Source organism: Carettochelys insculpta, chromosome 3, assembly GCF_033958435.1.
Source record: "Carettochelys insculpta isolate YL-2023 chromosome 3, ASM3395843v1, whole genome shotgun sequence".
NCBI lineage: Eukaryota > Metazoa > Chordata > Testudines > Carettochelyidae > Carettochelys > Carettochelys insculpta.
In genome coordinates, this window is record NC_134139.1 from 92,897,888 (window position 1) to 92,957,216 (window position 59,329).

At 42.8% G+C, this 59,329-nt stretch overlaps 1 protein-coding gene across 1 annotated transcript; it reads left to right on the forward strand.

Moving 5' to 3' along the window:
* Positions 1-14,633: 14,633 nt before the first annotated feature.
* RGS17 (regulator of G protein signaling 17) lies at positions 14,634-54,668 on the forward strand. The gene is made up of 5 exons (XM_074988704.1): positions 14,634-14,741; positions 20,338-20,481; positions 48,846-48,935; positions 50,793-51,027; positions 54,480-54,668. The coding sequence occupies exons 2-5, from the start codon at positions 20,363-20,365 to the stop codon at positions 54,666-54,668; spliced, it is 633 nt and encodes a 210-aa protein (XP_074844805.1). The 5' UTR covers positions 14,634-14,741; positions 20,338-20,362.
* Positions 54,669-59,329: the final 4,661 nt, after the last annotated feature.

Genomic DNA, 59,329 nt, shown 5'->3' on the forward strand with positions numbered 1-59,329 from the left:
CTTTTCGAAAGGACCCTGCAAACATTGAAATCCCCTTATTCCTGTCAACTGTAGACACAGCCTCTAGATCCCATCCCTACGACCAACCTATCACCCAGATCATTAATGAAGATGTTGAACAAAACCAGCTCCAGAACCAGCCCCTGGGGTATTCTACTATTCAGCTGATAGGAATAAGGGGATTTCGATGTTTGCAGGGTCCTTTCGAAAGGACCCCTGTGTAGGCAAGCCGCGTGCGAGCAAAATGTGGCACTTTTGAAGTGCCATAGCCAGTGGCATGCTAATGAGGCGCTGAATATTCATTTCAGTACCTCATTAGTATTCTTTGATTTGGCCATTAGCATGGCCATTTCAAAGATTTTCGTAAGTGTAGATGTAGCCAGAGTATCCGAAACAAATAGGATTGAGCCAAAAGAAATCTGATGAAGTTCAACAAGGACAGGTAAAGAGTCCTACACTTAGGATGGAAGAATCTCATGCACTGGGACCAACCATCTGAGGACCAACTAGCTAGGCAGCAGTTGCTCAGAAAAGGACCTGGGACTTACAGTAAATGAGAAGCTGGATGTAAGTCAACAGTGTGACCTTGTTGCCAAAAAGGATAGCAGCATGTTGGGCTGCATGAGTGGGAGCGTTGCCAGCAGATTAAGGGAAGTGATTGTTCCCTTCTATTTGGCGCTGGTTAGGCCACATCTGGAGCACTACATCCAGTTCTGGGCACCCCCTACTACAGAAATAACATGGACAAATTGTAGCGCATCCAACAGAGAATAATGAAAATGGTTAGGAAGCAGAGATGCATGACTTATGAGGAGTTGTGAGGGATTTGGGGCTCACTTAGTCTGCAAAAGAGAAGAGGTGGGGGGAGATTTGAGAGCAGCGTTCATTTACCAAAGTGGATGGAGCCCAGACTATTCTCAGTGATGGCAGATGAGAGAACAGGAAGCAATGGTCTCAAGTTGCAGTGGCGGAGGTCTAGGTTGGAATTACTAAAAAACCCTATTTCACTAGGAGGGTGTTGAAACACAGGAATGGATTGCCTAGGGAAGTGGTCGAATCTCCATGCTTTAGAGATTTTTAAGGCCAAGCTTGACACAGGTCTAGCTGGAATAATTAAGTTGGTGTTGGTTCTGCTTTGGGCAGGGTGTTGGACTAGATGACCTCCTGAGGTCTCTTCCAGACCTAATCTTCTCTGATTCTGTGATTCCACCGTTGTAGGAAATAAAGGGAATATACCCAGGCAGCTGCAGTGTCAACCAGAGATACAGGAGGCTGTGCACATTCAGATGATTTGTGATCTTTCAACAGTATAAATCAAGAGTGTCATAACTGACAATACGGTGACTTGGGTATAAGTGAGTAGACCTCAGTACTCATACACATCTTCTCCACTTTCGTCTTGCATCAGACTCACTAGCTACTTTGTCAGCAGAGACTCCTCCACCAGGGAGGTGTCTGCATTTAGTCCAAATTATGTATTCATTCCTTCATTAAATTTTTTAATGCTAGGGGTTTTTTGAGGGGTGGGGGCAGGGTAGGGGCTAGAAAGACACTGGTTGGTGCCTGGCTGGCCAAACTGAGTTGTGTTCCGGTTTTTGCACTCTTTTTAGTGTCAGTGTTAAAACATAAATTGCCAGGGTACCCAGGCCTCTTCCATAGGTGTCTTAATCAATGCTTTTTTTTTTATTTAAAGAAAAAGAAAAAGAGGAGATGGTACTAAGCAGGATCCCACCCCAGCCAATCCCACGGCTTGGGTGGCTGAAGTGCCAGTACTCAGTACTGGCAAGTTCTGGTGCTGAAAGAGCAGTGGTCTCAATTATGTATATTACATTATCTTCTTATTTTTTAGCTAAAAGTCAGCATGTAAACTTCCACATTTCATGAGCTCAAGGAAATAGGTCTGTGCAACTCTTTTTCTACTTTAAATGGCTTAGGTATGAAATGCTGAATTTCCTAAACATGGACACTGTGGCACTGATGTACTCCCATCCGAAAGCCTTTGGTCTATGCAGCAGCAAATAAGGATCTTAAACAAACTGCAGTTGGCTAGGAACACTAGTTATAGGAAAGATCTGTGACAGATATGTATGTCCAGCTTTGTTCAATAATCCATAAAGGCAACATTCTGAGACGTTTCATCTGCTGATCACTAGGGACCTGTTTATCAAAATTAAATGTGTTCACTGTATCCCATTGCAAAGTCAAATAGAAGAACTACTTAATGGTTTGCTGTATGTTAATACAGTTAAGAGATTAGCACAATCTACAATGCTGAAGAGGAGATTAGAGAACTGGGAATCGTAAACATTGTCACTCAAATTTGCATGTATTCAATGGATTTTACAGGCGTGTGTTTCAAGTCTTAATAGCCATGTTCTTCCTTCTTTGCCTCTGATAATTAAACCATGTAATACTGGGACAATAAATAGAAATCGATTATGATAAGTCAAAACTGGTATCACTGAAAAATAGCTTCAAAAGTGCTCTGTTACTTAAACTTCATTGAAAGCGAGATGTTAGCTAAAAATTTCTGTTTATAATTCCCTTACAAATGGTCTTCAGAAGTTTCCTGCCTTTGATATTTTCACTGTGTAGATGTTGAATTTATCATATATTTCAAAAACACAACCACCGAATCTTGCCCTTGCAACACGTACCGTGTTGTGTATAGTGCCTTAAAAGTAGTTAGAGAACAAATATGGCTCCATGACTTTCATTCTCTCAGATGAATAATTGTGCTTATTGTGTATTTTTGTAACAAAAAAAAATACAAGTGTTTCCTGAAATAAGAGATTTGACTTTTTATCTGAATGTGTCTTTTAAGACAAAATGCAAGCAGAATGTTGTATGAGAGACCCCAGATGCTTGGCAAGTCATTAAATAGGACCATTTTCAAAGCTTTCCACAGTTACACATCTACTGCTTTCTAGGGGAAGATAAGTTTTGGTCTCAGTTATTGGGGAGAAGCAAAGACATAAATAAATACTTACCTGCTAGCTAAGAATATTTCATTTAGTTCTAACTGGAAATTTTTTTCCCAAAAATTGGATGAAAAATGGTATGGGGGAAGACATGATGGCAGCTACCATATTTTCTTCTCTCATTTTATGACTAGTCTTAGGACCTTTGGAAAATAACTATTCTTAGTTTCTGAATCCCTGATTTTTTTTTCACTGCCAAAGTCTCACACCAAATTTCAATCTGGTCTAGTGAATTTATGAAGTCCAGTTTGATTATGTTTGTATCTTTGCATCATCCCTCAAGTTAAGGGCAGAGGGACTGGCATATGGGTATCTGCCCCTAAACAGGGCAGTTAAGGACCATCAACAATTAAGTAAGCTAGCTGTAGGAGGACAATGCCTAAGGTTTACCAGCTCAGCAGGAGGAAAGAGTTTCAAGTAACAGATCGAGAGCCAAGGGACTTGAAGTTGCTGATGTGATCTGACAAAGGGAATCACAACTAGGTGAGCGGGCCAGAACAAAAAGCAAACAAGGCTGAGAAGAAGAGGAATCCTAGGCTCCATGAACAGACACTGTCCAAATCCCAAAGGGCATTTGGAGTAGAGAGAAAAGAGCAGGAAGGATTTGCAAGTAAGTGTTGTTTTATCCGAAGACCTGTAGATTTCTTGTGCTCCTATGCTGGTTAGTATTTGGAAACTCCTTGTCAAGACTATGTTACTTATTTTCACTCTCATAATCCCTGAAGAGTGAAATGGTAAATAAGAGGGTGTCCACAGTTTTGGTGGAACTCAGGGAGTGGGCAGGAGTGACCAGGGAGGCTTGGCAAATCCACCTCTAGTTTCAGGGCCTACAAAAGAGGACCATAGGTTCCTCAGAGCCAAGAGTGGTGTCAGACAGAGTCTACGTGCCAGTAACAGAAAAATTGTACCTAACCTTTGCCTTGTCCCAGCAAGCCAATAGCCTGTGGGACACAAAGAATGGTCCCAGTACAGCAGCCTGACTAGCATTTACCAGGGACCCTTACCCAGGGTTGTAACACTTAAATTCCTAAATTTGATTTTTCAAAAGTCACTTAAGTACTTTTGAATAAACTTTATCCTAGGTCTCCAACAAATTCCCAGAGGATTAAGCCAAATTTTTGCAATCCCTCTCCCAATATAAGACTAAAAAAAATGGTGCTATTAAAGCAGAGCCTATAGTGAAAGAATTGAAGAGGGAGCCTCAAAAAGAAGCAAACTGACTTTATATATATATATATATATATATATATATATATTCACGTAAATTCAGTTCTCCAATTTTGCCAGTTTTAACTTTCCCCTGTATTGTACTTTCTATTTTTCCTTTTATTCACATAGCTGACTTTCCATGGTTTTCAACTTTGTCTTTCTAAATGGTGTTCATTCATTATCTTTTGCCTCTGAAGATCTGGAGCATGAGATTTACTTGTTCTGCTTTCACTTGTCATGAAACCTGGTTAAGTTTTCTCCAGCTGTACTTTTGACTAATACAAACATTTGTTTTCCAGAAAGTGTTTGTTTAAGAATGGAAGTTGGGGGAGAGAGGATTATATCTTAACAAACCCAGAAACTTCCAAATTTCAACCAGCCCAGCTTGCTGTCTTTACACTGTCCATTGTAATTCCCTGACAAAGGTGAGCAATCACCTTCTTTTAGCTAGATCTAAGGATATCTTTTTTATCCTCATCTTCAGATGTCTGCTGCCTTTCCATTGTCTTGATGTTGTCACAATTTGGTTTCTATGCCCTTGACTTCTTTGGGGCTTTGTGTTTGCTCCTTAACAGGAGAAGTGAGGGTAGAAGAGACCTCTCCTCCTTGAGCCGGTACTGCTGCTCAGGTTGTGTCCATCTCCGATATCTGTCTGACCTTTCATCAATGTCTCTGACTGAATTACCCAGATTGTGTCCACAGCTTATAGCCACCTGTGTGGAGCTTAGCTGTAGGAATGAAGAGTGTGGAGTACGCACTAATTGGTTGGTTTGCATGCACATGGTTTGAATGCTTCCTGCTGTTTCAGTCCTGCTTTAAAAAATTCTCTTGGTAAAGACCCAATTGAGATTTAGAAGCCTGGAATGCTTTCATATTATCCATTATTTAGCACATGAAACATGGAGGCCTAACTGTCAGTCTAGCAAGACCCATGATTACAGATAAACAAAGCAGCAACCAGAAGCTCAGAAAACAGGGAGTGTGGAAGAACTCATAGCATAATGAATACTGGCTTTCCAGACAAATCCCTTCAATAAGTATGCAAGCAAGAACTGAGTCTGCCTACAAAGCTGATCCTTAGCGATGAACACAAAAAATAAGAGTAAAGCTTTTTTACTACCTCATTTGAGGGCAGAAGGGAATGAGAAATGAGTGAGACTCTGTTGCCAGGATTAATGCCGGAAACACTGGAACAGCTGATAAGTCTTCGACTCCTGGCAGAATGAGCCTGTAGATACTGTTATTGTTTTGTTTTGTTTTTTGCCTGAAACCAAGAAACAGAAGAAGAAATAAATACTTACACAGGAGTGAGAACTCAGGTAACCATGGTCCATAACAAGATCATTTGTGGCGCATGTGGCTCCACCATATGGGGAAGATTGACCTTTTTTTGTCATACTAACCTTAGAGAAATACCTCTAACTAGCAAAGACAGCTGTGGTGTCCAGAGTAGGAATCACTCGTGCCGAACATGTACATGAGCTCAAGCTAAAGGAACCCAGGAACCATGATAGAGACAGACTGACCAAGAACAAAGGCATTACCATACAGTGTAAGTACAGTGAAAAGTAACACAGGGCAGCAAAAAATGCCCAGCCTATAGTCAGTTGTGCAAGGCATATGGGAGCAAGAACTACTTCCTCCCACTGTTGCAAGTAGCCCAGTAGGAAGGTGGGGAGGGAAAGGCTGTAGTAACTGCAAGGGGCTGAGGTTGTAAAGCAGTGGTTCATCAACCGGTAGATCATCAGCACACATCTGTGACCCATGTGACATCCTCAGGGCCATATAGGTAGTATTGGATGCAACCTACAATGCTAAATAGGTTGAGAGTCCTTGGTGTAGAGACTTCAGCTGAAGAGGAGCATCTCTGCAGTAAATCTAGCAGATGCAAAGATTCTCAGTATATTCACACTGCAGAAGAAGCCTGCCCGCCATTCATATTCACTGCCTTAATAACCAATTTGATTCCAGCTGGACAGACTGTGGAGCCTGCTGCAATGCAATCCCAGTAACACTGATCAGTAGCAATGGTGAAGTAGAAGGGTGTGACAGTCCATGTGATGTACAATAAACCATTCTGGGATTAGTATTAATGCACGCTGTTAAACTCATGAAATGAGACATTATGGGTTGGTATTGACACAGGCATACTCCTCCCCACAGCATATTGGAGTAGTGCAAGCTAGGGATCTGATGATAGTACAACTCCAGAATAAACTCTCTGGCTACGTCTACACTACAGAGATCTTTCAAAAGAAGCCCTTCCGGAAGATCTCTTCTGAAAGAAGTTCTTTTGAAAGAATGCATCCACACACAAAAAAGTGGATCAAAGAGTGATGTGCTCTTTCAAAAGAGAGCATCCACACAGCCCCACTCTTTCGAAAGACCAGGCCAGGGATCAAAAAATCAGGCCCAATGAGGACTGCTCTTTTGGATAAAAGGCCCTGTGGAACATCTACATGTTGTCTTTTGAAAGTAGCTTTCAAAAGAGCGTGCTCCAGCTGAAACGGGAAAACAAGAGTGATTTCAAAAGGAGGACCTCATTCTTTCAATTTTCTTTCAAAAGAACACTTTTTGTGTGTAGACGCTCCACAGGATCTTTCAAAAGAGTCTCCTTCTTTCGAAAACTCTCAAAAGAACTTGCTAGTGTAGATGCTGCCTCTGTCAGAGAGGAGAGAGATCAGTTGTCTTGGGCCTTGGCCAGCATTCTAGCAGAACATGATGGCATATTTCAGAGAGATTAATACCTCTGGAGCAAGCAGGAATGAGAAATAACACCCTCCCCCCATGTGCAACTTCTGAGAGTACTGACATATAGAGTTCCATTACCTCTGGTGGAGCCACTGAAGAAGGAGCTGGCAAACAGGTAGAGGAAGAGACATAATTTCACCTCCTGAAACTACCACAGTGTGGATCAGCAGCTGAGTAGAGGTCAGAAAACCTTCAGGTAAACTGAGGCTCTCCATTGAGCAAACCACCAAAAAGAGCACTTGAGGGAAAGAAAAGTCATTCCCCATTACCAGTGATTGAGAACATATGACATGGACTAATCTAGGGCAAAAACATTCATTGTGATGTTAAGAATGGTTCTGTCACATTGAGTTAAATAAGCCATTCAGCCACAAAAACCTTTGATGTAACCATTAACAGGTAACACTTGGTACAAATAGACCATGCTGATGACCATAGGTGTGGTGTTCCAGCGTAAAGTCAAGTAGGCACTATAGTAGAGACGGGCAACCACTACATGAGTGGCTCTCCTTTACCTCACTGGGCTACGGGAGCCCCACGCTTACTTCCTCCTCACCTCCCACCTACCCAGCACTTTTGGAGGAGCTGCAATTTGCCTGTCCCTGCTTCCCCACCTCCCTCTCAGAGCTGGAGCACCACAGAGTTGATTCTCAGTGGAACAGGGGCTATTGTAGCATGTCGATGGACTGCCTCTCTACCTCAGAAGGGAGGCAAAACAAGAAAGCCAACAGGGTGAGGTGCTGCAGACTAAAAAGCAGTGACAAGGGTTGGGGAGATCACAAGGAACAAGTGCCCCAGGGGCTGATGGGGTGGAGAACAAAAACTCTAGTTCCCGTGAAGGGTAGTTTGCTGCAGTCCATAGGAGAAATGATAGACAGGCCATAACATGGCATTTTCCTATCTATTTCTTAGCAGGCAGCTTTCTCCTGTAAAGGAGCCAAGGACCCGAGGACGCTATGCACAGACAAGTAAGTCTGGGTCCACCTAGTCAATAGCCACCCAAAGCAAAGGCAACTATGCATGTTGCAGTGGGAGGTACAACTTCGGAGGTAGCCTGAGAAGAGGTGGGCTCAACACTGGTACCTCCTTGTGGCTGGGCAGAGTATTGCAGCTCCTTCTCCACTGGGTATTCCCAGCTGACAGCTGCTCCCCTTCTGCAGTGTTCCCTCCGCCCCCTTTAGTGTAGTTCATGAACAAAAAGCAAGGGGAGTTTTAACACAAGCTGAAGTAATAAGAAAGGGAAGTTACTTCCCTTCATGATGCATGAAAATCTGACCCTCCCTCTCCTCAGGGAGGGACCATTAGACGGTGGCTCTCAGGGAAGCTCCTGCCTTCAGCCAACTCTTTCCTTAGAAGCTGAGAGTGGAAGATTTGTTCTCTTCCCTGGCCTGCCTGTAATTGGGCTGCCCTGCTTGCCTTTTAAACTTCTCCTCCAGCCAGCGCATGCCTTGCAGTTGTGGGGGAACAGAGCTGGCTGACGCCAGAGCAGTTCCTTCACCCCTTGTTGTCCAGTGTGAGATCTGTATGTGGCAATGAAAACAAAGACAACTGTAGAGCAAACTGGGACAGATGGGTAATTTACAATCAATTCCTGTTAGAAATAGACCAAGGGCAAGTGGATTGCAGATCCATTTTAAGAGATGCCTAAGCCAACATTCAGCTCTAATTGACTGAATTAAAACTTCAGTCCAAGGTTTTGTGAAGGAAGAGCTTACATGAATTCAATGGCAGCTGAGTGACAAGTATCCACAGCTATTTCAGAGGGCTACTGTTCATTGAACTTTCCCTCCATGAGCTTATATTTCTGCATTGACATCATCTAATGTTAAACTGAACAAATCAAATGCCAAGCACGAGAGACTCAAGCCCTCATTCCACAAAATGTATGGTCCCCTTAGCTAGTTTCAGTTTGTGGTCCCATTCATATTTCTTTCCAAAGCATGATTTGATGTTGTAGTCCATTTATTATTGCATATTGTACTTTAATCTCACTAAATGAAAGATGTGTGCAGTTTTCTGATTAAAATCCTGTATCTAAGCAAACTTGCTGGCTTTCTATTTCTAGTAGCTTATCAAATTTAACCTCCATGTTGCAGAGATTGTGCTTTTTTTTAAATAATTAATTCAAACAAATAATTTGCTTTTCTTACACTAGGCAAAATTCTTCTGCTGACCTACTTATTTTAATTGTTACTTTTCTGATGAAATTGCATGGGATCTATGCAGGTCACAAAGCAGTAAAATAAGCAGAGCTGTGAAATGAGATCTGGCTTTTTAGTGCACCGGAAAGCTAACACTTAATTTGGAGCTACAACAACAGTGTTTGGTTCAGTAAAGCTACTTGCTTCCTGTGTCACTCAAGGCTCCTGAGAGTAAGCTCTCAGTGGAGTACATTGTAAACTTGACAAAGACTTCTGCACGTAAGGATCTGCAGGCCCTTTCTGTAAGGAAAGTAACTTCTTCAGCAGTTGCAACAGAGGCTTTCATTTGGCAAAGTCAGCTGCACTCAACCTAGCCAGAGGATCAGCATAGATAATTAAAGCACCAAGATGAGTCTCAGATGCTGTGAAACACATACAAATATAAAACACACTTTGGAAATATGGGGAAGTCTTGCTGGTGAGTGTTATATCCTGCATTTATAAAAAGCTCTGGAAGCCTGCAAAGGGCTCCTCATCATCTTAGCACAGCTTGTTTAATGGTTTAAGTTTCCTTTTAAACGCGGAAGGAGAAAACTGCATGTACGCATATCGACATTTTCAGTGATGCATTACTGTCAGGCTTAATCTGCTGTAGCTGGGCAGTAATGTCTGATTAAGCAGTACTAATGAGCAGCTGTACAGCAATGTAGAGACTTAAGTGGGTAGTGGCGCCGACAGCTGCCACAGGCCCCATGGCCAGGAGGGAGAGGGGCCTGGCTCCACACCCAGAAGGGGCAGGGCCATGAGCTAAATGATGGGCCTGGGGGAGTCAGCCCTCAGTGCCCCCCGAACCATGGTGTTCCCCACCCACCCCACTCTGTGACAGGCACAGGCAGCTGGAGTAGCGCTGCCACGGCATTTCAAAGGGGGCCTTGAGCTCCAACCACTGCCAAAGTAGCAGTGGCATCAGCTGGAGCCTTGGGCCCCTTTGAAACACTGGGCCCAGGGACAACTGTCCCCTTTGCCCCTCCCTGCAGACAGTCCTGTAAGTGGTGCTTCCTAAGGATACTAAATTCCCTATGAAATGAGAACAAGACATCTCAGTCAGCCTACTCAACCATGAAGCCTGTCTGGCAAATTCATAAAAAAGCGTTGTACACAGAGCAAGGTCACTGTAGCATCCAAGCAAATTACACACTGGTTTTGTAGGGCTGAGTTAGCACTCCCAGATAGTCTAACAAAATATTTAATATCTGAATGGCTTCTTTATAATTTCTTCATATCCTATGCAGCTTTGTCTTCACTCCTGGACACAAGGGCTACATCTACACGTGCACGCTACATCGAAATAGTCTATTTCAATGAATAACGTCTACATGTCCTCCAGGGCTGGCAACGTCGACGTTCAACTTCGACGTTGGGCAGCACCACATCGAAATAGGCACTGCGAGGGAACGTCTACACGCCAAAGTAGCACACATTGAAATAAGGGTGCCATGAACAGCTGCAGACAGGGTCACAGGGCGGACTCAACAGCAAGCTGCTCCCTTAAAGGGCCCCTCCCAGACACAGTTGCACTAAACAACACAAGATCCACAGAGCCAACAACTGGTTGCAGACCCTGTGCATGCAGCATGGATCCCCAGCTGCCACAGCAGCAGCCAGAAGCCCTGGGCTAAGGGCTACTGCACACGGTAACCATAGAGCCCCGCAGGGGCTGGAGAGAGAGCGTCTCTCAACCCCTCAGCTGATGGCCGCCATGGCAGACCCCGCTATTTCGATGTTGCGGGACACAGATCGTCTACACATGCCCTACTTCGACATTCAACTTCGAAGTAGGGCACTATTCCCACCCCCTCATGGAGTTAGCGACTTCGACATCTCGCCGCCTAACATCGATTTCAACTTCGAAATAGCGCCCAACATGTGTAGCCATGAAGGGCGCTATTTCGAAGTTGGCGCCACTACTTCGAAGTAGCGTGCACGTGTAGACGCGGCCAAGATGTCCGCTTCTGAAAAGGGGCTGCATATGAGACTTTTGCATGTGGCTAGGATTTGGGAAAAACAGTTTTTTTTGTTTTTTTCAAAAGATTGACTTGGTTACGATGTGATTAAATGATAATTTGCTGACAGCGATTCTTCTTCTCCCTGTAATTCCATTTACATTCTAGGAAAGATTGCGTTTAGTGAGTCACAGACTGAGAAATGTTTGATTCTGTAGCTGACCCTGTCTCTCTAGATCAAAAAAGTCTGAAGAGTAGACTTTTAAATGCAAGAGTTTGCAGGGCATGTGTACCAGAGTAGGCTAGGATGAATTTAAATTTGGGGCCAAGGGTTCGGCATGCTAGATTAATGTAGAAGCCAGTTCCACAAACTGTATGACTTTCAGGGGAAACTGATGCTATATGATGCATGAATGTAATTGAATGTAATAAGAGGCATTACTGCTTGGGAGTTTCTGTGTGACTTCAAATTATTGTATGACCGGGTTTTAACCAGCTTTTTTTTTAAGAAAAAAAAGCCCTGATGAAGGGCCAAACATAGCAAGAACAGAAGGGCCTGACATAAGAAAGATGTCTCATGAGCAGAAAACTCACATGCCTTGGAGTTAATTTGGGAAAGAAATAGCTATAGCAAGAGCTCTGGGTGTGGAGCAAGAGCAGCTGCAGTCAACATTTCTAGTCATGAGGAGGCAATAACGTTCATTGTGAAGTTTCTTGAGAGCTCCACTTTCAGATGAAAAGTTAATAATTGGAGCAATCTGCTTTCAGAGGCAAGCAAGCATTTTTCTACATGAAACTGCAAAAGGGATGAACCAAGAGGAGGCTTAGACCTGCCATTCATAAGGGGAGGTAGGTTGGGGGGGAGAACAAGTATTTGAGGCAGGATGAGGTATTTTTGTGACCCTCTGAAAGAAGAAAAATGTGATTTCTTAGTATGATGACCACCATCTTGGCCAGCACTGGGTGGCCTTCTGAGCATTAGTCTTTAGCACTTAAAAAGAAAGCCTATCTCTCTAGTTCAAGAGCTGTAATAGCACATCCTCTGAGCTAACATGTCCCCTTCTGTGTTAACGTGCTGACCTGTACACTACATTAACACTGTATATTGTGAAGTTACAGCTTGTAACTCCACAGCTCAAGCAGTTCATTTTGCACCTAAAGGGGAGATTCATCCTCTTAGTTGATTTGGGCGGTGAGGAGTTAGTAGAAAATGTACAAAGTTTACTGAGTACAGAGTGTATCCTCAAATGTACAGAACATATTGAGTGCGGAATGAATTTCTGTAGAGCTTACAAGTAAATGTGTTAATCTATTTGAAATGAAATTTAAAGGAGTCTTTTAAGAAATTTGGCATCTGTCAGTCTCTTCTTCCCAAGCGATCTTAACAAAGGCTTAGTGCAAACACTTTCCATAGCATTGCAATGCATTTAAATCTTATGCACAACTGAACTTTTAAGAAACAAAGTTGCAGTGAAGCAAATTTAATTGCGCCTAGCTTCTAGGCTGTGGTAACACAAGTGGGGCATCAAAAGTAATTCAACCAAGCATTTTTCCTCTACAACTAACTTGCAAATGCTATTGGTTTTAATGATTTTGGTTTGAAGGAAAGGACACGCGTAGAGTTCTCATTGGCAAATTACTTCGTCCAACTGTCATTGCTCTATAAATATGTTGTGATGGCATACTAGCTACCTAAACGCTCCTTAATTTTATGAACTTGAGCAGGGGTGGCCAACCAGTTAGGGGCCACGTCTACAGGTGCATGCTACTTTGAAGTAGCGGCGCCAACTTCGAAATAGCGCCCGTCACGGCTACACGTGTTGGGTGCTATTTCGAACTTAACTTCGATGTTAGGCGGCGAGACGTCGAAGTCGTTAACCCCATGAGGGGATGGGAATAGCGCCCTACTTCGAAGTTGAACGTCAAAGTAGGGCACGTGTAGACGATCCGCGTCCCGCAACATCGAAATAGCAGGGTCCGCCATGGCGGCCGTCAGCTGAAGGGTTAAGAGACGCTCTCTCTCCAGCCCCTGCAGGGCTCTGTGGTCACCGTGTGCAGCAGCTCTTAGCCCAGGGCTTCTAGCTGCTGCTGTGGCAGCTGGGGATCCATGCTGCATGCACAGGGTCTGCAACCAGTTGTCGGCTGTGTGGATCTTGTGTTGTTTAGTGCAACTGTGTCTGGGAGGGGCCCTTTAAGGGAGCGGCTTGCTGTTGAGTCCGCCCTGTGACCCTGTCTGCAGCTGTTCCTGGCACCCTTATTTCAATGTGTGCTACTTTGGCGTGTAGACGTTCCCTCGCAGCGCCTATTTCGATGTGGTGCTGCCCAACGTCGAAGTTGAACGTTGATGTTGCCAGCCCTGGAGGACGTGTAGACATTATTCATCGAAATAGCTTATTTAGATGTCGCTACATCGAAATAAGCTATTTCGATGTAGCGTGCACGTGTAGACGTAGCCAGGGACTAAAAGCCACGGATAGAGTGCACAGAGCCATGTGGATAGAGTGAAAAGAGCCACATATTATATATTTATTTGTATCTATCTCTAGGTAGATATATAGATATATGAACATAAATATGTGGCTCAGTGCCCTCCCCCTCCCCAGAGCTGGGTACCCCCAGGTCCCTGATCTAATGCAATCCCCCTCCCTCCTAAGGAAACAGGCACCTCCAGCTCCCCGCTATTCCTCAATCCCCCACCCCTCACCCAGAGCCAGGCACCCCCATGCCCCTGCTCTAATGCAGTCCCCCTCCCCTCCTAAAGAACCAGGCACCCCCAGCTCCCCACTATTCCCCAATCCCCACCCATCCTACAAAGCCAGTCATCCCAATCCTCCCCGCTCTAACTCAGTGACACCCCCCCCAGAACCAGCCCCCCCCGCCCCTCCCCAGCTCTAACTCGATGCCCGTGACTCCCTGGCACTGCCACCACATGCTTCTCCCACCAAGAGCTGGGGGGCGGGGGACGGGGTTGTGCAGAGCAGCGGACAATGCTTTCGCTGTGTGATTCCCAGGGGGAGCTACATTAAATTGCTCCAAGAGCTGCAGGTTGGCCACCCCTGAACTAGACAAAGATTAACCAGGGTATTATCTAAAGAATGTGAAATAAACCAGAATAATATTCTATAGTGTGGCTATAAGAGAGCTATAGAACCACATCCTTGGCTGGGGTTAATTGTCATAACTCTGAAGCCACTGGAGCTGTCTTAACTAAACAAACTGAGGAGCTGGTCCTTTATCAGTGAATTTAAATAAAGGAAAGCAGTGGAGAAGACCTGGTGTTCCAGATCATTCAAAGAAAGTGTTTTAAGGGCTAAGGAGTGACTGCAGAGAGCTAAGCACATTCAACATCCTTTGAACATCCTCGATTTGCTGCGTATCTCATTCTCTTTTTTTCCCCTCAGCACCTTCCAAAAAGCATGTTACACTGACTGACTCTGTGGCACACCTATCCTGAAAGCTGCTCAGAATGTTTTGCTCAGAACTCACCATAAAAGAGGGAACATTCACTGCCAGTTGCATAGACAAACGGCACGGTCAGCAGCACCTCCACATGTTGTAAGGGCCTCTCCAAAACAGACATTGGAAGCAAGACTGTCTGCTGCACTTCTAAGAGCTCTACAGCACCCTACTCTCAGCCCAGGGAAGACTGGGGACAGGTGAATTTAAGCCACCTTTGTGTCCTCCCTAATCCTGATCTGTGCCAAGGGCTGAAGAGGCCCCTTCCCCAATGTAATGTAGACAGTCCCAGTGGTGGTGAAATACCTAATTTATGGCAAACTCCCTGGACTGCCCTGGGAGCCACTATATAGCCCAGAAATCTCTGCAGAATTGAGTGCTAGCACCCTGTCCCAGAATGTGTCTCTGTCCCCTGTATGCCTTATATACCTGAGCAATAAGATGGTCCTTGGCAGGCAGTTGCACAGATGTTTTCTTCAGTGCCTGCATTAGGAGAAATCCTTCCCAAGCTGCCTCCAGGGCTCTGAGGGCCCCTTTATGTATCTCTAGACCTTTTATAGATTGTAAAGGGGCTGGAGCAGAAACAAGGGTTTCACCCATGATTTCTGCCCATTGGAGCTCCAGTAAACAATGCCAGAATATCACGACACCATGGGATGGTGAAGACACTAAGACTGATTGTGCAGTGCCTCAGGAAGGACTAATGCACTGCATGATGGGATAAAGGGGGTGGGTTTTATGTGACTAAAAGGATGCCCTGGTTAATTCTTTGTTGATGTTGCAGACGGAGTGTGATGGGGAGAGACTAGAATGAGGTTAGAGAGTTGGGTAGGGGGAGAAAGTTTGAAAAAAAGGAAGGCCTTTCCAGTGTAAGTGGCCATGTGGAAGAAAGTGCAGGGTCACTTATAGGAGATGCAGGTAAACAGGGTATCAAAACTAGTCCAGTTGATGAGGGAGATGATGAGACAATTTCAAAAGAAAAAATTAGCCATGAAGAGGAGCTGCTTTGTTTGGCTTCGAAGGCAGCAAAAAGAAGTTTGATCTTGATGCAGCGGAGGAGAGGAGCTAATGGAAGAAATGAGCTGATGTGGGCTGGCTCTGGTGCAGTGTCTAAAAGGCAGGAGATTGAAGAGCTTTATATCTTGCAAAGAGTTTTAAGAACCTAAATGTGAACCCCATGTAGGATGCTAGGAGACAAGAATGTGAAATAAGTTGTAAAGAAGCATCTCCTAGTAAGAACCATTTGGGATTTGAACTCCTCAGTCACTATCCATTATGCTTTCCCAGTTGTAAAATGTAATGAAGCAAGTGTTTCTTAATATACTTCCTTCTTTTTGAGGTCTCTTCCCAAGGTATTGCTCTGTGTGCTAGGGGATTTCTATGCTAATTACAGTGGATTTTGTGGTAATTATGACCTAAATATGTCAGTAGTGTTAGTGAGTCAGCGCTGTGCAATTGACAATCAGCCCATACTTCAAGTATTATAGGGTTTGCTCATTTCATGTTAAAATAATATGAGGCTGGCTGCATACAAAGGATACATATATTTCTGTTGCTCTGCTGTTTTAAAAAAATTATATACATGTTACTCAGTTGCTTAATCTACTATATATTTTACTTGCCTTAAAATGGGGATAGTTCTTTCCTGATTCTCATGAGCACTGCGAAAGTAAAATCCATTAACTACTGTGAGAAGCTCAGATGTTATGGTAACGAGGGCCATGGTACTCAGATAATCCCTCGAAAGTGAATTGAATCTCTTTTGTAAAATGGAGCCAGATTTGGGTTCCTCACATTGGAAGTCATGCAATTGAAGCAAATGGAAATAGGGAGATGTAAAACAGTGACAAGAGAATTGAGCCCACGGTGTGCTGCCTAATACAGGAGAGTCTGTCTAATCTTTGTAGTGCTAGGAAAAGATGCTGCTTCTAATGGGCAGGTGAATTTCTGTGTCTTAATTCCACATTGGTCATGCCCAGCACAGTGCTCATTTTGCTTTTGTGTATCAGGAAAAGTGAGATTTTTTCAAAAGCTAAAATGCATTTTCAGAATTTGTAATTCCAGTTTGTACCACTATTGCAAAATCTCCCTTCAAAATCAGGTTGCATAATTTTGTATTTCTGGTGCTATTTCCATAAATTTGGTTTCAGTCAAGCAATTGTCTCATTAGATTGATCTGAGTTTAGAAATCTAAAGTTCATATTCAGAACGTGGATCAGACAAAAGGCATCACCGTGATATGACTAAGTCACTATTTACATTCCATAACTCAATCACTGAATATATCCAAAGAATGAGGCTAATAATCCCTCTCCTACAGCCTAAACACTTAATGAAATCAATGAGAGTTTTGTCAGAGGAGACAATAGGATCAAGTCTGATATTTGCAAATACAGTAGTTAGCAGCCAAAGCAAGCAAGGAAGTAAAACTTGATTCCTTCCCACCCTCATATGACTGTGCTTGGTAAATGCACGTCTGGCTTGCACCACCAAGTTTGGGATTTGCTGATTGCTTGTAGACTTTCCCTTATAAGATCTGAGGGGATGTCATACTCGCAGAAGTGTAGGACTGAGAGCATTAATTTTACCATCTACTGGGTAAGCTCTGCAAATGCACTTCAGTCAGTGGGGGCAACATTATCAGCTATTCTAGTCTTGTACGTCAACCTAGCAGACTGGCAATCACATCCAATTCAAGCGATATTTTACATTTTCAGGAAAATATACCATGGAAACAGGCTGAGGCTCCAAACTTGTATCAATTTGTTACCGAAAATGAACTTGAACAAGTGGCAGAGGGCAAAGAGTACCTCACCAACATCCTTGCACTTTATATTGGGACTATAAAAACACAGGTGTGATCAGTTGCCCCTATTCTCACTCCTCTGAAGACACAAGCCTTTGCACCACTGTATGCCGTGTTTCATATTTTCTCATTATCTGGCCAAAATCTGGCATTGTGACCTAGTTTGTGATTTGCCCTGATAGAGATGCATGCTGCATTCCTACCCAGCCCCCATAACCTATAAAAGGGCAGATGGTAACTGTTCCTGTAATCAAGGATTGCTCTGGTCTTGCTTCCTCCAGGGAGAAAAAAGAATACTCTTTGCCCTTCATCCTCTACACTGGCCAGCACAGCATATTCACAGCACTTGCAAAGGGCTGTGCCCTTGAACCTGTCTTCTGTTGCTCTTCCTAGGGAAATGTGGCTGTGCCACACTCGGTGGGGGATGGGCATTTCTGACATGTAACAAACCTACCTTTCTTGCACAGCTTTAGAGAGATGTGGAATATGGAAAATGTTTTCATTCTTGTATTCTACTGGCCTAATATGTCTTTGCTGACAAAGACCCCAATCCTGCAAACACTTAGATCCATGAGAAGTCCTGCTAATTTCTGAAATTGCTCCATTATTGGACATTATGTCTAAAAGTTTCTAGAATTCAAGTGTTGGCCTCAAGAAGACAACATGCCGTATCAGAGGTCTTTCATCCACATCCATATACTAATCAGTGCGTGGTTTTCAACAGGTTCAACTTAGGACATGGCGTGATAATTTTAAAGCAGGTTAACTGCATCACACATACACAACCAAGTCATGTGTATTGTTAAGGGACTGTGACATCATACAAGTCAGATGTTTTGAACTATATGCTATCATGCAGTAGTAGTCTTCCCTCCTTTGTTGGTAGCAAAATACAATGCTATCATTAGAGTGAAGGCAATCATCGTGCAGGGCAGTTGACTTCTGAAATTCATACGTGAACAGTGGAAGTGATATTCTTCTCTTTTTCTATAGGTAGGACCTTTCTGTGTAAATCAGTGCCTTACTTTAATCAATCACAGTTTAATATGATCTTTCTTTTTAACTTCACCACATACTTGTATGAAATAATAACATAGACCAGGGTGTTCTCAACCTTTTTCTTCCTCAGGCTCCCCTGCCCTCAACATGCTGTAAAAACGGTATGGCCACTACTGCCACAATAACTATTTTTCTGCATATAAATCCAGGCTGGCATTAGGGAGTAGCAAGCAGAGCAAGTACCTGAGGCTCCATGCTACAGGAGACTCCATGAAGCTAAGTTATTCAGGCTTTGGTTTCCAACATAGGTGGAAGGGCTCAGGGTCTCAGACTTCAGCCCTGAGTTGTGGAGCATCTGCTTTCTACCTGTGTCCCAGTGAGTCTAATGCCACCCCCACTTGGCAGACACTTTGTAACCTGCTCACAGCCGCCCAGGAGCCCCAGACCCATGGTTGAGAATTGCTGGTGTAGACGGTTGCAGAGCAGGAGTGAAGAGGTTCTGATTCAGTTCATGAGAAAGGTCTGAGAATCTGCAAACATACCAGTTCTGGTGAGAAGCTGAAATGGTTCCGAGCCCAGTCTCTCAACCTGACTATTTAATATCCCTGTCACATAAAAGTAGGAATGTGTGGCTATATAGCCACAGACTCCCTTAGTTACTGTTAGGCTGAAAATACTTCTGTGGTTTTAGAAAGAAACCATTTAAGAAGTAACTTTGCTTCATGTTGCTCCATAGGCATGTGCAAGATGAGTCATATTCTGTGCACAAGTGGAAAAAATCCTGACATCTAAAATTCCTTAAAAATATAACTTTACTCTTATTCTCTTTGTTTGAAATGTTCAGCTAATATGTTGAATATTAATTTCAGCTGGAATAAGTACAAATCACTAGAAGGAAAAAATATCTTGGTTTAAGAAAATCTGAGAAGTCCTAGTGAAGGGGGAAGGAAAAATTTACCTAGCCAAAGAGCCCAACCCTTTTTGAAATGTTTACTTTTCCTTGACTGAACAGACAACTCCAGTAGCCAAACCCCTAGTAATGCTAATCTGGACTAATTAGTGGTAAATAATAATTGTTTGTCCTCACTAATGAATCACATTAGTTTGTTTAGTGGTCCATCTAAGATTTCAGAATAGTTTCATAGCAGCTTATAACAGAAAAAAAAGATTAAGGTCATGGTCATGTTTTAAGTAAATTACCATCTCCCAATAGTTTTAGGTTGGGTCTACGCGAGCCCCTTCCTTTCGAAAGGGGCATGTTAATGAGCATGTTCGGAAGATGCTAATGAGGCGCTGCACTGAATATGCAGCACCTCATCAGCAGAATGGTGGCTGCAGTGATTCAAAAGTGTGGCTTTTCTAATCGTGCGCTGCCTGTGGAGACAGAACCTTCCAAAAGATCCCCCACCCACTTTTCAAAAGCCCAAGGAAGAAGGACTTTCGAAAACTGGGGTAGTCCTTTCGGAAGGCCCTGTCTCCACGGGCAGCACACAATTCGAAAAGCCACACTTTTGAATCGCTGCGGCCGCCATTATGCTAATGAGGTGCTGCATATTCATTGCAGCACCTCATTAACATCTGTCGAACATGCTCATTATAATGCCCCTTTTGAAAGGAAGGGGTTCATGTATACACAGGGTTAGAGAGATGGAAAAATACAGAAAAAGCTGTATATTGATTAAGACTCTTATAAATGCTGTACAATTTGCAAGGGTTGTGATAATGGCTATAAGAATAAAAAACAGGCTTTTATTCTAGCCAAAGTGCAGAGCAGGTGCCACTCTAAAGTACTGTAGCATAAGCATGTCACTAGAACGCATTGGTTTAGCAAATGTTTTTATTGTAAAATTCCTACTTAGGCAGCAAAGATGATTATTTGTCTTCCTTACTAAGTTTTTGAGACACTTAATATAATTAATATAGAAAATGTGATTGTACGTCATGTTTGTCTGTAGTAATTTTATAAATCTCTTATGTCTGTGTTCTTGTAGCCGCTTGGGTACTGAAGTAGCTGAAATGAGAAAAAGACAGCAGTCACAAAATGAAGGAACATCTGCTGTATCTCAAGCACCTGGAAACCAAAGGCCCAACAACACATGTTGCTTTTGTTGGTGCTGTTGTTGCAGCTGCTCATGGTATGTCCTGTAATGTATTTGGTATCAGATCTACCACAGGTGACTAATGAAAACTGCCAGTTGCTGGGAATGTAAAGAGTTCTCTAAGAGTCACACTGCTGAAGAACAGACTGTTTTTCTGCACTAGAATTTTACCAATTATTTCTCTGCTTTTTCTGGACCTTTTCCATTATGGATGTGGGATGGGTGTGAAAACCATGATTTTAATTTTGCCCCCTTTCTGAAGTTACTGTCAATAAATGAGGATGTAGCAGGTGTAAAATTGACATGGGCAGATCTTGAAAATGCTTTAATTTTACATTTGACATGCTTGTTCCAGTCTATATTTATTAGTGTTTTAAATGGTTCTTTCTAACCTATAAGAAATATTTCAAAATACTTTATCTTTGCATTCACTGGGGGGCAAATGGACAGAAATGGAAACTATATAGTGCTGTAACTATTTAGTTATTGCGTGAATAAACTTAACTAAATTCCATAATCTGAGAGCATAAAAAATCCATTCCACTGTGATCTTTCAACTAGCAAAAAAGTACTGTTTTAAGGAGGAAAGTCATTGCTACTCAGCTCTTGCTAAAAGAAGAGTTGGATTGGGGAGTCTTAAGTTTAAATTTGAACTTCTGTTTCAAAGTAACTTCAATTAATCATTTCTCTGAGCTGTGTGTCAAAGGTCTGTTTCTATAATATAGAAGGCTCCTATTTATGTGCATGATTAACTTTACATACGTGGCTTATCCTATTAAAGCATAAAACTACTTGCAGAATTATTCAGAGCCTCTTCACGCATGTTACAAAGATATAATCAGCTGAGTCTTTCCCGAATGGCCATTCTGTGAATATCAGTCCTATTTGACACTTAAGTCAGCATTTGCTCCTTTTCCTGCATCTAAACATGCACATCAGAGGGTACTAAACATCCTAATGACACCTCTTCCCTGACATATCCTCTTCTTTGCCGCAAGAGCAATAGCAGAATGACACAAATTTCCAGCTCTCACAAAAGCAGAGGATCCCTGGGAATGAGAAAGAGGGAGTAAGCACAAGTTATTAAGAAGCTATCCTGGTCTTTGATGTATGCTCACTCCATACAACACAAAGGCTGTGTCATTAAGCTAAAATCTCCCCCACGGCAACTTCGAAGTGGCAAACTTTGAAGTGTCAGATTATGTGTAGCTGCGGCTCACCCAGCGGTACTTCGAACTGCCTGGGCTACTTTGAAGTCCCCTCACTCCTTTGAGCAGGCCAGAGAAGAGGAGTAAAGGGACTTCGAAGTAGCCCAGGCACTTCGAAGTGCTGGTGGGAGAGAATTTAGCTTAATGAAGTGCTGCATATGCACCGCAGCACTTCATTAATAATTACCAGACACCCTACTTACCATGCTCCCTTCGAAGTTGGGAGCTAGTACAGACACAGCCGAAGTATATAGAAAGGTCTTAAATGTGAAGACAAGTCCTGGTGCTGCTTCTGCTCTTCTCTGGCCTGTGTAAAGGGCATGCAGGCTCATAAGGATCAACTTAAGGATCCTTAAAATCTGCAGTAGGATAATAATCAGTTCTCACACATTCTCAGAGCTGTTTCCCCTGAAGAGCCTTCAGGGTGGTATGCCATCTAGATACAGTCCATTGCTGCATTAAAATGGTGAGTGTCCTCTGAACTGCTTTCATTAAAATATTCCTTTCTGATGATATCCTGACTTTTTTTTTCTTAATGTGGACTTGATGATGCATAAAGAACCCTGTCTCGGTAAGCCTGTTTTCTGTCTTGAAAATAAAGTCTAAAAAGCTAGTTTGCGAGATGTATGTAAGAACATAAGAATGGCCATATTGGGTCAGACCAGATGTCCATCTAGCCCAGTATCCCATCTGCCAACAGTGGCCAGTGCCTCAGAGGGAGTGAACAGAACAAGCTGTCATCAAGTGATCCCTTTCCTGTCATCCATTTCCAGCCTCTGACAAACAGAAGCTCACAACACTATTCCTACCCAGCCTAGCTAGTCGCCATTGAATAGCTAATAGCCATGTGGTAGAAGTGCCATTGCTTGTGATTTTTAATATTAAATTGAACAAAATATGGAAAATATAATGGTGAAAGTAAATCCTGGTAAAATGATGATCTATTGAGTTGGCTACCTCTCACTTCTGATTCTGTGATTAAAATCCAAAGAACTCATGGGGGTGAAGGAGAGTTTTTGATGGAGTTATTACTGAAAGGCAATTTTTGCCCATTTAGAACTTGAAACAAAATAAAATTGTATTTTGGTGTGGAATTTGTGAGTTGTTTACGGCTACAGGTATCAAGCATGCTGCATCTGATGAAGCAGGCCTTTGCCCACGAAAGCTTATGCTCCAAAATACGTTAGTTGATAAGGTGCCACAAGACTTCTTGTTGTTGCCTTCACTGACTTTCTCTAATAGGCTGTGTCTACACTGAGCCCTAGTGCCGACAGTTTTATGCAAATAAGCAGTCTCGAAAATGTAAAATAGTGGTTCATTTGCATATTTGCATACTTAATTTGTATGTCCATGAGGCTGATTTACATATCCATGGCAGAAATTGAGCAGTGTAGAGCTACGTCTACACGTGAAGCCTACTTCGAAGTAGCCTATTTCGATGTGGAGACATTGAAATAGGCTATTTCGATGAATAACGTCTACACGTCCTCCAGGGCTGGCAACGTCGATGTTGCACATCGACGTTGCGCAGCACCACATTGAAATAGGCGCAGCGAGGGAACGTCTACACGCCAAAGTAGCACACATCGAAATAGGGGTGCCAGGCACAGCTGCAGACAGGGTCACAGGGCGGACTAGCACTTCCGGGGCAACAGCTAGCCGCTCCCTTAAAGGGCCCCTCCCAGACACACTCAGCCTGCACAGCACGTGGTCTGAAGAGCCATAGGCACGCAGACCTTGGGCGACGCAGTCATGGACCCCCAGCAGCAGCAGCAGCAGCAGCAGCAGCAGCAGCAGCAGCAGCAGCAGCAGCAGCAGCCAGAGATCCACCCAGCCGCCCCTGCAGGAGCAGGGCTCGCCCTGCTCCATGCCATGCGGGAGGCAGCTGAGCACCTCCTTGCCACACAGGAGGAGGAGCGGCCCGCAGGGGAAGAGGACCCAACCCCCAACCCTGCAGCACCCCGACCCCCCCCCACCTCACACGCCACCACCTGTGGAGCTACCCCACCAGCACCGACTGGTGGGAGTGGCTGGTGCTTGGGGAGTGGGACGACGACTGCTGGCTCAGGAACTTTAGGATGAGCCGGCAGACATTTATGGAGCTATGCCAGTGGCTCACCCCCGCACTCAGGCACCAGGACACCGCCATGCGGCATGCCCTCCCTGTGGAGAAATGGGTCGACATCGCTGTCTGAAAGCTGGCCACTCCAGACAGCTACCGATCCGTGGGACAGCAGTTTGGCGTCGGCAAGGCCACCGTCGGGGCTGTCCTCATGGAGGTAAGAGGACCCATGGGGGGAGGGGAGAGGCAGCCCTGGCAGGGCAGGGGGGCCTGAGCAGGGCAGGGCAGGGGAGGGGAGGGCAGGGGGGCCCGGGCAGGGGAGGGCCACGCACACACTGCTCACCCCTCATTGGTGCTCTCCCATGTGCTTCCCCTGCAGGTCGTGCACGCCATCAACGCCATGCTCCTCCACAGGCTCGTGAGGCTTGGGGACCCAGATGCCACCATAGCGGGCTTTGCCACCCTGGGCTTCCCCAGTTGCTTCGGGGCTCTGGATGGGACTCACATCCCCATCTGCGCCCCGCATCACAGTGGAGGACGCTACATAAACCGCAAGGGCTACCACTCAGTGGTCCTCCAGGCCTTGGTGGACAGCCGAGGCCGTTTCCAGGACGGTTATGTGGGCTGGCCTGGCAGCACCCATGACGCCCGGGTTTTCCGGAACTCGGGCCTGTGCCGCCGGCGGGAGGCGGGGACCTACATCCCCCAGCGAGAGATCCCTGTGGGGGACACCACCGTGCCCCTCTGCGTCATCGCAGATGCGGTATACCCCCTCCGGCCCTGGCTCATGCACCCGTACACGGGCCATCTCTCTGCCAGCCAGGAGTGCTTCAACCAGCGCCTGAAGCACGCACGCCAGGTGGTGGAGCGCTCATTTGGCCGCCTCAAAGGGTGCTGGAGATGTCTCCTCACCCGCCTGGATGCGGGCCCCACCAACATCCCCCAGATTGTGGGTGCGTGCAGTGCCCTACACAATCTGGTGAAGAGCAAGGGGGAGGCCTTCTTTCAGGGCTGGGCTGTGGAGGCCGGCAGGGCCTACGTGCAGCCACCCGCTGCCCCCAGTCGCCAGGTGGACCCCGAAGGGACCCGGGTCCGGGAGGCCCTGTGGGCCCAGTTCGATGAGGCCGCGGGGTGAATGCTGGCAGGCCCCCCACTGCATCCCCCCACCCTTCCTCCACAACACTCCCTGCCCTTACGCCCACACCACGGAGCACCCAACAGCACACACACACACCCCACTTTTCCTGGACAAATAAAAGCACGCACTTGTTTGTAAAATCCAACTGGTTTTCTCTGAACTGTTATTTTAACTAATACTAAACTATATACAAGAACTTCTAACTATAATTGAATATTAAATAAGTATGCATATATTAACCAAAAAACCCAGGGATTACAAGGAAGGGGAGAACTATTTACATTGTGGGGGGAAGGATCAGACTGGGCAAATGGGGGGCACAAATAAATAAATCCAAACTATATACAAGGAGGGGGGCCCACGTCCTGGGCCCCACGCCCCTATAGTCCGGCCCTGGGGGTGGGCAGCCGGGAGCCCCGCCTCAGCCGCAGCCCTCTCCGGGGCTGGCTGGGGGCCGGGCGGACCGGCAGATACGTCCGGCGAGTCTCAGCTGGCCCCAGGTCTCCTTCGGTGGAATGGCCCTCGGTGGCAGGGCGACGGCGGACGGTGCGGCGACGAGCGGAGCAGCGGGTGGCGCGGCGGGTGGAGCACTCAGGGCGGGCGCAGCGGTGGCCGGCACGGCATGGGGGGCCAGGTAGTCCACTAGCCAGTTGAAGGTGTCCATGTAGGCCCCCCATGCCTCTTGGCGCCAGGCCAGCGCCCGCTCCTGGAGATGGAGGCGGCATTGCTCCACCCGCAGGCGCTGCTCCGTGACCTCCAGCTGCCGGCGGTGGAGGGCCAGCAGCTGGGCGTCCGTCGCCGTCGGGTCATGGTGCTGGGTCCCCCGTCTTGCCCGCCGTGGGGCCGGTTGGTCTTCCGCCAAGGGGCTTGCCTGGAGCGATGGCCCCGGCGGGGATTCTGGGACCACTGAAGCCTCGCTGGTGCTCTCCAGTCCTTCTGATGGTGCAGCTGCAGAACACAGGAGGGGGGGAAGAAGAGTGGAGACAGGCATTAGTGTGGGCCCCGAGCCGTGGCCCTTGTCTCCTCACCCCTGTGCTGCAGGTTCCCCATCCCCGTGAGATGCTGCTGTGATGGGGTTCAAGGGTCCCCCTGAACTGCACCCCGTCCCCCGGCGGGAGTGACTCTCACTTCACTCAGCAGGGTCTGACAGGAGAGGTTTCTTAGGCAACAGATGCCCAGTTTCTCCCAGAAGTGACAGTACAGCAGTCAGAGACAGTCCTTCCAACCCATCCTGGGGAGAAGACCCCAAGGGGTGCCCCTCTGGGGTGTAGCTTTCCCCCTCCTCAGGCTGGCTGCCTTCCAGCTCTCCCTTCCCCTAGCCTCTACCTGCGGCCCCCGATTCAAACCCAGCTCGGCTCCTCCCTCGTCTTTGTTCAGGGCAGAGGTGTAACCTGCCAGTTGTAGCCCCAGGATCATCCTTAGCCACTGGAAGCTATTCAGCTTGTTGCCCATATCTAGCCTGAGACTCGCGTTTGCACTCCCCCCACTCCATCACATGCTGCTGCTGCTGCGGGGTGTCCCACCCCCTCCTCCCGGGGGACCCTAAAGGTTCCGCTCCCCCCAGCCCCGGGATGTGGCATGGCACTGTCATGCTGGGGGGAGGGGGGCAGGGGCTGATGCACTCCTGTAGGGACATGGCACTGCTGTCCTTGGGGCCATGGCCATCTGGGCATGTGGAGGGCCCTGGCCACATGTCTGTTACCCCCGCCCCTCAACCCCGGGGGTGTGCACCGGGGGGGTACATACCCGACGGTCCACTCCCACGGTCGGGGGACACCTGGGGGGGCGGACGCCCGGCTGCAGCTCCAGGACGGCAGGATGATCTGCAGGCCAGTGTCACTGGAGGAGGAGTCCCCCTCCTCCTCCTGCTCCGGTGCCCTGGGCTCCTGGGGGGCCCCCGGGGTGCAGGGCTTGTCTCCAGGGCAGACTCCGCCTCTGGGGCCTGCTGGGGCTCCTCAGCCGAGGTGTCAAGCATGGCCGGAGGGGAGGAGGTGTGCCGGGGGCCCAGGATGTCCCTGAGCTCCCTGTAAAAGGGGCAAGTGACGGGGGCGGCCCCAGATTGGCTGGCCGCATCCCAGGCCCGGGCGTAACCCTGCCGCAGCTCCTTCACTTTACTCCGGACATGGTCCGGAGTGCGGGCAGGGTGACCCCGGGCGGCCAGGCCCTCGGCCAGCCGAGCAAATGCATCTGCATTCCGCCTCTTGCGCCCCATTACCTGGAGCACCTCCTCCTCGCTCCAGAGCCCCAGCAGGTCACGAAGCTCTGCCTCCGTCCAGGAGGGGCCCCGCTGCCGCTTCCCAGCCTGGCTGCCAGCCCGCGAACCCTGGCTGCCCTGGCTCCCCTTGGGGGGCTGCCGGGTGGCCATCGCAGCTGGGGTGGCAGACAGTGGTGGCTCAGAGACGTGCAGGCTGGCCGCGTGTCTAGGCTGCCGCCTGCACGTTCTCTCAGCTTCCTGCGCAGGAAGGGAGGGGGCGGGGACCTTTAAGGGGCCGCTGCACGCGGCCACCATTGAGCTGAGGGGCTGGAGAGAGCGTCTCTCAACCCCTCAGCTGATGGCCGCCATGGAGGACCCCGCAATTTCGATGTAGCGGGACGCGCAACGACTACACCGTCCCTACTTCGACGTTGAACGTCGAAGTAGGGCGCTATTCCCATCCCCTCATGGGGTTAGCGGCTTTGACGTCTCGCCACCTAACGTCGATGTTAACATCGAAATAGCGCCCAACCCGTGTAGCCATGACGGGCGCTATTTCGAAGTTAGTGCCGCTACTTCGAAGTAGCGTGCACGTGTAGACACGGCTTAGATGTGGTTCTGCTGGCAAAGAAAACTCTTTGCTGGCAGCTCCTTATGCCTGACTTTTTTTCTAGGCATCAGAGGCTACCAACGAAGGGTTTTTTTGCCAGCAGAACCACATCTCCACTGCTTGATTTCTGCTGTGGTTATGCAAATTAGCTGTATGTTATACACATTAGCTGTATGAGTATGTAAATTACCCACCATTTTGCATTTTCAAGACTGCTTATTTGCCTCACACTGTCGGCACTAGGGCTCGGTGTAGACACCCTACATGAGAAGCCCAACTTGCTCATTATTGTTGCAGGCAAGAAGTTTTCTGAACCATGTTATGCAGCAAGTCATACTAGATTATCATAACAGACCATGCTGGCCTTAAATTGACCCAGTTCTCACAGTTCCATCATTCCTTATATCTGGAGTATTCTGAATCTTACCAGATTTCTTTCTGGAGGGGCTGTTGGGTTCATTTCTGGTAACAGTGCTCCAACGGAACCTGCCAATACCGATGCTGTTGGCTATTTCCAGCTCTGTCAGCAATATGTGTGATGTTAGACAATTCAGGTCACTTACCTTCTCTGTGCCTTAATATCTTTGCTAGTAAAAAATAAGTGTAATGCTTGCCTGCCTCTGAGCATAGCTTGTGCAGCTTACAATAAAGGCTTTCACTTCCCTCAGTAACAACGCTGTATCTGTTCAAGGTGCTAGTTCATTAGCTGACAACTCTGGACAAGTCATTATAGTTCTAAAAATATCCTAGCGAGTCATGTGACATTTCAGTTTTCTTTCATTCCACCCAGTGTTAAAATCAAATGAGGATTAAGACTCTGTTTACATAGCAACTTAGTCAAATACCCACACCTTTGTTTGTGGAAATAATATCTTTCCTAATAGCAAACTCGTTACCAGCATCAGATCTTTGTTCAGAAAGCTATTCCATATAACTTGTTAAAATGATTAGCTATTAATGTGAAGTCTATCTAATGGGTTATACTTTGTAAACTGGTTATTTTTAAAATAAGTAACTTCTGTTAATTTTGAAAGATCTCTCCAATAGCATTGGAAGTCTACTGATAGTAAACCTGCTCAGTTTAATAAAACAGTGTTGGATGTCAGGAGACAAACCACTGTCCCTTTCCATTAACCATTTTAGCACAGGTAAAACCTCATTCCTGGATTGCATAACTAAAATAGACCATTATGGTCATCTGGTCTGTCCACCTCTATAACAGCAGCCATAGAATTTCCTCAGAATAATTCCTTATAAATGATGGTATTTCTTTTAAAAAATAAATCCAATGTTGATTTGAAAATTGCTAGAGAGGTAGCATCTACCATCATGCTTGGTAAATACTTCCAGAGATATATTATTGTCTTTTATTTCCAATTTGAATTTGTGTAGTCTCAGCTTCCAGCTATTGGATCTTGTAGCTTTCTCTGCTAGAGTCCATCATTAAATACCTGTACCCCATGTAGGTAGTGGTAGACTGTATAACTAAGCCATCCCGAAGTCTTCTCTTTGTTAAGCCAAACAGATTGAGCAACTTGAGCCTGCCACTGCAAGGAATGTTTTCTAACTCTTTAAGCATTCTCGTGGCTCTTCGCAGAACACCAGAAATGGACATAATATTCCAGCAGCAGGAGCACCAGTGCCAAACAGCGATAAAGTAACCTCTCTACGTCTGCTTGAGATTCCCCAGTTTATGCACCCAAAGATTGCATTCTCCCTTTTGACCACCCTGTCACACGGGGAGTTCGCGTACAGCCGATTATCCAATATGATACCCAAGTCTGTTTCAGTCACTGTTTTGCAGAAGAGTCAGGTAAGTCTGTCCTCTGTTTAGAGCCTTGCTGGATACACAAATGTGTATCTGCATTCCATTTGCGATCTGCAAAAGTTATCTGTGGATTGCCAGGACACCACCCCAGGCTCTGGGCTGAAGCCATGAGGCACACCACTGCTGAAGCCCAGTCGGGGACAGCCATGAGGATAGCTGTGGGGAGCCTGCACAGAATCATGGATCAAAGGAGAGCCTGTGGGGCTGCTCTCACCTCACTCCCCACTTACACCGCAGGCAGGGAGAGGATCCTCTCCAGCTTCCCAGCTGGGCTTCACATTGGCCTGGTTGGGGAGGAAGTGGGTGATTTGGGGAGCTGCCTGGGGGCTGCTCAGGCTCCCCATCCAGGGCAGGTGGAGGGCTCTCCATAGCCCCCACGGCTGCCTACCTGAGTCTTACCATGGCCAGGCTACAACTCCAAGATGCCCCCCTCCCCACCTGGAGCTGTGTCAGAGAGAACCACACTGGGTGCTATGGCGAACTGTGGCATAGCCTCCAACTGCCTTGGGTGTGGGGCCTGAGCATCACCCCCACTCAGTATCCCTGTCCCCAGCCCCTCCATCCAGTGTCCCTGCCCCTCAAACCCCCATTCAGGGCAGGTGGAGGATCCATGCCATGATTCCTCATAGGTGTCTTCCTTCTCTTACTATCAGAGCTCTGTGGGGCACAAAATTTGTATCCACAGCTGCACTGCTATCCATGGATGTGGATATCCATGGACGTAAGGCCTGTGGATTTGCAGAGCTCTACCTGTGTTCTTTGATCCTAGATGGATACATTTACAGTTAGTCCTATCCAAATGTGTTGTTTGCTTATATAGCGCTTACCAGGCAATCCAGATCAGTCTGTATTGGTGACCTGTCCTCTTGATTATTTGGCACTGCCCCACATTTTGCGTCTTCTGCAATCTTTATGAGTGGCGATTTTATGTTTCTTTCAAGGCCACTCATAAAAACGTTAGATAGCACAGAGCCAAGAACCAGTCACTGCTGGATACCACTAAAAGTAAACCCACTTGCTTCTGATTCTCCATTTACAATTACATTTTAAGATCTAACAGTTAGCCAATTTTAAGCTATTTGATATGTGTCATTTACATTTTGCATTTATTTTAATTCGTTAATAAAAACATGCAGTAACAAGTTACAGAAGTATATTTCATTAACACTCTAACCTTTATTAACCAAACTTGTATTATTATAAAAAAGATTCCAAGTTAGTTTTACAAGATCTGTTTCCTATAAATCAGTGTTTATGGTCATCAGCTCTCTTACCTTCCTTCAATCTGTTATTTGAATCTCATAACAGCTACTCCATTATCTTGTCAAGGATCAATGTCATACTGAGAAGCCTATAATTACTGGGTCATCCCATTTACCCTTCTTAATACTGGTGTAACATTAGTTCTCTTCCAGTCCTGCAGAATTTCCCCAGGGTCCCAACACTTAACTGAAAATCAGCATTAACCATCCAGTGAGATCCTCAACGAACTCTTCAAAAACTCGTGGATGCAAACTTCCTAAATGTGATTATCTTAAAAATATTTAACATTAATAGCTGCTGCTTAATGGCCTCCAGATTTAATATTGGAATGGAAAGAGTATTATATTACATGGCTATATCATTCTGCCTTTCCTGTGTTATTATGAGTGATAATTCTACCATTTCCTTCTAGTAATGGACCAGTACAATAGCTCAGATTCAGTCAGTTCACAATATACTTAAAAAACTCCTTAATGTCATCAATTCTGCTGGCCATTATAGCTCTTTGATTCCCATATCAGTTTTCCATTTTGGCTCCTGATTTACATTCATTATTATTAAGTTCCTCTTTCCTCCATTTGTTATAGACATATGTATACTGTTGAGTTGTTTGTTTGATGGGTCACTGCCATTATTTCCCCTCTAAACTAGTTTGCTGTTTTTAACCCATATGGTACTTTTCCTTGATTGTGGAATTATACGTTTTGGGACATTTACTAAACTGTTCTTGGGCAATTCCCAATTATAACTCACACATGTCTCTTTTAAATTCTTCTTCTAAGTTGATTTATCTCATAATTCATGTCAGTTTTATGAAACTGGCAACTTTAAAGTACAAATATATGCAATTTGTTTAAACTTTATTCTGTTTCCACATTAGAAATGTGATCAAGTTATGACCACTTGTATCTAAACTGCCATTACTGATTAGTTCTATAATAAATTTCTCTTTATCTGTCAAGACAAGGTCTAATACAAAAATTGCCCCATTAGATGCAAAGCGTTTTGAGTTAAGAAATGGGCATTTATCGTATTCAGAAGTTCCAGGGAAGTTTCATTATTGGCATCATGAGATCTCTGTCATCATATGTCACTGAAATTGGGGTTTCTTCTCCACTCAGTTCCCAGTCATGCAGCTTTCTTCCCTACCCCTGAAAGTTTGGTGTGTAAGCAGGTGGTCATCCTGTTCCCTACTGTGATTCGGTGATCTCTAGCAGTACCCCATCTTGTGCTTTATCTGTTATGATATTGATCCATAAGCATTCATGATCATTTTCTTTTACGTTATCAGTGACATGAAAACTGACAATGCCACTTTCGCCATAGTGTCACTCCTTTACCCCTCTTTTCCCACTTGATCCTTCCTAAAGAGGTTTAATTCATTGTTTATAACTTTCCAATCATGTGAGTTATCCCATGATCTTTTGGTGATACTACCTAGGTCAAATTTATGGTCATAAATAAGCAATTGAATTTGCTCTTATTTGTTATTGGCTCCTAACATTGGTGTAAAGGCAATTAATTTTTTTTTCTCTGCATGTCCTTTGGTTCCTTGATTAATTTTGGTCTAACATATCATTTTATGTTACTTGAGATCTGCTTTTTTCCCGTCACATTTAGAAAGAAAGAAAGAAAAGAAAAGCAGCAGAAGGGTGAAAATCTACAATCCTAAAGTATAACATTTAAAAATAAACATGCTCATGCTTCAAATCAGTATTCATCAGGAACAAGGATTTTTCCTTCTAATTGTACTGGAGTCTTATGAATGTTTAGTGCTTGGAATGGCTGGAAACAGGTGGCTCTGTGCATACTTGTTTACACAACTCTCCCAGGGTATTGCAATCTGCCTTGCAAACCTTTGGGCCTTGACTGTGCCTGATATACTGTGCCAGATTGTGTTCTGGTTTAATGAGAAGGGCAAACTTCCAGCAATTAGTAGACTGAGATTAGCAAAGACTTCTCATGTGTGATTTAAGAAGCATCTGGCTGAAGAATTTCAACAACCAAGAAACTGACAGATCATTACCCAGCACCTTTTTACTGCCACTTACCTCAGTGCAAAGTGGGTGTAAAATGTTACCATTGTGGTTGGTAGCACTTCATACCCACTCTGTGCTTGTATAAGTGATTGTGCAAGTTGTGAGTCAGTGTGCAATTGCGTCCCAAGTGCTTTAATTAACTGTTTAATTAACTATTCCACCATAATTTCAGAACATGAGCGAGATATTTGGTTTGGGAGTGTTGCAAGTGTGGGGGACATTTAAGTCCACAGCCAGTGTTCAGCCATTCCATTTGTGAACTTAAATTTTGATTCAGATGAACTAGAGAGTCCAGAATAGCTGTCTAGCTCAAACCTAGCACAGACCATCTATTGCAATATGGTAGGGAACTGTTGTGCTGTTAGTAGCCAGCTGTTAGAATCGGGGGAGTGGTGTATAAGTTTAATCAACCTTTTTCTAACCTAAAAATTTCAGGTTGGTTTGGAGATGCACTGAGGTTCGTGTCTATATGTAAAACAAAAAGGCAGTTCACTAGCACTTTAAAGACTAACAAAATAATTTATTAGGTGATGCGCTTTCGTGGAACAGACCCACTTCTTCAGACCATAGCCATACCAGAACAGACTCAATATTTTCAGTAAAATGTTGAGTCTGTTCTGGTATGGCTATGGTCTGAAGAAATGGGTCTGTCCCATGAAAGCTCACCAAATAAATAATTTTGTTAGTCGTTAAAGTGCTACTGGACTGCCTTTTTGTTTTGATAGAATATAGACTAACACGGCTATCTCTCTGTGTTTATGTGTACTGTGACTTCCCCTTCTGTGGTAACCCTGGAAGGATGGGCTGAGGGGAAAACCCTAACTGTGTGGAAATAGCAGGTAGTACATCACTTAAACTGAAATTTCATAAAACAAAATGGAAAGACCTTTGTGTATACAATAGTGCTAAACTCAGAACCCCCATCATTCTGATAGCTATGTCCTAGAAAGTAACTGGAAGAGTTAAAATCCCCCACAGTGTAAATCTGATGGCCCCATTCCAAGCAGACAATTGGAAATTGCTGGGAAAATTGGAGTACCAAAAATCAGACCCACAATCTCCCTGGTTTGAAGAGTAAATATGTGGGATCACGTGAGCCTTATTTCTTATTCAGCTACACCTAAGCCTCCTGGCAACATATTTCTTCGGAGATCTAAGACTAAACCTAGTTAATTTTAGAAAATGGCCATGACTTCAGCCTGTTGCAGCAACCCCTTTTACATAAGAGGAGCTGACCTTGAGGAGAAATTTGACCTTGAGGAGAAATTCCACCCTGAGTAGAATGCAAGTAGCAGAGTCACCCCCTCCATTAGAAGACCTTAACCCTAACCCTAACCCTAACCCTTGCCCTCCCTCTTCACAGCCAATCTCATCCACCTTCTGGGCAGTGTCATTCCACTCCAGGGTTGGGAATGAGGCTTGAAGGTTAAGAGTCTCACCACAGATGGGCTTTCTGCTTCCAGGACAGGTGAATAATGCTGTGTCGCTACCAGAGGAACTGGAGAGCTAGGGCACCTGAACCCCTGCTCGCAATGGGCTATGTGTGAGTTTCAGTGGGTAGAAGCATTAACCACGTGTCAGTCTAGAACATACTGTGCAGAAGCTTTGTCTTCCCCTTTGAAATATGGCATTTGTGTATCTTCACCAAGTTGCCAGGGCTTCAGACCCTGGGGGTAAAAAACCACAAAACTACTGAAGAGGGAGAGGTTTAACACAGGCCTAAGTTGAATGGGAACTAGGACACTGTATGATGTAACTTAAAGGAGCAAGAAGAAATTTTGTAAGTTTTCCATTTCATTGGCATATAATAAGACGTTAAATATTAACTTTCTGTCAGGAGAAATTCCTATCCAAATAAGACAGTGGCTTCTAACTGAAAGGGAAGAAGTATTGGCTCCAGCCTTGTGGGGCGAACAGCCACTGCCAGCCCTGGGGGCAAGGTGGGAAGGAAGATGACCACAGAAATGGAGAGACCATGGCCCTGGGCCCCACCCCATGCTCCCTCAGAGCCATGTGTGGTGTGGCAGCACAGCTCTCTGCCATGTTTCAGAGGGGCCCATTTCTCCAGCCACCGCTGTTTTGGAAGTAGCAGCAGCTGGAACTCTGGGTCCCTTTGAAATGGTGGGCCTGGGGGCAACTGCCCTCTCCCATCAGCAGGCCTACTCCAGCCAGTTCGTTTACAGCATAACTTTCAACTGATAAAGGTTTATCTTGTAACCATGTACTATTCCAAATTTGATTACAATGTCAGTTAAAACATGAATAAATGTTGTTGGCTTTTAAATAAAAATGAGGATAGATCATGGAAATGAGTCCTTGAAGTCTAACACTTAGGAGATAAAATCCAGAAGATGGAGACTCTTCCGCTTAAAGTAGTCCAGTTACACATTAAGCCAGAAAAAAAGGAGGTGAAAGTCTTGTCTGGTCAACTTAATGTGATTCCAAAATACAAAAGTATGGCCAGATGGCAGCAGTCATAGTTACAAACTAATAAATTTATGTACTGGTACTACCATCTTCCACTGGGTGTCCTCAGCTCCCTCTAGGTCTGTGTACTTGACACTTCAAAGGTTGGACCCTTAGCTCTATGGAAAATCTGAAAAATAGCAGTTAAAATCCATTGGGAAACAGTGCAAACTTCTGTCTGTATTTATACGTACTAATGTGCTGATCTCAACCCAGCAGCCTATTTAAAAATAAATAACAAAATAAATGGTGGAATGAAAATAAGGGAGTAAAATTCTTAATTTGATTTGAAAATATTTCAGACAAGTGTATAAATACTCATACTTTAACTCTTCCGATTTACCTCAGTCCCAATAGCAACACCTCTATTATAATCCAGTCTTGAACCCCTCTCTCTTACTGGAGACTATCTGTACTAAGTTGGGTGGTGGCTGCCTTACACACTCCTTTCTGCAGATGTTTTTCATGAAGTTCCAATCTGTTATCTTTGGAAGTGGAACACTGAAGGCCCCACTTAACCATTTAATCTCTTATTTGAAAATCAGAACTTTTATAATGCACTACTGTGCAAAACCAGTTTAACCCTAATCAATTTTTAAGGGAGGATGTTTTTCAATCTTGTAATAGGAATCTTTATAAAAAAACTTAATTTAATTAGGCCTTTGGATAAAGGTATGAGAGCTTAGTGTGAATGTTCCTATCTTTTCTCCACATTGTGGAAAAAGCAACAAGAATGTAGTTGAATCTAAGGAAAACAAGCAGATTGCCTCAGCAAACCTAGCTTTCATCATGGCCTTGTCAACCTCCTAATGGGCTCCAAGTCCCCACTGCCTCATACCTTGGATAGTCACTCACACCTGTGCAAAGCAAATGTAAGTAGATATACAAAGTTTAAGACAGCTGAGAACTGGGGCCCAATGTGCATCTAAAGTCACCTGCCAAAAGGCTGCTCCAAATAACTTTTTGGTGTCCTTTTAAAGTAATTTCTAGTACCCTGGGTCCTAGATAACAGGTGCATTTATGCCTTTCAACTATACCAAGTACTTATGGAATAGCTGCAATTGGTGTTCAAGACTTGTGGGCATGTCCAGAAAGTACACGTACCCACTAAACGCAACCAAATACGAAGAGCCACAATCTTTTGAAGGAAGAAAGGAAACTGACAGGAAGATAAGTGGCCTGCTGGGTGAATTGGAGGGATGAAGATCGAGACTAGAGTAAGGGTACCACCAGTCTTCTATTAGCTGTGGGCATGACCCAGAGCCAGCCCTGCTGAGATGAAGTAGAACTAGAACAATTCTGTTAAAACTCAGCAGCAAGAGGATTTAGCCTATCAGATTGCAGCAGTGGATTTCTCAAAGTGCACTCCACAATTGAGACTAAAGTCTAGGATGTGTTTTCTGAGAGAAGACTAAAAGTTTCCAAAATATGTATTTAATATCTTCATCTGTAAATACCGTATGAAAACAGTGTGATTTGTTTGGGATGGAGATGCGCTGATTTTTTACCCCTTCCACCAGTGCGGAAGGAAAACCTGGGAGGAAAAAAGACAACAAGGAAACGAGCAGGTTTTAGTAAAGCCCCCTAGTGGACAGTTCTGTATCATTAGATTTTTTTCTTAACCAGTTTACAGGATCAGCTTTTGCTATATTTCTCTGAATGCCTGCTGTGTTGCATTGTCTATTGGCAGATACATTAAATTTTACACAAGAACTGAGAATGATCTCCAGACATAAGACCTGTGGGGCTTGTCTTTTTGAGACTGTACTTTTAAACGCTTGTCAGCTACCGTATGCCCACAAGTTCACACTTTTCATCAGTGACGTCAGAATCACCTTCCACCATCACCAAGGAGAAATGGGTACTTTTAATTTACATTTAGATAAAATGGCCTCCAAACTGTTCCATTTTATTAAAATCTTTCCCTAAAAATATGATCACAGTGATTGTGAATTACTTGAAAAAGACTACATTCACAATCTCAATTTTTATTAAAGCTAATGTTAAAAATATGTAATGCACAATTTAAGGGCATAGCTTTGGTACGTCTGAGTACAGTGTTTAAATAATTCAAAAGAACAAAGTTTCCTTTAAAAGTCTTCAAATATTGTACAAATAATACATAATCAATAGTAACCACATTTAAATTAATATATTTAATGATACCCTTCGAAACCTGAAAATAAGTGCATATGTGCAAGCAGAACAAAATATTAGGATGCTGTACCATATTGTCATCTAGGTTCATAATTGACAGCACAGTGTCAAGATAAGTCAAGCTGTCAGAGGTGCCATACTGCGGAGAAGAGGCCCCTTCTCTACATAGTTGACTTTGGAAGCAGAAGGATTTCACAGAGCATTCAGGGCTGAAATGGGAAGGGTTAGAATTTCAGATTATTGATCAAACCTCCTTCAGGAAAATATAGTCTACTACTAACACTGCTAACTACTGCTTGGTTCATAATATTTGCTGAATCAGCCTCTAAGGCAGCAGCACCATCATCATTTAGTGATATGTTAATGGATTTGAGATGCTGAGAGTATAAAAGGCTCCACTTAAAATGTGTATTTCTTGTAATATATATTTCTGTTATTTAATGAGGAAAATGAATGTGACTGTACCAAAGCAATATATTCTCTATAACCTTACTAGATTCATTTTATATAGACATATATAGATTGTAAATTACTGTACTATATTGCAATAGCAAATATATGGTACCAACACCACTTCATATTAAAACCAAAACACTGTCTAAATCAAGGAACTACACAACAAAGGCTAAAACTCTCTCCTTTGTTCATCATTTAGTTTGTTTATTGAACAACTTACAGAATCTCATGCAAGATCACATTACCTCTTCCTATCCTCAGGTTTAGGAAAACAGTTCAACCAAACTTCTTGATTGTGTGGGTTCTATCAGGATGAGGAGGTAGGCAATAGAGACCTCACTTCAGTTTGATATGTGGAAATAAAAGACATGATCCTACTCTCCTTGAAGCCAACTGCCAAACTCTCACTATCCTCAATGGGAAAAGAAGTGTAAATCAAATTATATTTCTGAGTTTGCTCATGGAACATGAACTAGAACTCATTGCATGCTAACAATGACACCTGCCTCAAGCTAACGGATAGATTTTGCTTAGTAGAAGGTGACCTTTAAAAGTCATGAAACTTTACTAAAAATTATGGAGACTCTTAATTGCATGCTGAAGTCAGATTTGCCTGGTCGCAGTGATGTGAATTTTCATGCATATTTCACTGTCTAATTTGCTATCTTGTAGCAGGTGGCTAACAAACCTTTAGAATAAGACGCAAGTGATTGTGGAAGAGATAGATAGATAGATAGATAGATAGATAAACTGTACATACAATAAAAACTACAACAAGCAACAGATCAAAGTGTTCACGGACATCAATGTTTGGTCCTCCGGTGCTCATTAAAAGGTAGTCTACTGACTGGTCATCTCATATTAAGAGGAAAGAAGGTGAACATAAAACCTGTAAAGAGATGATCATGAGAAGTATTAAGCAAAAATTACTGATCAGGAATGAAATGCATGAGACTTTATTTTAAAAATTGCTTTGTTCAGCTGTCCTTCTGAGTCACCTTTCCTAGTTTAGCTGTCAGAGTTCTTGCATTAAAATCCAGCAGACTTTTTCTGCAGTCTCCCGAGTAGCAACAACAGGGAAAGTCTTTTCAGTCCAGGATATGCAGTCTGGTCAGGATCTGTGTGGAAGTGGAACATGCTCAGTGCAGATAGGCACTCTGGAGACTTAGGTGCTTAACTCTAACCAAATCTCTCCTGAGCATATCCAAACATAAATTTTCAGAGTTCACAATGTGTGCAAAAGGCACATGCCTGACACCAGAAGAATTTCCTACCACTACCAAACCACTAAACTTCTAGTCCCTGCTTCAAAGTATGGAGATGCTAGAGCTTCCCAGGGTCATAACATATATTCCCTGTCATCGTTTGGAGAAACTATTTTTGCTAAAACTTCCCAGAAAAAAGTTTGAGACAGACACTGAGAAAGGAAAATTTCAGCTTGAGTGGTTAAAATTTACAAAGTTAGAAACAATGGAAAACAGGGTCAGGTTCTGAGAAGTATTTCTACATGCATCACTTAGATTAGAAGAGAATGTGAATTTCTCTAATGTAGCTTTCTGTAGCTGGCAACAGAGTTAAAAGCTGTACCATGCAGAGTTCTGAAAAAACACATGGTGCATGATACAGAGAGTAGGCATGCAGCTGCTGCAGGTTGCTTGAATCCCATAAAAGCCAGTATGAGGATTTAATACTGCAAAGTGCATACATGAACTGATTTTAATTTTAAGTCTTGCTGAGAAACTTTTCTGTGCCCCAAATCCTTCTGCATCACCTTTGTAATCCAAAATGATCTGGATAAATTATCTGAGGTAAACAGGATGAAGTTTAATAAGGACAAATGCGAAGTGCTCCACTTGGGAAGGAACAATCAGTTTCACACATACAGAATGGGGAGAGACTGTCTAGGAATGACTACAGCAGAAAGGGATCTAGGGGTTATAGTGGACCACAAGCTAAGTAATGAGTCAACAATGTGATGCTGTTGAAAAAAAAGCAAACATGATTCTGGGATGCATTAACAGGTGTGTTGTGAATAAGACACAAGAAGTCATTCTTCGCTCTACTCTGCGCTGGTTAGGCCTCAGCTGGAGTATTGCATCCAGTTCTGGGCACTGCAGTTCAAGAAAGATGTGGGCTACGTCTACACGTGCACGCTACATCGAGATAGCTTATTTCGATGTAGCGACATCGAAATAGTCTATTTCGATGAATAGCGTCTACACGTCCTCCAGGGCTGGCAATGTCGACGTTCAACTTCGACGTTGGGCAGCACCACATCAAAATAGGCGCTGCAAGGGAATGTCTACACGCCAAAGCTGCGTCTACACGTGCACGCTACTTCGAAGTAGCGGCACTAACTTCGAAATAGCGCCCGTCACGTCTACACGCGTCGGGCGCTATTTTGAAGTTGAAATCGACATTAGGCGGCGAGACGTCGAAGTCGCTAACCCCATGAGGGGATGGGAATAGCGCCCTACTTCGACGTTCAACATCGAAGTAGGGACGTGTAGACGATCCGCGTCCTGCAACATCGAAATAGCGGGGTCCTCCATGGCGGCCATCAGCTGGGGGGTTGAGAGATACTCTCTCTCCAGCCCTTGCGGGGCTCTGTGGTCACCGTGGGCAGCAGCCCTTAGCCCAGGGCTTCTGGCTGCTGCTGCTGCAGCTGGGGGTCCGTGCTGCATATACAGGGTCTGCAACTAGTTGTTGGCTCTGTGTATCTTGCACTGTTTAATGAAAGTGTGTCTGGGAGGGGCCCTTTAAGGGAGCGACTTGCTGTTGAGTCCGCCCCGTGACCCTGTCTGCAGCTGTGCCTGGCTCCCTTATTTCGATGTGTGCTACTTTGGCGTGTAGACGTTCCCTCGCTGTGCCTATTTCGATGTTGGGCTGAGCAACGTCGAAGTTGAACATCGACGTTGCCAGCCCTGGAGGACGTGTAGACGTTATTCATCGAAATAGCCTATTTCGATGTCGCAACATCGAAATAAGCTATTTCGAAGTTGGGTGCACGTGTAGACGTAGCCCAAAGTAGCACACATAGAAATAAGGGTGCCAGGAACAGCTGCAGACAGGGTCACAGGGCGGACTCAACAGCAAGCCGCTCCCTTAAAGGGCCCCTCCCAGACACACTTGCACTAAACAACACAAGATCCACAGAGCTGACAACTGGTTGCAGACCCTGTGCATGCAGCATGGATCCCCAGCTGCAGCAGCAGCAGCCAGAAGCCTTGGGCTAAGGGCTGCTGCACATGATGAACATAGAGCCCCACAGGGGCTGGAGAGATAGCGTCTCTCAACCCCTCAGCTGATGGCCGCCATGGCAGACCCCGCTATTTCAATGTTGCGGGACACAGATCGTCTACACATGCCCTACTTCGACGTTCAACTTCGAAGTAGGGCGCTATTCCCATCCCCTCATGGGGTTAGCAACGTCGACGTCTCGCCGCCTAACATCGATTTCAACTTCAAAATAGCGCCCAACACGTGTAGCCGTGACGGGCGCTATTTCGAAGTTGGCGCCGCTACTTCGAAGTAGCGTGCACGTGTAGACGCGGCCGTGGAGAAATTGGAGGAGGTCCAGAAAGGAGCAACAAGAATGATTAAAGGTCTAGAGAATGTGACCTATGAAGAAAGGCTGAAAGAATTGGGCTTGCTTAGTTTGGAAAAGAGAAGATTGAGGGGAGACATGATAGTGGTTTTCAGGTATCTAAAAGGGTGTCATAAGGAGGAGGGAGAAAACTTGTTCTTCTTGGCCTCTGAGGATAGAACAAGAGGCAATGGACTTAAACTGCAGCAAGGGAGGTTTAGGCTGGACATTAGGAAAAAGTTCTTAACTGTCAGGGCAGTCAAACGGTGGAATAAATTGCCAAGGGAGGTTGTGGAATCTCCATCACTGGAGATATTTAAGAACAGTTTAGATAGATGTCTATCAGGGATGGTTTAGACAGTACTTGGTCCTGCCATTGGGGCAGGGGGCTGGACTCAGTGGCCTCTAGAGGTCCCTTCCAGTCCTAGTATTCTATGATTCTATACTCAAAAAATTAGCAGCAGGTGGCAGTTCTTATGGAAGCCAAATAAACATGGTGTCACTAAGTCAAATTCTTTTGGAGTGGAGACAAGACAAAGTTGTAAAAAATCAACCTAATTAACCCTAATATTGGTATTTTCCTTCTAGCCTCACACTTCCAAAAGAAAAAATCTACCTTTATAAAATTGAGTGTGTGAAATTCCAAGCATGTGAATTTATTTCAGGCAAAAGTAGACAGCAAGGTGGGAGAGAGGCTTATTGACTAGGTTCCGTATAATTGATATCTTGGAGGTTGCTTGGCTGCATCATTAATAGTCATGTAACGTTGTCAATGGATCTTACTGGTATTTCATTGATTTTTGAATATGATGTGGCAACATTGTCATGCTTCTCTATTCCTAAATAAGCATTGTCCTGCCCAGTTTTCACTGGCATATGGCTCTAAATTTCTGGCTGACTTCTAAGTGCAAAGGCAGACTATTTTTACATACTGTTTTATAATTTATAATAAATAATGCCAATAGTTTTCTGCTCATATGCACTGTAATCATGAGATTACATTTATTTCCAACTTGAATGGCTTCAGAATGTGGGCCTTACTTACTTGTGAGATGTATTCACTTTTGTCTCAATTTGTGGATAACCATTCCATTGCTACTGCTTGCTACAGGGCGTAGTTCTTAGTTTCCCTGCCTGTGCAGGAGCTAGTAACTGATTGGAGGAGAAAGCTTAAAGGAGATTCAATGTCTAGGGGGGGAAAAAACTATAAATAGGGTACAATATTTTTAACAGTGAAGATAACTAACCATAGGCATAGTATATCAAGAATTGTAGTGCATTCTCTATTGTGATTTTTTAATTAAACTCCCAGAGCGTAAAGGATCAGGTCCCAAATGTAAATTACTTCCATTGCTTCAGAATAGCAGTAGCACTGCAAGGATACCCTGAAACTTTTTAAATGGCCAAACACATTGGCCGTGTCTACACTAGCCCCAAACTTCGAAATGGCCACGCAAATGGCCATTTTGAAGTTTACTAATGAAGCGCTGAAATGCATATTCAGCGCTTCATTAGCATGCAGGCGGCCACGGCGCTTCAAAATTGGCGCAGCTCACCGCCGCGCGGCTCATCCCGACGGGGCTCCTTTTTGAAAGGACCCCACCTACTTCGAAGTCCCCTTATTCCTATCTGCTCATGAGAATAAGGGGACTTCGAATTAGGTGGGGTCCTTTCGAAAAGGAGCCGTGTTGGGATGAGCCACGCAGTGGCAAGCCGCATCAATTTCGAAGCGCCGCAGCCGCCCGCATGCTAATGAAGTGCTGAATATGTATTTCAGCGCTTCATTAGTAAACTTCGAAATGGCCATTTGCATGGCCATTTCGAAGTTTGGGGCTAGTGTAGACATGGCCATTGGGTGGAATTATCAAAAGAGATTTGGGGACAGTCAGTGAAACTTGTGCTCCTAGATTGCTGAGGTTCTTCTGAGATTTCCATTCAGTGCACTCTGAAGTACAAAAACTATTGACTTACAATATTGGCCTAGTAAAATAATTACTTGACAGGACAAATATTTAATTGCTGAACACAGATACTAAGGAGGGCAGCCAGTGTGTCTGATTGGTCAGATGTTTAGATCCTATAGTCCTGAAATTCCAAATGAAAACATGGATTACTCTTTCAGTAACATTATTTGCAGTTGGTAAGATGACTCTTGCTATTGGAGAAAGATGGACGTACCTGCTGTATTGAAAGCCAGAGCAAAGTCACCCCATTTGGCCCTATTATAGGGTTTGTTTAGTTGGTTTTTTTACATATTATCATCAGAACAATAAAACAAGAACAAAAATAGATGTAGAGGACAACTTTGCAGTGAACTGGAACTAAAATACATTAAGTGACTGCACTTTTCATTCCTCAGTGTTCTCCTATGCACTCCAGACCCATCCACTTCAAAGCATTATTATTTCTGCAACAACTTTAGTATGTAGAGCTTGTGTCTATAGACTACACTGTTTTTTTCAGGAAAGTTAGCTGGATGTATTTGAATAAATAAAGCACACTTAATGGCAGTATACACTGATTTGTGGGGTACCAGTGTGGATCAGCTCACTATTGTTTCACCATTGCTGACACCATCTGAATTACATACTTTCTCTTCTTAAAAGCTCACAATCAGTTGCTTGGTGAAAATGAGTTTTAACCTACTACTTCCAGTCTGTTGAGTTTATTGTAACTCAACTTGTTTCCAATGCAGACTACTGCATCTATGTTAATGTGAGATTTTCAGGTCACCTTAAATCAAGAATATGCAATCAAACTTTTTGACTGATTTCAGTCACTTGTGTTTCTGTTAGATACAGCCATAGCAACCCAACTTCAATATCTGGCCATATGTGGTTTCACTAAAATGAGATGTGTTCTAAACATTTATCTCAAAAGGTAGAAGTGCTTGGGAGGGATAGCTTAGTGGTTTGAGCACTGGCCTTGTAAACCCAGTGTAATAAAAATTCAATTCTTGAGGAGGCTATTTAGGGGCAAATAGAGTTAAAAAAATCTCTCAGGGAAGCTGCTTGATCCTGCAGAGTGGGCAGGGGACTGGACTTGATGAATTCTCACGTTCTCTTCCTGCTCTGAGATGCATATGATATCTATTTCATTACACAGCTGAAAATAGAAATGGGGAAATGGTAGAGCTCATAAATGTTATGCAAAAGTATTATTTTTAAAATGAAAGTGAACCAGTTTCTAGAACAAAATAATCACAGAGCTACTTTGAGTGAAAATAACTCACTTGTTCAAATAAAAGTTACTTTCACATGAAGATCATGTCACATGTCTGATGGAACATTAACCTTCTGTCAAACGCAGAAAATGAAGTTTCACTATATTAAAATCATTCAAACGAACATAACCATAAATCTATTGCAAAATACCATTCAATGATTTTCATGAACTTGGCCTAACTGAAGTTGAGAATTTTTTCCAAATGACCATATCAGTCCTTCATAGTCTTCTGAGCTTTTCAAGGCTAATTCTGTCACTGAACTTCATTTATTAAGAAGGTGAATGAATTAATTCCAGTTGTGTATTTGATCCTATCACACTAGCACCAAACTTTAGAATCCCAGAAGACAAAGTGTTCTGGGTCCTTCTTTAACATTCCACTTAGATGTTTGCTGGAAGCCAGAGCCCTTAACAAAATATTGAACTCCTCTCCCAGTTACTGTTCTGCTAAATAACAGCTTTGGTGTCTAATTTTCTGTTTCTTTTTCTAACTTGTGCCATTCTCTTTTTTTTCCAACTTCAGCAGCCCGTCCTATTTCTCATTCTTCAGCAGAAGTGTTGCATAAGCAAAGCAAGCAACATTTGATCCCAAATATCTACTTAAACTAATAGTAGTTTCGCAGCTCTCAGCAGAGTAAGCTAGATCCCCATTTAAAATATGGGGTGAGGGTGATTTAAGGCAGGACAATGAGTTCAGTGCAGTTTAACTGCTGCTCACATGGGCTACGTCTACATGTGCCCCAAACTTCGAAATGGCCATGCAAATGGCCATTTCGAAGTTTACTAATGAAGCACTGAAATGCATATTCAGCGCTTCATTAGCATGCAGGCGGCAGCGGCGCTTCGAAATTGATGCGGCTTGCCGCCGCGCGGCGCGTCCAGACGGGGCTCCTTTTCGAAAGGACGCCACCTACTTCGAAGTCCCCTTATTCCCGTGAGCTCATGGGAATAAGGGGACTTCAAAGTAGGCGGGGCCCTTTCGAAAAGGAGCCCCATCTGGACGCGCCGCACGGCGGCAAGGCGCGTCAATTTTGAAGCGCTGCTGCCGCCCGCATGCTAATGAAGCACTGAATATGCATTTCAACGCTTCATTAGTAAACTTCGAAATGGCCATTTGCATGGCCATTTCGAAGTTTGGGGCACGTGTAGACACGGCCATGGTGATGAAAAAAGATGGGTCATTTCCTTCTGGTTGGGTTGAATCTTCCACATTTATCCATCACACAAGCGATTCCATTACAATGGCATGAATGAGATGAGTAGGATGTGGTGAATCCTAGCACTTTATCTCTAAAAAACTGTTTGCAATCGTAAATTAATGAGAGCAAGAGCTTGTTCCTAGCAAGTAGTGTTGTTTCTTTTATCCAGAGCTGTATCATCTCAGGGGAAGCTTTGAGAGGGATTGTGTGTTGGGTACCCTCACTGAAGCACAAAGGGAACACATCTGTTGTGCTGTCCTTTTTTGCTCCCACCCAACGTCAACCAGTGGAATTTGTCTGGGAACTGCAACTCTCCTTTCTCTGTCTCTTCCATGGAGTAACCTGTAACCCCAGAGGCAATGAAGTGCCTGTGTTTAGCAGTGTCTGGGCCATGAAAGAGTGAGGGAGGTTTCTTGTGACATCTTCTGCTCCTTCTCTTCCAAAAAAACCTTTGCACTCTAACCAGGTACAAAGTGACCCAAAGCAGTTACACGTGTGGACTTAAAGATTACAAGATGTAAAGAGTGGACAGCCCATATTCTGTTCTTGTTCTATATATGGAACTCACATTGGCTTCAGTGGGTGCTCCCTTTATAGATTGACAGGAAATGGGCCAAAAGGAGATTGAAAAGGCTTTTTACCTGCCAACCCCAGAGTTCAGGATGTGTTGTTTCTCCTGCAGCAGTTGATGACATCCTAACACCTTAAGCAGCACAGAGGCTGCATTCCTGCGCTGTAACAGGGGAAGCAGAACCAAGGGCCTGAACTCAGGTCTTGGCAGGTAAGTGAAGAAGCAACTGATTTCAAGCAGCTTTGTTTGAAAGTGTATATCATTGTAATGTTTAAGTCTTAATATGTAATCTGCAGTATCTGGGGATTTTACATTTTGGATTTTTAAAAGAGCCCTTGAGTTCACCTATAACCTCTGCCAAATTGATGATAAAAGTGTTGATCATGCCTCTGTGGGGACAGAGGGAACCCTTATTTACATTTAGGCTACGTCTACACGTGCATGCTACATCGAAATAGCTTATTTCGATGTAGCGACATCGAAATAAGCTATTTCGATGAATAGTGTCTACACGTCCTCCAGGGCGGGCAATGTCGACGTTCAACGTCAACGTTGGGCAGCACCACATCGAAATACGTGCTGCGAGGGAACGTCTACACACCAAAGTAGCACACATCGAAATAAGGGTGCCAGGAACAGCTGCAGACAGGGTCACAGGGCGGACTCAACAGCAAGCCGCTCCCTTAAAGGGCCCCTCCCAGACACACTTGCACTAAACAGCACAAGATACACAGAGCTGACAACTAGTTGCAGACCCTGTGCATGCAGCATGGATCCCCAGCTGCAGCAGCAGCAGCCAGAAGCCCTGGGCTACGGGCTGCTGCACACGGTGACCGTACAGCCCCACAGGGGCTGGAGAGAGAGCGTCTCTCAACCCCTCAGCTGATGGCCGCCATGGAGGACCCCGCTATTTCGATGTTGCGGGACGCGGATCATCTACACGTTCCCTACTTCGACGTCGAACGTCGAAGTAGGGTGCTATTCCCATCCCCTCATGGGGTTAGCGACTTCAACGTCTCGCCGCCTAACGTCGAAGTTAACTTCGAAATAGAGCCCAACACGTGTAGACGTGACGGGCGCTATTTTGAAGTTGGCGCCGCTACTTCAAAGTAGCGTGCATGTGTAGACACGGCCTTAGAGTGATTCAGAGTTGGATTTCTTTTTAAATGTGAGTGGAAGGTGGTCAGCTCAGTAGAAGAGGGAGAAACTATTTTATTTAAACCTTTTATACTTGCAGTTACTTAAGATGACCAGGATTATAGTGGCTATTTGATATTCAAAATCTGAACTATATTGGTTGTTCATTTTTTTCATCACATAGACTCTTCACGTGATATGCTCCAGTTTCCGAGCCTAACTCTTACAATCAGATTTCCCACACAAATATTAATGTCATTCAAAATTTGCTTCCTGTAAGCATCTTCCAGAGTTCAGTTAGTTGTTTTTGTCAATGTTCCTGCTAGTAATTTCACTTGCTAGAATGGTCATAAAAAGCAAACAAATGTGCTTGCACACATAAAGCAAATGTGATTCAAAACATAAACAAATATTTGCAGATTTTTTTTATATTTTTGCCTAGCTTTGAAGATAATTTTTTGTTTGTTTTTAAGGGAGGGAAAGTCGTTCTTCTCTCAGCTCCTGGTTACTGAAGGCTAATGGAAGTCTTTTTACTGAAAAACCAATAAGATTTATTGGTATGAAAAACTAATAGTACTTGGCATATGGACAAAATGGCTTACCACTTAATGAAGTGTAATGCCACTAAACTCAATATTTGCTAAGTTGGTGTTACATTAAAAATAAAAGTCAGTTTTCACAGTACAAAAGTCAGCTTTCACTCCACCAGGAGTCCTCACAAATTTGGTTAAAGGGGGAAGGAATCCTAAGGGACAGCTGTGCACTAAGTCTTTTAAAAAAAACCACACAACATAATCTTAATGTGTGGAAATTCTTGTTGCTCAAAGAACAAATGACTACCAAGCATTGCTGGGACATTTTTTTAAGTGCCCAATAAAGTGTATTTATGTGCACTTCTCTCTCTATCTCTCTTTTTATTCCTTTCCTCTTATTTGTTACCAGTATTATTCTGACTCCACTTAGGACAGTTTCCAAAAGTGACATCTAAATTTATGCCAGTTTTTGGGTTGCACAACTGTTAACTTGTAGTAAACTGCATATGCAAATAGCATCTGTACCTCCTAATCCAAGTTATGGGGCATGCAAAAATGTGTGATCAAAAGCTATCCTAAAACTGGGTTCATATTTAGAGTCTGGAGTGTACCCACTTTGGAAGATATAGTCCTCAATACATGTACACCCCTTAAATTGGAGTATTTCTATAATCGTTATTTTAAATTAACTTTCTCTAGACAAAATAAAGTGTTGTACTACATTGCAGCCTCACTGTTAGGAATGAAGATAGAGGGGACAATGCAGGAAGGCCAACACATACAACCAAAATGGAGAGTATCCAAGTCATAGAGGAATGGTAAGTTTATCAGTTTACGTTTTCTGGTGCTCACAAGAGCATCCAATTTATCAAATGCCTGTATTTCTAACCTGTCTGTTAGTAGTATCAAAATCTCACTTAATTTGAGGCTTCTAGGAAGTTACCTAATGTTCTTTTCTTAAATCATTGGATAAAAAGCAATAAAATCTGTCACAATGATGAAATGTGAGTAAAGGCATTCCAAGGCCTTTCTTACCTACAAAAATAACAGCTTAAATACAGTTCTGAAGTACTGTTGCCCAAACATGTGGAGAGGAGAGAAGATGGAACTAGAGGAGCTGTCACTATATGTCTTCTGGCCTTCCTTCCAGATACACAAGTTCAAGGTTTATGCAATTGCTACTCTGACTCTGAGTGCAACTGCTGCTATTCCAAGGCCTAGGAATGGGAATTTTTTCTCCTTCTTGCTGCTAAAATCTTTTACTATCCAGCTGAGTTATCTGGCATAAATGCTTAAGACGGGGATGTTAGCTTTAATGTATTGAATTTAAGATTCTGCTTATTAGTCTCTTCTTAAATTAATATAACTCAAGGGCACAGTGATATTTTGCTCAAATATCTTCACCAAACAGATAATATTTATGAAGTCTCCAGTTTTAGAAAGATGAGTTAATAATTACAAAAAAACAGCTTAATGGATCAAACCAGATTCAGTGCCCTACTCAAAAAATATCTAGACTCTGAATAAATTCCAGATAATCTATCCTTTTTCACCAGTTTCTGAACTTCCTGTAAGTGCAGTCTTATGTATCCATGCCACAAACTCCTTTAGCTACAATGGAGTTCCTTGTTGTTTTCTCCATTCTGAGAAGAGAACTCGAGGCTCTGATTCCAAGAAATTATCATTGATTAACAAAACAGTTATTATGGAGTTTATATTACTTAACTAAAAAGTTATATCCATTTTGGTTAGGATAGTTTTGTGGAAGTATAAACGTTATATCATTTCTATAGCCTGTATTGTTGCAAAATAAAGATTTATTAAATGGATTTGAGCACCAAACATATGGCAAATGCTGCTTATTGTGTGGCATTTACATTGAAAAGCTCTTAAATATTGGAACTTTCAGAAGCTTCCATCTTGCAGGAAGAACAGGATGAGTATGTACCCAGTATTAAAATTAATTATATTTAATATAGTTGTCTGATCTCCCATCCAGTACTTAAAGTGTAATAAACTTGGGATAAGTATCTTCTAAAAGTGGCAATGATTTGGTTCTCCCTCACCCACTTCTGTTTCCCATTTTCCCAGTGGCATCTGGTATTAGCCATCAAATCGTGTGGTAACATATCATCATTCAGATAGTAGCACCAAGTAAAGAGAAGCTTATCAATTCTTAGCTACTAAACAGAGACATATACTTATTTAAAAGATCTCTCAATTAGTATTTTGCCAAGGGCCTCCTCATTCTTTTCAGCCCCCCTGAACTAAATTATGCAGATGCACCTGGTTGGCCTACCATCTTCAGAAGCAAGCAGTGACATCAGATGTCGCCTAAACCAGACTTAAAAGAGAATCCATTACCAAACATTCAGAAATCAATCTCCTTTAGGTTCAAAGTCAGTAATTAAATTCTGCAGATTGCTTTATTCTTGAGTTTTGTGGGTAACAAATAATTCTAGAATGAAATAACTAGAAAACAAAATAAACACATTTAATTGATATTGGGATTATGAACACAGAAATGAACACTGAGCAAAACACTATAGTAAAGAATAAAGCCCAATCACTTTCATTAGTTCTTGACTACAGTGTGGCTAGGAGAATTTGGCCCAAAGTACGTAAACACTGTTACAAAAAGAGAAGCATATTCTAATGATACTTTGCTTTTGCAGCCAAAACCCTACTGCAGATGAAATTATGTCTTGGGCACAGAATTTTGACAAAATGATGAAAACACCAGCTGGTCGGAACCTTTTCAGAGAGTTTCTTCGAACAGAGTACAGTGAAGAGAACTTGCTTTTCTGGCTTGCATGTGAAGACCTAAAGAAAGAACAGAACAAGAAAGTTATTGAAGAAAAGGCGAGACTTATATATGAAGATTATATTTCTATACTTTCACCAAAAGAGGTAAAGCTGAAAATACTAAAAGTTTCATTTGCTATAATTAAGGCTGGCAGTCCTGCAGATTGATATGGTGGGGTCAGAAAATATCTCTGACTTGTTGGATCAGAAAGATTCTTCACATTGAGGCTCTCCAGCCAATGAAAAGGGATCAGTGTTAAGAGGGCATTTGGCATCATTTACTCCAGCTTCCAAATTTCTGCAGAGGCTCAGTGATCACAAGGCCTGAAGAAGTATATTATTCTTTGCCTTTTTAGTGGAAAGTTGCTTAGAGGTAAGGAATAAGCCAGGGAAGAAGATTTGAGGAGGAGATGGTGCCAATCAACAACTGACATCCCATGCTTGGTGTTTAATAGGAAGCAAAGTCATGGGACATGTTCATGAATAGTCTCTTTTAATACTTAAAAATTGTGTGTAGACTGATGTCCTCCCATCACTGCTGGGATTTTTGTTTGTTTGTTCTCAATAATTTTTGGAGAAATGCTTGGATCATGTCAAGTACAATTAGTTCCTTTATCAGAGGGGTAGCCGTGTTAGTCTGTATCTGCAAAAACAACAAGAAGTCCTGTGTTTCCTTATAGATTAACAGATGTTTTGGAGCATAAGCTTTCGTGGGCAAAGACGTGCTTCATCAGATGCATATGACAAAGTGATTCTTTGCCCACGAAAGCTTATGCTCCGAAATATCTGTTAGTGTAGAAGGTGCCACAGGACTTTTTGTTTTTCAGTTCCTTTACTTTCCCTATACTTTGGATGGGAGCCTCAGTTTTTTGTAAACCATTATAGCGCTAAGGCTAAGGCAATGGAAGTATGTTGATTTATACAAGCTGAGGGCTTGGCTCTGTGCATTTATCCTCCAGAACAGTCTCTAGAGGTAATAGCTTCCAGTGTCATTATTTTTCCTTTCTTCTGTTTTGTAGTATATTATATTGCTTTTGAATGATACGCCTGTCAGTATGGTAAACTAGTAATATTTTTCTCTTTTATTTATTAATAGATGGCTTTCTAAGCCTATCAGCTCTTTCCAGCTTTTAGGACAGCTACAGCATTCTAGTTTCACCATACTTAACAGTCCAAAAGTGGTCACAGATGTCATGCTCAGTGTACGTAAAGCTTTACATTCAGATCCCCTTCAGTTTCAATTCCAAATCATCTTCTGTTGCTACTTTTGATCATAAGAGGCTAGCAGAAAACATCCTGAATCTACTTAGGATCTTTTGTCATAGCCCATTTGCACCCTTTTGTTGCTATGGATTTGTCTGAACTATAGCAGTTTATAGGACTCTCCAATACAAAAACTGCATGGACTAGCATTCAGTTTTCCATATAAACTGGAGTCATCTTTGCCTGCACAGTTTTCGTGGTCATTGAATAAATTCTAATCAAAATGGACTACAGGTGACTCTTTTTTTAAAATTCCATAAACTCAACCAAATTTCACCAGAACATTCACCAGCAAATATCAATAATGACTAGTTGATGCCACTTTTTCTAACAAAGGCTTTGTCTACACTACAAAAATAACTTTGAAGTTGCTTACTTCAAAGTACAACTTCGAAGCTAAGGGTCAACACACCCTACTTACTCCTGGGAATGGAGTAAGGAATTCGAAGTTGGGCTCCCTACTTCAGAGTTAACTTCAAAGTAAGGGAAAATGTGTGTAAACTCTCTACTGACTACTTCGAAGTTAGTTCCTAGTGTAAACACACCCAAAGAGAATTAATCAGCTAGTTGCATATAAAATGAGAGCCTAACACTGTTAACTTCTTGCACTCAAAGGCAAATCAGCCAAGGGAAAATCACTTAAAGCTAAGAATTTCAGAGCTTGGGTAGAAAACAGAGTTAGTAAGGAAGAGTTGAAATTACCCCTACCGTGCTTCAAGGCTGCAGTACTGCCCTTTGCAGTTAGTTGTTTCTTCAGTACTCTAACAAAATATTCTATCTTGGCTACAGCTGTAGCTGTGTATGTTATATCAGACAGTTCAGTGTGCATGATAGAACAAGAGTTTAAAACAGCCATTTATAGGAAATAGCTAGGAAACACGACACAAAATATTCTATAAAATAAATATAGCAAAGAAATAGGAATGACTTACTGGCATGCGTAGGAATCTGATATTTGCAGTGAAGTTGGCATCATGATAGGGCCTTGTGACTATGAAATGATTAGACTGCAGAATGCATTTTGAAGGAGAGGATTTACTCTATACGAAGATTAAGCCAAGAAAGATGTATTAGGCCGTTCTGACAATAACGTAAGCACACAAGAATGAAAAAAATACAAGGTGCTACATGTAGCCTGTAAGGCTGCAGAGAAAATTTGCATGCTGTTTTAACTAGTTCAGTCTGGTATCTGAGTATATACTTGAAGATTTTGTTGCAATGCATATGCAGTATTTATTCCTGATTTCTTTTAATGCTTAACCATGCATTGTTAGCAATCCTCTAACATCAGGGTGTCTGTTGCTTTTGTGTTTATATGGACTAAATATATTTGGACAATGTAATTTTTACTGAGGATAAAATACAGATATATGGAGCCAGAGCCTCAGCTGTCCTAAAGAACATAGGTTGATTGGAGTTCATTCTATGGCTCAAAAAGAAGGCTCTCTTTTCTCAACAACTAATACTTTTCTAGCTGGACCAATTTATTTTTCCCTATTGCAGCCATATTTTATTCAATCTGGTATGAATCTTGTGTTTTAACAGAACACTGGGGGCAATGTACCTCTGTCCTTCCTAGATGTCAGAGTTCATTACAAAAAGAATACCAACTCAGAAATTTACAGGGATATTGCAAAATAGCTCCCAAGTTAAAGATGAATATAAAAATGTCAAGAATAGGAAAATATCAAAATCTGAAAGGCCCTGAAGGACAGAAAAAAATGAGACATAGCACTAATAGCAAAATTAGCACAACAATAACAACAAAAACACTTTTGGTAATTTGTGACTAGTAATTATAGAGTCAAAAATGAAATAAAAAAACCCAATAACTATAGTACGGTAAGCAGAAAATTTTAGACGACTGAACAAAAACTGGGAATGAGCATTTCAGCCAATTAATGAGTCATTTCCCCTGAAAGGAAGATTGCTAAGTTTGGAATAACGATCGCTGTAAAATCAAATGTGTATGGAGAAATCCATCCTAATGTATAGCCAACTACCATGTATTTTTGCGGTGATATAATGGCATCTTTGTCTCATAATACCTAATGTGAACTCAAAGACCCCAGCCAATCAAAATGTGTTTGGTAGGCTCAGATGGTAATTTTGTACAAAGTTGATTTTGAGGAAGCTTGAGTAGACAAAAAATGTAACGGAAAAAGGAAACTGGGTTCTTGGTGCACTGTGGAGTTTTGTTTGTTTGTTTATTTGTAAAATCTGTTAAATATAGATGTTTATGCAGCCCTTTGCAAGTCTGTTGTTCAATGGACATTTCTTTCTATTCCCTTCAGGTTAGTCTTGATTCTCGGGTGCGAGAAGTGATCAACAGAAACTTGTTGGATCCCAGTCCTCACATGTATGAAGATGCCCAACTTCAGATATACACCTTAATGCACAGAGACTCTTTCCCAAGGTTTTTGAACTCTCAGATGTACAAGTCTCTCATCGAAAGTACTGTAGGTTCTACTTCTGAAACTTAGTTCTGATTTTTGGGTGAAACAATTTGGGGTATTTTGGGGTGGGTGGGAGAGAATAGAAGTAGTTTAATAACATCTGGAGCTGAGTTCCTGGAGAACTACAGTTTAGCACTACTCAGGCTACTGTGAAGAAAACAAACACATATTATGGTCTCTGTCTACATTTTTAACAAGGTCCTCCTTGCTTGAGTTTGAGGGGGAGGGGAACAATGGATTTGCCAAAATACATTTGTTTCACACTCCTTTCACTAACTGCAGTCAAGAATGCGATGATGTATTTGTAGTTTTATGAACAGTCTCCTTGTGTATCCTCACACTGCATGTGCAAGATAAAATTGCTTCACATACCACTTAGTTGTTGCAATATTTAATTCAATAATATAAATTATATCTGTATTTAAGAACTTTTTTGTGCAATACAGTCTTATGGTACATAGAAATAATTGCAGCAAACCAGAAAGGGGCTTGCATTTTATTAACATCACTAACACAGAAAAAAGCCAATTTTTCAGGTGTAGCATTATTCAAAGTGCTCTACTGAGTACAATACACTGACTTTTTGAAGCCAATATTTCTGTGTAGGGAAAAGAGCTATTTATCACTGTTTATTTAAGATAAATCAAAGTGGGGATTCCTCTGGTTGTTCACTGCCAAAATCATGGCATTTTCATAAGTGTTTGCAGTGTCAAAAAGAAAAGAAAAAGCACAAACCACTTAAAGGGATCCATGTCTGGGCAACACAATTTATGCGCTGATATTGTTTAATTGTTATAAGAACAAAGATTTTCAATGTACACTTCAGATGTCAGATACTGTAATTGATTTATTAAAGACTGGCAATCTAGTTCTAACATTGTTGTCTAATGTTATGTACTTCAGAAAAAAACACCTTTATAATTTAGTTTTTGAATAAAGAAGTTTAATAAAAGATTGCCTACATGTAGCATTTTAGAGCATTTTAGAACATTTTGATGAATTGCATCTGTCCTGTAAAATATTTTTCTTTTAAAGAGAAATCCAGTGAAAAGTTTTTTTAAAGGTTTTTTACAAAGAGGGAGAGGGGCTAAGGAAAACTTGTCTCATCTTAAAGCCTCTTTGATTTTGAAAATCTCTTTGAAAGCAAGGAGTTCAAGGGCTTGTGATCTTATACTCCTTACCCAGGCAAAACTGTTCATGTTAACAAGTGTCTTTCTTGGGTAAAGAATTCTGAATATTAAGGGCCCAGTAAAATCAGAACTAAGAAGGCAGCACCGTGCTCAAATTGCCTTGCTACCATGCTATTTTGACAGCTGTCTGATTTGACCTTTTTTTTAAGAAAATGTCCTTTTTTAATATGCACTTTGATGTTTAGAGATACCATAAGTTGTAACTTACAAACCACAACCTTCATACATACAATACACAAAATTATGATCTGAATGTTAGGATCCCCTGCAAACTATCCTGAAAGATACATCATACATGACTTTGAATCGAAATTTAAAATGTCCTTATTACTAGGAAATTTGTCCTTACCAAGCTTTCGAGAGAGGCAAGAGTCTTCTCACTTACACCCATATAAATATGGAATATCTCCATTAACTTCAGAGTTGACAGATTATACAGTTTTGTACTGGAGCAGAATCTGCTCCTGAAATGTTGGGCCCTTCTCCCTAGTCTGTAAATTACTTCTGATGGGCTGGCCGCTGTACAGAGCCCTGTTGAAGTTGGTGGGACTCATACAGGCACAGGGATCTGCTTGCATAGAATAACTTGCAGGATTTGGAGATTAGTTTATTTTCTGGTGGTTATTTTTTCCTTTTATTTTACTACCTCTCTCTCTTATTATTACTTATTATTATTATTATTATTATTATTATTAGTTTATTTATAGAACATGTTTCAAATAGCAGGTTTGGGGAATTTTTTAAATAATCATTTTTACTTGAAACCTGTGTGCTTTTTTGTGGATGAATATGAACAATCCGAAGAACTGTTTCTTAAACTCATTTGGTTTTGTAATTTATATAGAATTCAGGAGATTATTAAAAGGGCTATTCTTTATTCCCTATGCAAGTATTTTAAATGTTGTAGTGTATGACAAAATGGGATTTTAAACAAATTCTGCAAAGCAGAAAACAAAAATCTGTTTACAGTGGCGTTGCTGACTATCCTACTATATTCAGCACTTTTAAATATGTTGTTTATGAAAATGTAGTTTAAAATGCAAGACATAATATTTATAAACATTTCTTTTAATAAATACCTGTTTTGCCTGAAAGTGTTGTTGTGTTATGACATACTTTATTCATGTTGGTTAGCTATTTACCATTATGAATAAAATATTCAATAATATTGATAAGACTAATAGCTATAATGTTTACAAGACTTTTCTTCCTGAAGGGAGGGAGATGGAATTCAACAAGGAAGAATTGCCTCCTTCTACTGTGAATATGGTTTAAAAATGAATTTAAGATTTTTTTCTTAATTAGAATTAAATTTGGTCTTACATATCTATTGTGCCATTTAGTGAGAACTATTTACTATGGTACTATACATATATAGCATCATATATGTATATATTTATATGGCATGATTTGCTAGTGTTTGGGGCACAATGCATTTGGATGCAAACAACTAGACAATGTAATAAGACAATACTGCATGTATGAGCTTTTAAAAATGTAGGCTTGAATATTCTTGATGTTACCATTTGATGGTGACTTGCTAGCCATTAGCTATCTTTATAAGATACTTTAGACAAGTAGCTGTTCTTGTCAAAACAGACAGTTTATCCTTTTTAGGACGCTTCTAAAGCTAAAGGCCCTGAAAAACCATGTTGATTTTACGCATAGACATTCCAGAAATATGTAAGTGGAAACTGTTACATCATTACATATCTCTTCAGTATAATATCACAATGAGCTTATGTTCTAAATCCCCAGTTTTCAGGAATTTGTAAACTGAGCATAAATTATGACATAGAATTTTTCTTCCAAGGAGTATGATATAATTACCGTTAATAGAAACTCCAACAATTGGGGTTTTCAAACTCACATGAATAGTCAACTACAGTTCATGTCAATGTATATCTCAAGCTGTTTAAATTTCTGAAATTGATATTCACAACAATTTGGTCATAATACAATCTCATTGCTTTTGGTACAGTATTTTGAAAAACAATGTGAACAGCCAAGCTATTAAACTTGAATACAGATTTACTTGTATATACAATAAACAATACATATTTTAAATTGCCCTTTACACTTATACTATAGACTGGAAAAGTTACAGTCTCATAAAAAACTGAAATGCAAGAAAAAATCAAAACAAATTTAAAAGAGAAAAGACATAAGCTTAATTGTGCGTACATCAGAGGGCCTAATCCTGCAAACATCGATGCATCGCCCTAAATAGGCAAAACATTTAGACATATACCTAAGTCACACTGGCTTCAACATGGGCTTTGCTGAATTGGGGACCATGTGACTAATTTAGGTTCTGAAACAGTCTTGTGGAAGCCAGTAAATGGCTTTGTTTAACTTACTCACACGCATAGGCTGTTTTGCTCTAAACCAGCAGTATGCAGGAAGCTACTCCCATTTTTTTTTCAGGTAAAATAAATATGGTCCAAATTCTGACCTGAAGCCATATTTGCTCTCTCTGGTGTAGGATGTCTACACAGATACCACCTGCCTGGGAAGGTATGTGCGTGCGATGGAGGGGGATGCTCTCCCTGGGAGAGCAAGTGGATATAACTGCAGTCATATATCAGGCACAGGGGCTATAGAGGGAGGCCGACTTTACATTACAGTGAAGGCTTCCTTGAAGGCTTGTTTTGCAGAAGCTGCCTAGAATATGTGTTCAATGAACCTGATTCAAAGCCCACTGAAACACAGACTTCTTCAATGACCTATGAATCAGGATCCATGTCCCACAAGTTATAAGGCCACCAGTTATCACTGGCTGTAAACCTTCTCCTTGAAGAATTAACACAGTCAAGGACCCACAGTGGGCATCCTGCTGATGGAACCCAATGACTGGGTTGATTTGAGCTTTACATACACAGATAACCAAAACATCAGTTTCAACTTATTTGTTCCTCTCTGGTGATAACCCTAATGTAAGTTTTCTTTCACATGAAATTTGCTAGTGTTTTGCAGACACACATTTGATGTGGGGCTTAGGAGACCTGTATTTTTAATAAATATATCCAATAACAGAACTTCAGCCCCATTCAACCCTATCATACATATTTCTGCCAGTAACAGGAGTGATCTGTGAGGGATGGGAGGATAGTGCATGATGGTGCCAAAATCTGCCACTCTTTGGACTCACATTAATACTGTTTGCACATTTGAGAGTCAAATATGCTATCTTAGTGCCTGGAGCCTGAATTTGAACATACTTGCCCCATAAACTAAGATAACCATACAGAAACTTTCCCTGCAATTTAAAATTGTGACACAAACCAGATGATTCAACATCTTACAGCAAGTCATTAACTCATGCTGGCTTTTTTCTTCACAAGCTTTACTTTACACTAAATCATCTTATACTCTGCATTTCCTGGCTTTTGACGATCTGTCACAAAGCATGTTACTGATCCATAATAGTTACGAATTTCATAAATTTTAATGTCCATAGGAACTCGAGTATTTGGTCCTATCAAATCCATAAAATTT

Coding starts and splice junctions, on each gene's coding strand:
- RGS17 (XM_074988704.1), top strand. CDS start 20,363: ATGAGAAAAAGACAGCAGTCACAAAATGAAGGAACATCTGCTGTATCT. Junction 20,482..48,845: donor TGTTGTTGCAGCTGCTCATG/GTATGTCCTGTA, acceptor ACTACATTGCAG/CCTCACTGTTAGGAATGAAG. Junction 51,028..54,479: donor CTATACTTTCACCAAAAGAG/GTAAAGCTGAAA, acceptor TATTCCCTTCAG/GTTAGTCTTGATTCTCGGGT.